Source organism: Amblyomma americanum, chromosome 4, assembly GCF_052857255.1.
Source record: "Amblyomma americanum isolate KBUSLIRL-KWMA chromosome 4, ASM5285725v1, whole genome shotgun sequence".
NCBI lineage: Eukaryota > Metazoa > Arthropoda > Arachnida > Ixodida > Ixodidae > Amblyomma > Amblyomma americanum.
This window is the reverse complement of record NC_135500.1, coordinates 186445029-186517117: the sequence shown is the minus strand read 5'-3', so window position 1 is coordinate 186517117 and position 72089 is coordinate 186445029.

Sequence of the window (72089 nt, the reverse complement as noted above, 5' to 3'; positions counted from 1 at the left end):
CCCAGGAGTCAAACTATGAACATTGTTACAAAAATGCAAAAACTGTTACTTGTGCCCACTTACAATATTTCTAACATGTTAATAAATTCAGTTCATCTTAAAAAAAGGGCCACAAGTGGACTGTACTGCCCGAGGTGGATTCAAGACCAGAATTCTTGAACATACTTTTAATTGGGAGGCAACTGTGAAATATTGCAAGGCGCTGTTATGGAAATATTGAAAGTAATGGTCCAATCTTTCGATACGTAGCAAAATCTTGAGTCTAAAGTTTGCCCATTGCAAGTATGAAGTCGTTAAAACTGCCTTATAAAACCAATAGGCAACGCTTTTGACGATAGCAAGAGCGTTACGAGCAAAAATATGCAAGTCTGTCAAGGGGAGATTCATGAATATATATTCTTAAAGAGGAACGTTATGAAATTGAAACAGTTACGTTAATAAACAACTTCCCGTTGAAAATCGCTCTTGTCCACAATTTCTGGGTAGCTTAATTTGTTAGACGGCGGAACAAATCGCTGCCCACGAAGCGGTTTGGTCGAAGAGACTTTTCATCCGATGGCAATTGAAGCCTCATCCCTAAGAAAATCCGGCGTGGTAATAAAATTCTGTCATCGTTCAAGAAGACGACGACGTCACAAGGTGACGTGACGTTACTTAACCGCAAGAGACGTTACTAAAAAAGTAATAACCCCAAGCGACGACAGGAAACTGAAAGTGTTCTGACGCGTACAGTACTTGGCACCGCGAGAGAGGACACGTCATCTTTCCCGGTGTGGCTTTTGTGACTCAAAGACGATGGGCCCCCAAATTGTCGCACAATAAGCACGGGAACGATCGCATTCGAATCCGCGGGCGATATAGAACAGAACCGCTAGTCGCAACTGGCGTCAGGCGCCGGTCAGAAGTCGAACTGTCAACCATTACATGCCTGGGCATCTATAGGAAGCGGCCGTTCCTGCGAGACAGGGCACTTTTCGCTGGCAGGTTCAGGCCCGGAGGTGCCCGAGAGATATTTACCGATGTAATGCTATCGCACTGTCCACACGTAATGTATAACAAATTTCCCCATAGTTCTTCCAAGCATTTCACCTCAGAAAAGGCGAGCACCAGGCCGAAAGAAATATTGCACCCATTGGAAAATCGGTTGGAACCCGAGGGCACATGGGGATCGAGCCCGTAATTCCCGATTGCGAGGCGGATACTTCACCACAACGCCACAGCTTCAGAATGCTCCTTGGTGATTAGAAGTATCCAGAATTCGTACTACGAACGCTGTTCTGTTCCATCAATATAGTTAGAAAGCTTAGTGGAACCTGGGCCTACAATGGTGGTTGTGTGCCTGCTAGAAGTTATGATAAACGAAAATATGACCGAAAAGAAAGTGTTTTGACTGCTCCCGAAACACGACTTCGATCATTTGATAGTTCTACGACAGGTTGAAGTGCGCTGTAATTATGTTTTCGAGGAATACCCGTTTGTTAGAATTGAAGTATACTTTGGACGAATTGATTTCATAGACACGAAGGTACATTTTTAATTAATTGCCATCATGCTGAATTAGCACATATATTTATTCACGTGTTTCAAAGGTTATCGAAGGATGACTTCCAGTGATGTATATTCGACAATTTTGAAGAATAACTTTTGAATATCGAGCAAGGAATTTGACGTATCCATTTCCTACATATTTTAGTGAATTCATGAATACAAATTATGTTTAAAGCGCTACATAGATATCTCGCAGCACACTTTAAGTGCAACAATTTTTTTCTAATAGATTTAAACTATGTAAGCAGAAGTAAAGTTGTAAGATAGAGTTTCATTAAACTTCACTTTCTCTCTGAAAAACGAATGGTTTATTCTCCCGAAATTCAAGCGCAGTTGTGTTCTGACAGGCGGCTACAAATCGCAAGAATGTTTCTCAATTTTTATATTACGCAAATTCTAAGGCAAAAATAAAATACAGTCGCTGAACGGCCGTAGAAGTGTGAAAAATTTGAATTAAGAAGCTATGGAGACAGAGAATCAACACCAAGCCGTAGCATTTTCAAACTAGCAGGTTTATCGAGAACTATTCGCCTTTCACAACGTGGGGAAATAATTCCCCAAAGGTCGCAATTAAAGGCAGCGAAACAAATGTGATTCAATGGTTTTCTTTAGTTTCAGTGACAGTCGCCGTTCTCGGACTCAGTGTTATTTAAAAAAAAAGAAATAAAATCGGACAGGACTATAAAATTTGTGCGTACTGACAAGTGCTCACGGCAAGAATACGATGACAATCGAAAATACGATGAATACAATATTTCCTGTAAGCAGCACGATGTTCTCCTGTATATGCTGAAAACACAGAAGGCAAAAACATAAAAAGAAAAACAAGTAGAACAGTACAAGAAAAAGAAAGGAAATCTGCAGCTGCCTGTTTCCCTTTTTTATAGACGTAGCAAAGCACACAGTGCCGTTACCGGAAAAAGAACGCTAAGCTCGTTTTATGCGTGAGTCACTGGATTTTTATTCTTCTACGTCTGGACACGCGGAGTTTCTCTCTTCCACGAGAATGTAAAATATTTCCCAAGCGCGACTCACAAAAGAAGACGACGTGCTCGAACAGCTGCCCCTCCCTGGAGGCGTTGTCTCTCTGCGACGCAGAAAGAACAAGGTTCCTCCGGAAATATGAAATTCTGTGAAAATTTCTTTCTTTTCTGCGTCTCTGCAGCCATTCTTATTTTGCGGCTTCATGTTTTGTTTTAGTGTATTTTGGCGACAGCTGCTTGCAGTGCTTCAAAAGCTGAAGGGTCTCTTTGCGTTCTTAGAGGAGGCATAGTTTCTTCTGTGTACGTGTTTTAGTGGCCTGTTTGTATGTTGGTAAAGTGCTCCGTCATATTTGCAGTTCTCTACTATAGCCACTGGAAGCGAAGACACATTTGCCAAGGTTCGCTGGCATCCATGGTAGTTGCATTGCGTCTCAGCAGGGATTTGAGCGTAAAGCGTTATTTTTAATGTGATTTTTGTTCCTCCCCGCCCAAATAACCGTTTGCTGCGCATAGTGAGGAATCCTGAGCCTAAGCTGAGCAAGAAGCAGGTGTTAGGATATTTTGGCAAATTTCAGTCACTCTCGCGTATTAGAGTGCCTGAAAATAAACACACAAAGAAAAAAAATCGGCATCATCGGAATGGTTTTTTGGAGAGAATTGTTTGACCGGAAAAACTTGAGGATAGGAAAATTCGTTGCCTGGAAGAGTCCATAGACGCACTGATAGAAGAGAAAGAGAACGCTAAGGAGAAAAGAGGAGGAAGGGATGTCAAAAAGCTACAGTAGGAAGAAGACGAAGACCTAGTGGGTGGATACGTGTCTGCTTCTAGGTCTGTGTTTTCGCTTTTCGCTGTCTTCTCGTGTGTGGCGTGGGTCGGACAGTGCCCTCCGTGCGACCGAATGCTGACGACGCCCCTACGGAGAAATTCCCGGCACGGCGGGCGCATTCTCAAGTGAGAAAACCCAACCGGAACCCTCAGGGGCAAGCTAGGCTTAGCTCGGCGCTGCCGAGCGAGGCCGCGCTACGCGTCTGCATGGATTCTGCGTTGTCGACGACGGCTACGCGGATGCCCGCTGTGTTGCCGCCTGACGCAGCCTCCACGTCCACGCAATCGTCAGCGCCTCTAGGCCTCCAGCCTGCGCCGTCTTCCGATGCTACGACTTTGGCCTGTGACATGGACTGCTCTACCGCCTCCGTGCCCGTGGCACTCCCTCAAGAAACTGTGCCCGTCGCGCCAGTTCAGTATTCCCACCAAGGGCCGTCACCAGCGTCTGAGCCTCCTTCACAGATGCCTCCCGTGAGTCAAGGCTCTCTTCCGCCTGCTGCGAACTCGTTCCGCGTTACCATCAAGCCTACATTGCGCTTTGATATGACTGCCATCCCTGCCCGGAATGTTCAAGCCACAATTGACCATGCCCTTGGCTCTTCGAACTACTGCGGGTTTGTCGTCCATCGCCCATCGAACACCATCACGGTAAACTTGTCATCCTTGATGGACGCCCAGAAACTTTGCGCAGTTACGCGGATCCCCCTGGATGACAGCAAGCATGTCCCGGTGCAAATATATTTTGCATCTGGTCCTGACACACTCCGCTGCATGGTTTATCATGTCGACAGCACGAGCCCTCCCGAGGAGGTGCGCGCAAATATTCGCTGCTCAACTCATGTTGTACTGCAAGCACGGCCTATGGGTCGCCGGGGCTCATACCTGCTCATCCTGCAAGGCCCGTTGACTCTCCCGCAGTACCTTACCTACTACGGTGCAATCGTCAAACCACAGCCCTTCCGACCTCGTCGTATTTTTTGCTATCACTGCCACAAAGAAGGACATATGCAAAATACCTGCCCTAATCCAGCAGCTGTGGCCGACATGAATGAACCAACAGCTCATTGTGCCCTGTGCAAATCGCCGGACCATGACATTCGCTCCCCCGCTTGTCCAAAGAAGAAGCAAGCGAAGAAGTTTCACAAGTCGCCTGCAAAAATGGATGTCCCTACAAGTAATCGCTTTGCAGCTCTCGCATGTGACGACAACGACTTCCCTGAACTTCCTTTATCTGAGCCTGCTGCTCACCATACGTCTCCTCGCCAGCGTACATATGCACAAGCGGCTCACCTTCCCGGATCAAATGGTACGCCCAAACGTCCAGTGCATCCATCACATGTGGATACTACAGATGAAGACACAGCTTTAGACAATGCAATCGCGGAGGCTCGCCGCCGACTAGACGAACTCACCCAGCGCCGGGAACAGCGTCGTTCTCAATACTCTCGAAGAATTCTCATAACCCGGGAGCAATCATCAGAGGAATCACCTAGGGTAAGCACTGGCCCACAATCAGGTGCCGACCACCTGTTAGCCGTGACTACCCCGACAGTGGACAAGATATTAGCGCTGATGAAGCAGGTGACATCCCTCATCGTGGAAGCTCTTCGGCCTCGTCATGGATAGCGCATCATCATCGGTGGTGGTGCAGTGGAACTGTCGAGGTTTCGCTAATAAGGCCTCTGAAGTGAACATCCGCCTTCGCGACGGAAAGCTGAGGGCATGGGCGTTCCTACTGCAAGAGCATAATGCACTCCCACGCCTTTCAGGGTTCTGCGCATACCATTCACCATCTATCCCTGATCGCCGTTGCACCGCCTCCTCCCTCAGCCCAGGTAAATCTGCAATTTATATTCACAGTTCAGTTCCGCACACACCGCTCGACCTTTCACGGTGGTGCAACACACGTCAAGAGGTTGTCGCCCTTCTCGTAAAACCTGCACGCACACCCCTTATTCTAGTTTCTTTTTATAGTCGTCCTGGCTCCGCATCTCCCAATCTGGGATGGGTTCGTTTTCTACGTTCTACCAACTCGGGTATCCCTATTCTAGTTGGCGGTGACTTCAACGGCGCACACACTGCGTGGGGTTACCCATCGGATTCCTCAAGGGGTTCACACATCCAAGGGAGCTTTTCAGATCATTCCTTTCAACTTTTAAACCACCCGAATACTTCTACCCGCCCACGAGGTGGCCCGTATTCACCTGATTTGACTTGGTGGTTAGGCCCCGGTAACCCTCGTTGGGCTGTTGATTCTGATACTTGGGGTAGCGATCACAGCCCTATTTTTATCTCCCTCACGCCTACGCGTCTACGGAAAATACGCCGCACTGTACGAATAACATCATGGGATTCTGTACGCGCAGACAATCATTTATCTACATTCAACCCCTCTTCAGCATTGTCTACTCTATCTGATGTTCTCGCTACTCACACTATTACCACTACTGTAAATGAAGATGACCCAAACCCGGACATACATCTCTTGAATCTGTGGGCTCTTCGTCGCCAGGCGGATCTTTACGCTACTCGTCACCCCGATGACCCTTCGGCTCTTCCTACTCTTCACCGCGCTACCGCACGGGCGCGGCGCTATGCAAAGCGGCTAGGCAGGCAACGCTGGGCTGCATGGTGTGCCCGCCTGTCCTCTACGCAGGGCAATCGACATCTTTGGAGAGTGTTTCACGCCATGGAGCGCCCTTCTCAGGTTGCAGATTACACAGAGAGCATTCGCCTCGCGCTAAATGTGGATGAGGACACATTTGCACAACAAGCGGCCCGTCAATTTTTTCCAAACCATGACTGCACCGCTACGTCTCCACCTGACTTATCGGTAACAGAGCCCCCCGATGGGATTACTTCTGACCTCACCATGGCAGAGCTGCTGGCCTCCATTGACCGTTTAAAAACTACTACTACTCCCGGGCACGACGGCATGCCTAACTCCTTATTCCGTAACTTGGAAGGGAGGGCTTTGGAAACCCTACTTGATACTTTTAACGAAGTGTGGCTTTCTGGCATCATGCCGGGAGACTGGAAGCATTCTATTGTGGTTCCAATCCCCAAGTCAGGTCAGCCTCCAGTATCTCTCTCGGCCCTTCGTCCAATTTCCCTTACCCCTACCATCTGCAAGCTTTATGAAAACATTCTAGCCGCACGCTTATCATGGTGGCTGGAATCCCATGATTGTTACCCAGATTCCCAAATTGGTTTCCGCCCACATATTGGAACGGAGGACGGCCTTGCTACTTTGGCTGCTGACGTGCTTGACCACTCTCCACAGAGTCACCTTGTACGAACCGTAATCGCTACAGACATAACAAAGGCATATGATAACATCCTTCACTCTGCCATTCTTGCCTCCCTTCAAACTCTTGGTCTCCCTCACCGGTTACTCCTCTCCATTCACGCCTTTTTAGCAAATCGAACCTTCAGCGTGCGTGTCCACGGAAAGCCCTTTGGTAATTTCACTTCCAATAGAGGAGTGCCGCAGGGCTCCGTTCTCGCCCCCACATTATTTAATGTGGCTTTAATTCCTCTGGTTCGAGCCCTAGAGACCATCCCTTCTATCCGCGTGCTTGCATATGCCGATGATATCACCTTGTGGTGCTGTCATCCAGATGCGTCTATTCATCAGTCGGTCCTTCAACACGCGCTGGATGTATTGACATCTCGCCTCCCACCTTTGGGTCTAACACTCTCTCCTACTAAATCATGTTTCATTCGAATTGGAAATAAAGCCGCCTTACGGAAAGCTCCCCCTTTAAATTTTACGGTACATAATTCTCTGATTCCTCAGGTAGAAACTGTTCGTATTCTTGGTCTTCTCCTCCATACATCTGGGACTGGCACCCCGTGGCTGACAGCCACCCGTAAATCGGCTCACGCTACTCTAGGTCTGATTCGTCGCATAGCTATGCGCTCTGGTGGCGCACGTGCTCATACGGCCCGCCAGCTTGTGCGCTCTATCCTTCAGCCACGGATAGTATATCAGGCTCAATTTCAACGTCTCACCCGCAGACAGTGGGACTCCCTTGAAGCTATCAATCGTGAGGCTATGCGCGTCATAACATATCTGCCTCGTTTAACACCCATACCTGTGCTACAGGAGTTCGCCCAACTTAATACACTCAGTGAGATCATCGACCAACGGGTGGCAAATAGAGCTCGAAAACAGTCTCTCAAACTTCATCGTTTAAAGACACTTCCACCGTGGTCCTATTGCCAGCTCACTGACAATCGCCCCACTGTTTCCCCGTCGGTATCAGCAGCGTATCTGCCTGAAGGGTGCATATTATACACGGATGCATCTCATTCTGCAGAGAGGGGAGTTACTGCTGTGTATAGTCCATCTCATCCGCATCTCAACTCTCGCGCGACGTATACTGCGGATACGTGCACTCCCCTGGCATTGGAACTTCAAGCCATTTACAATGCCATTGCTTCCCTTCCGCTCGTTCCAACATTCAATACAGTTCACATTTACACCGACTCCCGCGCCGCCCTTAAACAGCTGAAGGCTGTTCGACGAACGTTCCAGATTTCACAATCTATTCATGTGCTCTGCGCAAAGTATCCATGTCCTGTGCGCATACACTGGATTCGCGGCCATGCCCAGGATCCACATAACATTCAAGCGGATGCTATGACTCATCTTCATACATTAGACGATCCGCCACCTTCCCCTCTTCCCCCAGATCCGTTCCTGTCCCACGTTTCCGATTCCGAAGTTCTGCGCCAGCGAACACGCGCTCTAATTCCTCCGTGTTCGCACCCTCTCCCCCGTAGTCTTACTCGGCAGGAGGAGGTATCCGTGCGCCGGATTCGGGCAGGGGCGGCTCTGACACCATCTGTCCGTCATCGGTGGCGTGCCAAAGATCTGCCACTACCTGACAGGTGCCCTCACTGTGGCGCTGCACCGGACATATGTGATGTGCGGCACTTGGTGTGGACGTGCCCAGCGACGGCTGCTATCAGAAAACGGCTCCTCAGGGAGGTTGGCCTGCGGTGGAACCGCGAAAGTGACTTCGTGAAGTGGACAATGGACAACCGTTTCATTAACAACCTCTGCGACTACCTCAGCGCAACGGTTCTTCACTCCTTCTTTTAACTTTCAATCCCGTGCATTCCTTCCCCCCTTTCCTTTTCAACTTATGCCTCATGGCACACTTCTCGAATAATAAAAAAAAAAAGCTACAGTATTTAAACCAGCACGAGCCACGTTCTCTTCAATAAATTTACCTCCTCCTCCTCATCCTCCTCCTGCCGGCGAACTCGACTCCTCTGAATTTGCAACAGAAAGAAAAAGAAAGCAAGAAAGGAAGAGAATAAAACAAAAAGAAGCATGGAAGGAAAAAGAAAAAAATTAAAAATTAAAAGAAAGAAAGAAAGTGAGCGAGAGAGAAATGCAGAAATAAAACGTTGAGCGCACGAGAAGAGAGTATGGCTCAGCTAGTACTACTCGTGTCGGTGACGCTGGCGCTGGCGCCGTGAATGCAGTATACAATAGCCCACGAATATCGGTTCCCTACTACGGCACCCTTCGATCTCCGGTGAAGCAAAAGGCATCATTCTTCTCCGCTCTCTCAGGAAGCCCTAAAATAGGGAGAAAAAGAAACAGAAAGGAAGAAGAAAGAAAGGGAGAGGAACAGAAATAAACGTCGGAAACAACTGCTGTAAAGGCGATTTCTTTGCCTTGTTCACGCAAAAAAGTAGGTTGACAGCCGCTCTGTTTAAGCGACTCGTTCGCGCGCGTGCCACTGCACTGAAGCTCATCCATCTCTGGTTGCCTTTGTGTCGAGACGTCGAAGCAAAATAGCGAGGATTGTTTTTAGGCCCTCGTAAACAAATCGGTGCGCCTACTTCTTGTCGCCCATGGCAATTTCTCTACTTTTGTGCATTTCGCACACGTGTACTTGGGTTCTATTTAACTGCGTTCTTCGTCCCCAGCAGTGCATTGAAACAGCTTCAGTTTTTACACTAGAAAATTTCTCATTACCTTCGTAAGGCCGTGCGCTTGGAAGTGCTACCGCATCTACTCATGGAAGGCTTAACAATCCGCACACTGCATTCTTGATCAAGCGAAATGAGGGCTCACTCAAATTTCTTACGTCGCGCCCTAATAAGCGCGATTCGACAGAGAAGTTCGATAAACCCCTCGCGAAGAAATCGGCCTTATTTTATAGTTTTAGAGTTTGCATTAGCATAGCGAAAACAATGGTGACGGTTACACCTATAATATTTGTATAAATATGCATTTTTCAGTGGTAATTACAGCGTTTGCACAAAAACCTGCATCAGACTTCGCGTTTCACTTCAGTTGACAAATTTGAATCGTTCAAACAATAGGAAAACGTACTATTTTCTGGTCGTCGGGAGTAGTGTTCGCCTGTAATTCTTCATTAATAAGAGCGAGTTTATATGTCTTGTCAACCTTGTCACCATCGTATGCGGTCATGCACGTAGAGCTGTCATTGCTGGCGTTTCAAACCTTTATTCTGGTCCGGTGTCAAAGCTGCATAGCGTTCTCTACCTCCACTGTTTCTCATGCTCTAGCGACGGCGGTGATGAGGATCACCACTATTATCGTCTGTATGAATGCGGGAGGCAACAACAACTGCGTTTTATCACGGCAACTGCCAGTATAGTCGGAAGTGGCGCCATATGATACTTCTGCGCCAATTTAGTCGCTAGCTGGTGACGCCGCTTGTGCTAAGTACTAAACAAGACAATCTGCGCGTGATTTGTGGCGGTGCTGGCAGTCACGCGCGGCAGGGTCAATTTAGGCCTTCACTGCACTCACTGTGTCAATGAGTGCTTCTGCTATGCTAGTGCACACGCACTCCACGAGTCGGCTGCTTTGTAAACATGTGCATGTAGCCAATCCCTTTTCTTTGCGCATGGGCCTTAACGCGATGAAAAATTTTATGTAAGAAATTAATAGCCTAACAGCTCAAATTCTCACAATCATATACCTTCACGCTTGATGTCAGCTATGACTCGAGTGAGTGAAGAAAGAATATGGCGGGGAGGTAGACCAGAAGTAAGTACCAGTTTGCTACCCAGCGCTTGAGAGAGGAATAGGAACATAGAAATGGGAACCAGAAAACATAGTTTAGTTAAAAATGAAGAGCGTCAGGTAAGGAAGTCAGGACTTTGCATTTGACGAAGTCGTTGCAGCAATGGCTCAAATCCAGATTTGAGTGGCGGGGTAGATTTCTTTGCACGGATACCATATCTAGTGAAAATTTAGCTTCGGAAACAAGTTATTTCGGAGTCAGTATAGCCTTCGAAACGCTGTTCGACAGAAATTGCCACGAGAGGGACCTAAAAGTAGTTTACAAAAGCTTAATATCTCTGTATCTCATGTTATCATCTGTAAACTTAACAAAAAATTGTTATCCACAAATTTATCAGTTAAAATAGCAAGCTACCTTTCTTGCCGGTTAAGTCAGTATACCGCAGCAATGTTTCTGTCTGCTCATGTTCTTAGCGCTTGGCTCCGAAAAAAACAAAGAAACACGGCGCCAAAGTTTGTACAACGAGTGCCTACGGTACACTACAACATAGCTTGCGCGATGCAATGGTCGGCAACTGAGACAGGCGTAGAATAAAGCTTCGCAGAGCTAGAAGGTAGCTGTGGTGGCGTGTATTTACCTTAATCAGGGATGCAAAGCGTATGTAAATTTTGCCGCTTTAAATTAACCCGGAAAAGAGCTTGCGCCCTTGTTTCCAAGAAAGACCGTATTTGCATACTTCCAGTCTGAGCAAGTAAATGGAGGCTGCTGCTACAGCTTCACGAACACCTCTCACTTCACTTGCCGGTAGACTGTGTTTAATGGAGACCATGCGGAGAGGTGCTCCAAAGTATGCACGGCGGTATCGCTTTTTTGAGAGGACTTACGGCAGCTCGCGGGGCTCGCACACCACGTTCTATTGGAGCTCAGCGTCAGAACGAAGTGTGTCGCTTCATTAAAAGAGCTGACGTCAGATCGAAAGATAACAATTCAAAGCGGCAGGATAATCAGTGAAGGTTCGGAGAGCGTGAGATGAAAGACCCGTCGTGATGACTGGAGGGATATGAAAACGTGTGCGTTGGACATCCTAGATCATGTCACTCCGACGAAATGCAAAAACGCCTATGTACCCGACATGTACAGAGGGCAAAACGCTTGCCTAGAACACGCTCAGGGCGTCTTTCGGGCTGAGCACGCGATATCCAGCGATAACGTTTGGTTAAAAATGGTCTAGATGTAAGCTTGTGTAGTTAAACTCGTAGGATTCCCTCGTCATTTTTTGCCTTCCACGTCGCGGCCGCTTTGGGGGCTGCGGAGCACACAGTTCGGTCGTTCTAGACAAGTGTTTTGCCCTCTGTACGTGTTGATATGTTGAGTGGTAAGCGATGGGTTTTTTTACTTTTATACTTGAGACAGGGCCGCGTTTAAACGCCTTCCAACTTGTTTTCATGCTGTTTAAATCAAAATACAGACGACATAAGAAAAACACTTCTGTCTTCTTAGATTTTTTTTTGCGTGACTGATGTGCGATCATTTGATTTCGGCTTTATGTACGTACGTAGCTGTCTTCTAGCATAAATATTGCATAGTGCACGTTTAGCTTGTGTATTGTTGTCGCAAAAAAGTACTCCTGCTTGTGTAGGTAATGCAGTATTTCAAAGGTAGGGAGGGCGGGTCTTTCGCGGATCCATCTGGCCTTCTGCTGGCAGGTTCACGATAACAGAACACACCAATTGCACAACGGCAACGTGCACTGCACACTGATGAATCTCCCCACTTGTGAAATTTTACGTTGTTGAGATCTTTCCGAAGATCATACGCTTCCTTTTCGGCGTTCCCAGGCTCCCTAATTACCGCGTCTTCACGAAGTGCACTTCTCTGCACTGGGACGCGGGGCTAAGGCTGGGAGTTCGGCCCGCTCCGTGCCAGGCCCATTGAAGTGTAGTTAAGAGATGTGACGCACCTCTGGCGCTGCAAGTAGTTGCCGCTATTGCGCAAGCCGTTTCCCTTACACGGGACAGAGAGTGAGGCAGCGGTTTTCTTTAATGTGCCAGCATTAAAAGGTACCATTGTGAAAAAAAAAAAAAATTCGGCGTCGACGTTTAAAGCCTCCCAGAAAGTATAGAGTGGAAAGGAGGAAAACGTGAGGAATATGAATGAGTGAAGGAAGAAAGTGAAAATGAGGTAAGTGGGGAGGAGGACAGCGACCCGAACGGCAGTAGCGTCGGTTCAGCGAACGTCGCCCCTGACTCCTACTCGGTAGCATTAGTATCGCAGTGCTAACGCATACCCCACTACGTCATTTGGAATGATCGCTAGTGAATTTCTGTACTCACTGGTTGCGCAGTTTTGCACAGGGAGATGAAATGAGATTATTTTGAAGAAAGTGATCAATGTTTTAGCAGTCCATGCAGCAAGCACACGCCAAGTGAAAAGAAACATCTCATTTTTTGCCCCTCATAACAAAGTTGAGTTGACACAAGCTCGGCGGTACATTTTGCACAGTGTGTTTTAAAAGAGCAAGTTTGCCTTTGGAAAACAGTAACAGCGCGAGAGAAAAATTGCAGCCGAGTACAAAAATGTAGTTCATGTTGACTCTACTCTAATCATGGGTGCTTTACACAGTTTATTAATAGCCGGAGATGCCTTCTGGAAGCACCCGAAAGTTTCTACAAGTGTGTCTCAGGGATTATGCTTCTATTAAATATTTCCGGTCGCATTTGTTGCCAAGCCAGCACAACAGAAGTCCGCTTGCAACGCTCTTTCGGATCCCCCGGACATCCCACTCAAGAACTATACGCCCATAACACTAAAATCACCGAATAATAAGAGTCGGATTATAAAGTTACAAAAATAGCTTACATACTCTTCTTACTTGACGCAGCAATTTTAAATGAACCTAAGTTTTTGTGTATTGTTTTTTGTGCATTTTATTGCTTTTCTTTTTGCTAATTATCTCCTGTATTGTTTTATTTTGTAGCCCATCCTGAGTTATTTATATGGAGTGATTTTTTCTTTATGATTCTTTATTAGCTGTGGCAATGTTCAATTTCTCTACATTTTAGAGCTCGCTACAATATTCGTTTAAAATGCTTGATTATTCATGCGCCCCGCCGCTGTGGCTCAGTGGTTAGGGCGCTCGACTACTGATCCGGAGTTCCCGGCTTCGAACCCGATCGCGGCGGCTGCGTTTTTATGGAGGCAAAACGCTAAGGCGCCTGTGTGCTGTGCGATGTCAGTGCACGTTAAAGATCCCCAGGTGATCGAAATTATTCCGGAGCCCTCCAATACGGCACCTCCTTATTCCTCTCTTCGTTCACTCCCTTCCTTATCCCTTTCTTTACGGCGCGGTTCAGGTGTCCAACGATATATGAGACAGATACGGCGCCATTTCCTTTCCCCCAAAACCAATTAATATTATTATTATTATTATTATTATCCATGTTGTCACTGTCGCCGTCAAATGGTTATCAAAATTAGGGACTGCGAAATCATATATGGTGGTTGTACGCTAAGTCTATCGCCTGTGTGTTATCAAAATTTTCAATTTTCTTTTAAATTTTCTCCTCCCTCCCTTCCTTCCTTCCTTTCCTTCTTTCCTTCTTTCCTTCTTTCTTTCTTTCTTTCTTTCTTTCTTTCTTTCTTTCTTTCTTTCTTTCTTTCTTTCTTTCTTTCTTTCTTCCTTCGTTCCTTCCTTCCTTCCTTCCTTCCTTCCTTCCTTCCTTCCTTCCTTCCTTCCTCCCTCCCTCCCTCCCTCCCTCCCTCCCTCCTTCACTCTTGCTTTCTGTCTATTTATTTCTTTCCTTCCTGCCTTCTTTCTGTGTTGCTTCTTTCATCCTTTCTTTCCTTTTCTCGTATCTTCTTCCACCTTTCCTTTTTTCCTTCCTTCTTCCTTCTTTCTTTCGTTGTTTCTTCCGTTCTTTATCTGAAGAGCGCAGAACAAATGCTAATTCTACCAATTGTACACCAAAACAAGCACCGGCAGTAAATTAAATAAACAGCAGATGCAACAGAAAAAAAAAACGAGTCTGGGCAGCAGCGCTTCCATAGCGCTTGTCTTCGGTTGAAGCAAATCACCAGGCTTCACTGAGCTTCAAAGCCACGCGAACGAAGGGGAGGCCTGTAAGTGCGGAGGAAGCCATTTGCGGTGCGGTGACGCGCCGCATTCATCTTGTCTGCGGCAAGCGACCGCCGTGCCTCCTCAGCACTTTCCCCAAGCGATGGCTGCCTCCAAGGATCCTACAGTGACTCCCTTATCAAATTTACGTCCTCCATTTTGAAACGGGCAATCGAGCGATCGACATTTTTCCGCGCCATTTCTCGCGGGCGCTCCGAGTTTCTTCCTACTTCTTAGCTCCTTCTTTTGTTTATGCGGACGTGTTGTGAGCTTTTGCGTGAGAGCTGGTGTTTACGCTTGCGTTCGCATCTATCCGCCGCAGATGCGTATAGCTTCTCGCAGATGTGAAGTCAGCAGAGCTTCCGACCAGGCTTTCCCTCGCACCAAGCTTTCTGTCTATCTCGGCGGCCGGGCTGCAATCTGCGCCCACAGAAATGTGCAGCCTTGTGAAAGCCACACTCGGCTTTAAGCTGTTATGCGTTGAATTGCCACCGCCTCTAGCACTATGAAGAAGGGTAATTGTCGTTCGGCGTCTACTCCATAGTATCATGGGCTCTCCTTATTGGCCTACTAGCATGAAGTTCTTCCACATCCAAACAAGTTTGTGAATTAAGCGTTTGGCTAGATGAAGCCACTGCGATAGGTTCCACAATACTGCACACTTCTTGAGACTCAAAGCGTGTACCTTCGTCCACAAGGAGAAAAAAAAATAACAGCTGCTCACTTTGTGAAGCTTCGTAGCTTGGCGGAAAAGCAGAAGCTGGCTGCACTTGCGAAGTCCCAGTCGGAAAAGAAAGCTGTCATTATACGGGAGGCAAGTGGAACGCATCTTTGGCTCCACGGCTAAAGGATGTCAAAGGGAGAAAGCCCTGGGCTTAGTCGTGACAAATTACCAGAGATACGGGGTCATTCACCCCCCCCCCCCCCTCCCCGGCCTTGTTTTGTGCTTCCGTCTTTTTGTACGTTAGGTTTGTGAGCTTTGAAACATGCTTGAAGTCATGACTTAACTTTTCTCAAGCTCTTTTCGGACAAATTTTTTTATCAGTTTCACACGCGAGTAGTTGCTGACAAGCTTAAAAAAAGGCACATCTAAAATACAACCCAATACACGGATTACCCGGCAATACAACCAAACGATGCCAACATCATTAGACTTTAGTGCCGCGAGTTAAATACTGCATGTAAATGAGTTACAATGCAACTTACGTTATGGTTTGATTATTGACGCCAGTGACATTAATACCAGCCACCGCGCGACTAAAGTAAGACAAGAATTACAGAAAAGCGATGTATTGAGACTCTTCATGCATGCCTATGTTATACGATGTACGCCCATTGAGAAAAAGATGTTGCCAAAATTATCAGTCGATGAAAGCCCTATTCAGAAAACCATCTCTTCAATTAAGTTTGCCGAAATTAAAGTAGCTCAAGCCACCGCCTTTCTTCCTTTTCTTCAGTTATCAGTTTTAGTCACCAGCGTATGCAAGCTGATAAAATTCAAAACCGCTCCTCACCGAGTGGTTTTGCTGCTTTTTTTGTGTCATTTGAGTGAATGGAGCGCCTGCAGACCAGTATGACGCAAAATTTCATGTTCGTTTACTTTTCTACCGCCACTTTTGCGTTGTGCAGCGTTGAACTGGAGTTTACTTTGTAACACTGGTTCCTCGACACGTGGCATGACAGAAAAAGCCCAGAAAAGCAGAGATTTCAACATTTTCTTGTGCCCCTGGCATACATTTCAGGTGAAGTCGTCTCACACATCTTTCCATATTTCACGTGCGCCTTGAGCCTTTGATACAGGTGGGAGTACGGCGCAGAGCCACAACGAATGATCTAAAAACATGCACTCCACTGCCACTTTAAGGTTGTTCTGGGTAGGAAACAAGAGAGCCAGAAAAGGGTTGAAGAAAAATGGTTCTGAATAAACAGTACAGAATATTGTAAACTCAGCCGCACAATACTAAAAAACCTAAGGAAATGATAGAGATATGTCCCTATGATGTGATGTTACCCCTAATAGTAACGCACTGGCTTTTAAGCGCACCGCTCCAGGCTGAGCTTTCCTACGGGTAAGGTTTCTTTGGCTGATAAATCCGATGGGGCTAACTGCTTAATGCACACATTGTATTCTAGTAGCACAGCGCATTTTCTGCTCATTGACAGTAAACGAAGGTTGACTAAAAGGCTGACTAAAGGGATCTGTCAGGTTGTTATAGGTGAAGCTTTCAAACGACAAAGGAGGTCATGCATGAGCACTCCTTACATTGATACAGAGACGAGTTATCGTGCTTGAGATTTCTCCGAAGAGTTGAAGGCTGAGAATCAGAAAGTAGAACTTCATCAGCGATGAGCGATTACATTGAGCCGACAGACAAACTTATGGGGTGTAGAAAGCTCGGCAAGTAGGAAAACTAATTGAAATGAATATCAGAATCACCCTTGATCTCTTGTAGGGGCACCACACGGAAAACGAGTAGACAGGGTGTGCCAGCGCTAAGGAGAGACAAGAAAAAATTATCTAGAGCCCTACTGAAACTTTGAAGTCAAGCATGTGTGTTAAAGTATACAGTTTTTCCCAGCTAACTTGGACCAGGATTTTGAAAAAAACCTAAGCGTTTTTCAGAAATGAAATCGCGTGGATGTTGTTAAGGCTTATATAAAGTTCCAGTACTATTTTTTGATCGTCCTACTTAGTTATTCGAGATAAATTAATTAATTTTTAAATATAGCTTCAAACGTTCAGGCATCAATAGGAAATTTGTGGAGCTCCACGAATATTTTCCAACCCAGATATTTCCAACGAGATAGACTTAGCATGGCCGTTTTAATTCAGGAAAAACGAAAACCCGCGGAGCTTAAAAAATACCAGGTGACCGCGCACGTCCGCGCGCCCGAATGCGCCACAGTTAGAGCGCTCTTATCCGTGATTTGTAAAAAAAACACCTCGCTCTCGTCGCGCCTTTCGTGCTGCACAAGGCAGAGCTTCGCGTTGTGGTTGGTTCCAAGATAAGCGCCAGTGTGTTCGGGCGGCAGTCGAAATAAAGCCGGCTGCCGTTTCTGCTGCGATAATTGCGCTCTCACGCTAGCAGATTGTAGAATGCGTCTCCAGCCACCGCCGGTAACGTCAGAGCCGAGCAAAGACAGTAGCCCTTTCTCGTAAGCGAAGAGAAGGTGCGGCGCTGGCGATGTTTTTTACGAATCACGGATGAGAGCGCTGTAATCGCGGGGCATTCTGGCACACGGAGCGCTCTGTCACGTGGTATTATTTGAACTCCGCGGTCTTTCGTTTTCCCCGAATAAAAACGGCCACGCTAAGGCTATCTCGTTGGAAGTGCCGGGGCTGGGCATTATTCATGGAGCTTCACAACTTTACTATTGACGCCTGAACGTTTCAAGCTATATTCTAAAGAAACAATTTATCTCTCAATAATTATTCAAGTAAAATGAGCAAAAAAGTTGCACTTAAACTTTAGGTAAATCCTAACAGCATGCACGTGATTTCAGTCCCGAAGAACGCTAATGTTTTTGTTTAGTATAGTGGTCCAAGTTAGCTGGGATACCCTATATATACAGCGCACCAAGTTTGTGACAGCTCAGTTAATGAAAAGAGGACATCGTTGATGTTCTATCTAAAGCAGCTTCTTTGGTGGAAACTATTGAAAATGTGAAGAGCGCCAACTACGGACCACAAATAGGTACATTATATAGGAGCTTAGATAAATTTGCACGCATAGTTTTATCAACAGCCAACGAATCATAAAAGGAGAAACTCTTGTACATGATCACAATGGTTACACCCTGTACATATCAGTCGCAAGAGCTCGGTAAGTTAAGTAATATAAATAAACTCCACAAGTGTGACAGAAAAAGAACGATAACCACCAGCGCTATTATAACGCACCACCTTCAGATGAGCCACAAAGCTAGCAGTAAATTCATACTCGCTTAACGCTGGGGCGGTGTGGGGACCGAACGAAGCGGGTCGAAACGACTGCGGCTCAGCGTCGGTTGAACGTCGAACCCACAAATTGCGCTTAGGTCCCGACGCGAAAAACGCCGGGAACAAAGATCCGGACAGACAAAAATAATCCAGAGCCCTTCCGCCATCGCTGCGGTACGTCATCGTTTGGAGAGAAAGGCTGGTCACGTTCGGGCACATTATCGTCGGTCTTCAATAATAACAAGTCTCAATTCACACCGAGAAATATGGTGTCAAAGCGAACAGCAAATGCTTGGCCCATAGGAACGAAAGCATAAAAGATCAGTGGGATTCAATGCAGGCAACAGCACATAAACAAGAGAAGAAATGAGAAAGGAACAGGAACGAAAAAATTCTTTGCAGATTCTGTAAGCCAAATGGACGGGTGGGAACTGTCACAAAGGCGTCTGTGGGACTGATTTATAGCAATACGAGATGAAGACATAAGTGCCTATGGTGGAACGCCTTTAGGCCACGGTATGTTGAGCACGTCGCTGGACTCTTCTGTCCCCTTTTCCTTCTTTTACTTTTTAGCCCCGGCTCAGTTATTGCGAATGGCGGCCTGTCAGCCTTCTTTGTTCCTTGTTATGCTCCGAGCTGCATTGTTTAGCGAAGCTGTCGCGACTTTCCAAAGCCGGAAGAAGGCGTCGGATGCCGAATGACTCAGTGCCTGGAAACAACGCAGCCGCAGCAACGCCCTTAGCGTCGGTCATTGAGCGAACTCACTCCGAATAACCTCCTTTCTTTCTTTCTTCCTTTCTTTCTTTCTTTCTTTCTTTCTTTCTTTCTTTCTTTCTTTCTTTCTTTCTTTCTTTCTTTCTTTCTTTCTTTCTTTCTTTCTTTCTTTCTTTCTTTCTTTCTTTCTTTCTTTCTTTCTTTCTTTAATTATTTCCTTCTTTCTTTCGTTCTTTCTTTTTTTCTTACTTTCATTCTTTCTTTTTTCTTTCTTTCTTGCTGTCTTTCTTTCCTTCTTCCTTTCTTTTTTCTTTCTTTCCTTCTTTCCTTGTTTCTCTTTCTGTCTTTCTTTCTTTTCATTCTTTCTCCTTCTCTTCCTTTCCTTCTTTCTCAGTCTTTCTCTTTCTTTCCTTCTTTCTCCTTCTTTATCTTTTTTTCTTTCTTTTCTTCTTTCCCTTTTTATCCTTCTTTCTTCATTCTTTCCTTCTTTCTTTCGTTCGTTCCTTCTTTCATTCTTTCTTCCCTTATTTCTTTCCTTCATTCTTCCCTTCTTTCTTTCCTGCCCAGCTTGGCCAAAGCCAGAGTTGCAGTGAGTTAGGTGGACACTGGGTGGGAAGTGTTTCTTCCCTTAGATGACATGGTGGTGGATGACATGGTGGGTGCGCATAGTTTCCTAGGCGGCAATCATATCTAGCGGGAGACAACCTGCTTCCGCCACTGTTCGTGATGCAGAGGAACCCTTTGGGAGGCCAAGCCATATACGCAAGCAGTTGTTCCGAGCGGCCTCGAGGATCTTCTTGCTCGTTGGAGATAATCTTTATAGCACCAGTACACAGTAGCGCAAGGTTCCTTCAACGTAGGTTTTTTCAAGCAGAACCAATGACCTGTAGTTGCTGCTCCACCGTTTTCCTGCCATGAATATGAAAACTTGCGATGTTGCAACTGATCTCGCGAAGTTTTTTGAAATGATGTGACCACGAGAGATTACTGTCTAAGACAGCACTTAGGAATCGCTGTGATCGTACATAAGGTAGTGACCGTCCACCTAGGAGGAGCGAATATCGAGCCATAATTTTTCTAGTAAAAGCCATGGGAACACCTTTTTTCTGGTGATAGATCTCGGGGGCCCAGGTACATCGAGATGTACAGTAACGCTCTCTGTAGACGTTGCTAAGTAATATAGCGTGAACGTGGCGTACTCCAGATGCGGATGTCGTCTGCATAGATCGTTATGCGCACTCCTCGCGGAAGGCTTCTTGTTAGGTGTATAACGGCAATGTTGAACAGGAACGGGCTAAGCACCGCTCCCTGAGGTACGCCCCTCTCCACTTCTTGGAAGAGTGTATGGCCATCTGGTGTGCTCACGAAAATTTGTCTTTCTTTCAGATAGTGTCCAATCCACTTGTACAGCTTTCATCCGAGGCCAAGACTCGCGAAAGCGGTGAGAATTTCATGGTGAAAAACAGAATCAAAAGCGGCCTTGATGTCAAGGAAAACGGCTATTGGTATGCACCTAGCATGAAGGTACTCTTCAATTGATGAGACGAGAGAAATAACATTATTAGTCGCAAACCTGTTTCGACGGAACCCGTTCATTTCTTGGGGGTACTCATTGCGACTTTCGAGAAACCAGGTGATGCGTTTGCAGATCATTCGCTCCATTAGCTTACTTAAGCAGCTCAGTAGAGCAATTGACCGGAAGGACTCGTAGCTTGTTGGCTGCTTACAAGGTTTCAAAACAGGCACAGTTTTCGCCAGCTTCCATTCTGTGGCGACCTGACCAGTCCTCCAGGAAGAATTGTAATATTCTACGGGTCGAAGACGGGAGTTGTGTGGTAGCTTTGCGATTGCGTCATAGGTCACCTCAGCGTGACCAGGAGACGCGCATCTGTGTGATTCCGTGATAGCTGCGGATAGCTCTTCAGTTGTGAAAGGCAGGTCCAACGCTAGCACTGCCGCCTGTGGGATGCCTGAGTGACCATCTGCGGACAGTTTTAAAGGCCCTGACCCCACCGACAGGAGTCTGCAGTATTCTTCTGAGACTTAGAGATTTTTGTTCAAGCAGAGAGAGTGCAGTGAAGGGGTGAAGCTGGTGGAGTGGTGTACGCATACCTCTAACGATCCGCCAAATTTGGTCACTGGTTGGCCTACATCCAGCATAAAATCAAAGTCACGCCACCTTTTCCGACGGAGTTTATCCAGATAGCGCCGAATGTGACATTGCGCCTGTCGGCAAGCACGAAGGTCTTCGATGTTTTTGGTGTGCAAAGCTTTCCTTTCAGCTCGCCTGAGAATTGCGCACAGCCTTTGAAATATCTCATCATTTGAAGCTTGCCTATCGTTTTTAGCTGTAACTCTTGCACTTTCTCTCAGGTAATGAGCCATGGTGATACCATTTCCTCATTTCGGGTTGCTGCAGTAATTCCTCTGCTTGCAGCGTCCTTGTAGGCATCCAAGTCTGTAGATTTTATAAGGAATTTCTTCGCCGTCTGCGCGCGGACAGCAGATAGGATTACTGGGTAATAACTTCCGCTTGTTTCCAAATCAGTGCACCAGGCGAATTTGCGGGCAAATGAACTTGTTACAAAGGTCACGTTGATGCTTCTGGCAGTCATCAGGCCTCGGAGATAGGTTATGCTGCCATCACTGAGCGGTTCAATGGAATGTGTTGAGAGAAGTTCTGCAAGCTTGGCTCTTCGGGCACATGTATGTGAGCTGCCCCAAATTTAATTGTTCGCATTGAAGTCCCCGCAAATAATATGCGGAGAGGGCGTCCTTCCTATCAAGTTTTCAAGTCTTGGCGCGTAGAATGGCTCGCCCGGCTCAAGATGTACTCAAATGAGAGTCTACACTTGTCTGCCAATTCGTTACGGCGCACACGCACTCGTTGTCGCTGTGAGGTGGGACATCAACCAAGGAGCCCGGGATATCCTTGCGAAAGCCTATTAGCATTGTGCTGACGTCATCGGGCCGCTTGGAATAATAATAATTAATAATTGGTTTTTAGGGAAAGGAAATGGCGCAGTACCTGTCTCATATCGTTGGACACCTGAACCGCGCCGTAAGGGAAGGGATAAAGGAGGGAGTGAAAGAAGAAAGGAAGAGAGAGGTGCCGTAGTGGAGGGCTCCGGAATAATTTCGACCACCTGGGGATCTTTAACGTGCACTGACATCGCACAGCACACGGGCGCCTTAGCGTTTTTCCTCCATAAAAACGCAGCCGCCGCGGTCGGGTTCGAACCCGGGAACTCCGGATCAGTAGTCGAGCGCCCTAACCACTGAGCCACCGCGGCGGGTCCGCTTGGAATGCCGAAAATAGTATCTGTGCAGTTTGAAATTTTCCGCGACGCACGACTCTGAGATATCTATGAAAGGGAAGTGGGATGGTCGCACGAGCTGCCGGAAATCGATGAGCTTCGAGCGTAAACCACGTGCGTTCCACTAAAAAATGGTGGATGTGCGAAAGATGTTGTGGATGGTCAGCTGCGGTTAAGCTATGATTATTGCTCTGTAGTATTACGCCCCAGCGGAGCGTAGGAGGCCGACACCAACGGCTCCATTGCAAGTACAGCTTCTACTTCTGGTAGACCTCGTGATGAGGGGCTGGCGCGGATAAGAACTTTGATGGCTGCAAAGAGCATCGGAATCAGTAGGCATGTGATATCTTGTTCTGTGCTGCCGTTTTGCTGCCTTTAGGTGATCATCCTGTCAGGTTGTGGCGCCTTAGGCTGAGAGCGAGAGTGGCTGTTTGTCGGAACTTGTGTCGAATGCTCCGACAGCTTTCAAGGCCTTCAAAGGCGGTGAGCTGGCGGGCTTGCCACGTTTCTTTTTTCTGCTGCTTCAGATGTGCTTCCAGCTCTCTTGTCTTGCTGCGTTGATGCATCTTGGTTAATCTCTGGTGTATATGTGGAAACCATGTCAGAATTAGGCGATGGTTCATATCGCCTGAGGGGTTCCCCTTGAACTTCCTGCGTAGTGCGTGCAAGTGTAGAAGCTTTATTTTTAATGCACCCTCCGTGTGAAGCAAGGAGCGGTTCATTACAGTTAGCGCACTTAGGTTGCGATCTGGATGTGCAGTCTTTGTGCAAATGGGGGCCAGCACAGAATTCGCAGCGAACAGGCCCTGAACAAGGCCTCGAGATATGGTCATACCTCTGACATTTGTAGCATTGTGTTGCCGCCCCAACATATTCAGTTAGAGAGTAACTGCAGATTCCAAGTGTTACCCTTTTAGGTAGTGGTGAATCCTTGGCCAATTCCAAGATACCTGTTCTACGACGTACCTTTTTAATCTTGCCACCATCTTCAAGAACGTGAGCGGTGAGCCGCCTTGCTGAGATGCCGCCTTGGTCGCATAGGTACACCTGTAGGTCTTCGTTTGAGTACGTGATTGGAACAACTTGAATTTTTCCATAATTAGCCATGGTTGAGTAAGGTACACGGGCCTCCACAACCACTCCAGCCAGTGTAATGACTGCGAGCAGGCGATTGGCGGCTTGTAGTGTTGAAACTAAGCATGAGGCTTCCATCCTTGTTAATTCGATGGATGATAACTTTTTCTTGAGCCGACTATTACAACCGCCGACGCTACGATGTTGATGTTCACTTTTCATAAGCTGCCTCCTTCCAATGGAGGCCTGAAGAGCACAGGAACACCAGCAGCTCTTATTTCTTATAAGATGCGATCGTGAATGATGCCTGGTCGATCTCCTCTGCATTATCGTCCAAGGACTCGCAGATGGCTTCTTCTTCCCGCAGTCTTTTTTGCTGCGCCTTGGTCTGCGGCTGGAGCTACAGTGGCCACCGGAGCAGCGGTTGCCACTGCTTCCATGAGTGCAGCATGGAGCGCAGTCGGCGGCCAAGTCCCACGTCGGGGCGGGTACGACGCCGAGCGCCCAGACGATCGCTTGACGTGCTTCTACCGGTGAGCGGGGAGCCCCAGGTCGTCGCACAGTGAATACACAAGTCATAAAAGATCTAAGAGTACTCAGATTGTGAAGAAACACTTAGAATTAGGGACTGGGATCAGATAGCCGGTCCGCTAATCGTCGTCTTCCTTCTTCCCTTATACGAACATCCAGCCAGCCAAATCATCAGAGGGTCCAAGCTGCATGGCCCGACAGGCAGCGGAACAGCGCATACATACAGAAAAGACATGAATAAATAAATTCATTATGCTAGGGAATCCCATATGCTCAGTGAGCAATAGAACGCGTTCAGTACAGATTTCTGCTCCTCTGATATGTCTCGGTGAAGAGAAACAAGAAGTCACACGGTAATGTCTAACATCGATGGAAGTAGAAATACAATAAAAATGTGTCTGCCAACAACTCGGTTAAAACCCCAAACCACTATCTGTGTGTACAGTGTTTGAGAAAAGTTTAGAGCCCCGGGGGGGGGGGGGGGTGCTTCTAAGCCGTGTAATGGGGCTCCTGTAGAATTTATGGAAGTCCTACCCAATGAGGAGGCAGGACCGGAAATCCCCCTACGCTCTTGAACGTTTGAACGCTGGAGATGCATTATGCAACATACGGTGTGGCTCTGAAGCAAACCCCTTGGTCTCCAAACTTTTCACAAAGGCTGTACATCGCTTTGCTCCCTTAATTCCGCCGATATTGTAAATCCTGCAACAGAATTCCAAGATCGAAAAATTTTACGTGATTACCGGTAAACAATTGTGAAAACCATTATATATTGTTACAGGTTCTATTTACAAATAATATTTACAAGGCAGGTCGAGAGGAGCCTGGTGCGCCGGCGGCAGGATCCTTGACTTCCTCTTCTACTTCCAGCCGCCGCACGTCTTCTTTATTCCTCAGAGCCCATGCGCAGCACGTGACATTTCCCCGTTCGCAGATGAAGCCCTCTGGGCCAGTCAATCAATCGGGGTCCCGAGAGTGGAATGGCTTCAGCCGTGCGACATGCACGACCTGGGTTGTCCTTGAGCGGCGTCCTTGCGTTGATTGGGGAGAGATGACATAGTTGAGGTCATTGAGGCGAGCAACAACGATGAACGGGCCTGTGTAGTGGGATAGCAGCTTTTCTGATAAGCCACGCTTGCGTAGGGGCGTCCACAACCATACAACGTCACCGGGCAGGTAGGAGACATCCTTGCGCCAGCGGTCATAACGCTGCTTAGAGCGATGCTGTGATGCCAAGGTGCGTATCCGGGCAGTCCGACGGGCTTCTTCAGCGCGACATAGAGTGTTGGCAATAGAAGGCTCGGTGTCGAGAGAGAAAGGTAAGATGCTGTCGAGGGAGCTTCGAGGCGGACGGGCATAAAGAAGGAAGAATGGGCTGTAACCAGTTATTTCATGCCTCGACGTGTTATAGGCGTATGTAATGAAGGGAAGCACGTCGTCCCAGTTCTTATGGCGGGAATCGACATACATGGCCAGCATGGTCGTGAGTGTCCGATTGGTACGTTCAACCAGTCCATTAGTCTGGGGGTGGTACGGCGTCGAGTGGCGAAAATGGCATGAACTAAGACGCAGAAGCTCTTCCACAACGTCTGCCGTAAACTGGCGACCGCGGTCACTGATAACAACTCGAGGAGGTCCATGCCGGAGGATGACAGCACGAAGAAGGAAGAGCCAGACCTCAGCAGCGGTGGCGCAAGGTAGAGCGGCGGTCTCACAGTAACGGGTGTGGTGATCAACGCACACTATAATCCAGCGGTTACCGTTGGACGAGCGGGGAAACGGACCGAGCAGATCGAGTCCAACTTGTTCATATGGCGTGCTTGGAGGTGGCAAAGGATGCAGGCGTCCAGGCGGAGAAGTCGTGGGAAGCTTGAACCGCTGACACTGCACGCAGGTGGCCACGTAGCGCTGAACCATGTGACGCATTTTTGGCCAGTATAAACGTTCCTTGATGCGGTTAAGGGTCCTGGCAAACCCCAAGTGCCCAGCCGTGACGTCATCGTGCATTGCCTGCAGAACAGAGGAGTATAGAGTAGCCGGAACGACGAGGAGAAAGCGCGCACCTCCAGGCGAGTAATTCGTTCTGTAGAGTAAACCGTCGCGAACGCAGAAAGGGCTTGCGGATGTCGGGTCACGGGCTTCGGCAAAAAGCGGCGCCAAGTGCTGATCCTTGCGTTGTTTCATCTGGAAAGTGCCAAGATCTGGAAACTCTTGGGAAACGGCAGCGAGATAGTCATCGAAGTTTTCATCATCGGAAGTAGTAACCGGGAGCGGCAGCCGCGTGAGGCAATCTGCGTCGGCGTGTTGGCGGCCACTTTTGTAAGACACTTTGAAGTTAAACTCTTGGAGGCGTAACGCCCAGCGGGCCAAACGACCGCAGGGGTCGCGTAGATTGACCAGCCAGCACAGAGAGTGATGGTCTGTGACGACTGTAAAAGCACGTCCATAAAGGTACGAACGAAACCGTTGTACGCCGAAAACAACGGTGAGACACTCTTGCTCTGTTACAGTGTAATTGCGTTCCGACTTGCTGAGGGTGCGACTTGCATAAGCGACAAGGTGTTGATTGCCCTCATGGCGTTGGATAAGCACAGCACCCACGCCGATGCCGCTGGCGTCAGTGTGGAGTTCAGTCGGTGCTGTCGGGCAGAAATGACGCAATATTGGCCGCGAGGTGAGGAGAAACTTGAGCTGCCGAAACGCGGAGTCGCATTCGGGAGTCCAGTGGAAAGGGGTGTCTTTCTGCAGGAGACTTGTAAGCGGGTAGGCTAAATCAGAAAACTTGGGAACGAAACGCCGAAAATATGAGCAAAGTCCTAGGAAACTCCTGAGCTCTTTCACTGATTTGGGTTCTTTGACACTGCTTACAGCTTCAACCTTCTGCGGGTCGGGTCTGAGGCCATCCTTGTCAACGAGATGACCAAGCACAGTAATTTGGCGTTCACCGAAGCGACACTTCTTCGAGTTCAGCACGAGGCCCGCTCTCTCTATGCAGTCTAGGACAATGGCTAAGCGGCTGTTATGTTCGGCGAAGGTCCTACCAAAAATAACAACATCGTCCAGATAACACATGCAAACTTGCCACTTCAGGCCACGTAAAAGCGTATCCATAAATCGTTCAAAAGTGGCAGGAGCGTTGCAAAGGCCGAAAGGCATAACATTAAATTCATACAACCCGTCAGGTGTCACGAATGCTGTCTTCTCTTTATCTTGCGGGTGCATCGGGATCTGCCAGTACCCGGACCGTAGATCCACCGAGGAAAAGTAGGAGGCTGAGTGGAGGCAGTCAATGGCATCATCAACGCGCGGGAGCGGGTAAACATCCTTCTTTGTGACAGTGTTAAGCCGGCGGTAGTCGACACAAAATCGCCAAGTGCCATCTTTCTTTTTGACAAGGATCACTGGAGCAGCCCACGGGCTTGAAGATTCCTGAATGATGCCGCGGTGCAACATGTCACGGACTTGTTCATCGATTATCTGACGTTCGGAAGGCGAGACGCGGTATGGCTTCTGGCGAATCGGCTGTGCAGATCCAGTATTGATCATGTGATTGGTACGGGAAGCTGGAATCGGCGGTGGTTGGTCGCGAGCAAAGTCAAACACGTCCGCATGCTTCATAAGAACGGCCACTAGTACCTGGCGGTCGCTAGTGGGTAGGGATTTGTTGACCATGGCTAGGAATTGAGAGTCGCTCAGATCGCGGCGTCTAGTTGGACGAGACACGTTGTCAGTGATCGCGGCAACTGGTACAGAAAAACGTTCTTCAAAGCCAGCAAGTTTTAAACCACATGGCAATACTGCAAGTTCGTTGGAATGATTGACAGTCCAAAGAGTGGCATGGCCCTTGGTCACGGTCACATGGACGACGCTGCGGGGTACTAGCACACTTTTCTTTGCACAGTTAAGGGAACAAGGTTCCACCACAGCATCGAAGGCATCAGAAATCGTGCTCGAGGACACAACGGGAACGAATATGGCAGACATTGCTGGAACGACGGTATCTTCAGAGACAGAAAACACTTGGGCAACCACTGGCGAGTCTTCTATGAGAGCTGACCGAAGGCCAGGACTTAACGATATGCCACCACTGCGGAAATCGAGAGTAGCGCCGCACTGGTGCAAAAAGTCAATACCGAGGATGATGTCATGAGTAGAACGAGGGAGCACAGTGAATTCAGTTCGGAACATGTGGCCAGCGATCACTACATTCACAAAACAAATACCAATCGGAACCAATGATTCTCCCCCTACACCCCGGAATATAACAGCACGATCCCAAGCGAACATTATTTTACGACCCAGACGGTTCTTGAAAGTTGAACTCATTACTGACACCGTGGCACCAGTGTCCACTAAGGCCATGACGCAAATACCGTCCACTAAAACTTCAAGGCGGTTCCTTAACATAACAATGGGCAGAGGAATTGGCACTATCGATGATCCGGCGACCGCACCTCCATCGGCCGCACACGCTAGTTTCCCGGGGACTGTGGGGAACGACGTTGGGGGGAAGGCGAGCGGCGAGAGCGGTGCGAAGGTGGAGTCAGACTTCGGTCAGAGGCAGGGGAGTCGTTCCGTGGTGGCGCGTAACTGGATGGGCGCTGAGACGATGTGAAGACACGGTCATGAACAGGCGCATTGAAACTCAGGCGAGGGTTCGACCATTGGCGCTGGGAGCGGGAAAACTGGCCCCGGCGACGGCAGAATCTAGAGATGTGACCGATCATACCACAGCGGTAACAAAGTGGTGGGTCGGGGGGGCACTCGGGATAACACTCCTCGTAGCCAGTGTCGAAACGACCATCGTACTCCGGCTGCCGCAGGTGGCGTTGCGGATGAGCTGGCGCCCTGGGGCCGGGGCGGGTGATCCGGGGAGCGTCGCTGTAATCAATGCGAGTAGCACTGGTAGGGGCCTGGGCAGACAAACTCCAAGGGGAGGAGCGGTAGGCGGGAGCCGCCTGCAGAGAACAGCTCCCATACGGGACCTCACTGCGGCGCGCAAGATCTTGATGCCGGGAGAGTTCGTCACGCACGATTTGACGAATGACGTCAGGGAGAGTCGCCGCATTCACAGGCTCGTGGAAATCCACGCTGGCGACGGTGGTGACGTTAGGCAGGCGACCGAACTTGGGAGTAATTCGACGCAGTTTTAGAGCTTCAAAGGTGCGGCAGTGCTTGATGATATCCGTCATCATCATCATCATTAGCCTTACTACACCCACTGCAGGGCAAAGGCCTCTCCCATGTCTCTCCAATTAACCCTATCCTTTGCCAGCTGCATCCACCCTTTGCCTGCAAACTTCTTAATCTCATCCGCCCATCTAACCTTCTGCCGCCCCCTGCTACGCTTACTTTCTCTTGGAACCCACTCCGTTACCCTTAAAGACCAGCGGTTATCTTGCCTTCGCATCACATGCCCTGCCCAAGCCCATTTCTTTCTCTTGATTTCGACTAGGATGTCATTAACCCGTGTTTGTTCCCTCACCCACTCTGCCCGCTTCCGATCTCTTAACGTTACACCTATCATTTTTCTTTCCATGGCTCGCTGCGTTGTCCTTAACTTAAGCTGAACTCTTTTCATTAGCCTCCACGTTTCTGCCCCGTAGGTGAGTACCGGTAAGATTATGCTGTTGTACACTTTCCTCTTGAGGGAAATTGGTAAACTGCCACTCATGATCTGCGAGAATTTGCCATATGCGCTCCACCCCATTCTTATCCTTCTAGTTATCTCCCTCTCATGATCCGGATCAGCTGTCACTACCTGCCCTAAGTAGACGTATTCCGGCACAATTTCTAGGCTCTCGCTGCCAACTGTGAACTTTTGTTCCCTTGCTAGACTGTTGAACATTACCTTGGTTTTCTGCATGTTAATTTTTAGACCCATCGATCTGCTCTGCCTGTCTAACTCGTTGATCATGATTTGCAGTTCACCTCCTGAGTGACTCAGCAAGGCAATGTCATCAGCAAATCTCAGATTATTTAGGTATTCTTCATTTATTCTTATTCCCAACTGTTCCCAATTCAGGCCTCGAAATACCTCCTGCAAACATGCGGTGAACAGCATTGGCGATATCGTGTCTCCTTGCCTGACGCCCTTCCTTATTGGAATTTTATTGCTGACTTTATGGAGGACTATAGTAGCTGTGCAGTTGCTATATATATCTTCCAGTATTTTGACATAAGGCTCTTCTACCCCCTGATTACGCAATGCCTGTATGACTGCTGAGGTTTCCACTGAGTCGAATGCTTTCTCGTAATCAATGAAAGCTATATATAGAGGTTGGTTATATTCTGCGCATTTCTCTATCACCTGATTGATAGTGTGAATATGATCTATTGTGGAATATCCTTTACGAAAGCCTGCCTGATCATTTGGTTGATTAAAGTCTAACATTGCCCTGACTCTATTAGCGATTACCTTAGTAAATACTTTGTAGGCAACGGATAGTAAGCTGATCGGCCTGTAATTTTTCAAGTCCTTGGCGTCTCCCTTCTCATGAATTAAGATAATGTTTGCATTCTTCCAAGCTTCTGGTACAGTCGAGGTCATAAGGCATTGCGTATACAGGGTGGCTAGTTTTTCTAGCACGACGTCCCCTCCATCCTTCAACAGATCTGCTGTTACCTGATCCTCCCCCTGATGATATCCGTGGGCGAGTCTAAATTTTCTTTACTAATAAGAAAGCTGTAGACGTCCTCTGCGATGCCCTTGAGGAGATGACCAACACGATCTTCGTCGGACATACTGGGATTAACGACGTTGCACAGCTTCAAGACCTCTTCTATGTAAGTCGTGCAGGTCTCTCCAGGCACTTGCGCTCTCTGAAGCAAAGACTGCTCAGCGCATTTTCGTTTGACAACAGTATCCCCGAAGCAGCTGCGGAGCTCTTCCATGAAGCGGTCCCAACTTGTTATTGATGCCTCATGGTTTTCGAACCAAGTTAGCGCGGTGCCATCGAGAAAGAAGACGACATTGGCCAGCTGAAGAGTGGTATCCCAGCCGTTGTATTTGCTCACCCGCTTGTAATTGGTGAGCCAATCATCCACGTCTTCGCCAGCCTTCCCGGAAAACGTCCGCGGCTCACGGTAGTGGTGCCAAGCGGGCGTTGCGGCGCCGGTAGGTCGTGCGTCGGCTTCCTTGGGCATTTGCACGGGCAACGGTGGCAATCCGGCGATTCTTCGGCTGCAGCGGTTGCGAGAGGGATCCGTGGTGATCGACTCAGCACCTCCACCACACTGTTACAGGTTCTATTTACAAATAATATTTACAAGGCAGGTCGAGAGGAGCCTGGTGCGCCGGCGGCAGGATCCTTGACTTGCTCTTCTACTTCCAGCCGCCGCACGTCTTCTTTATTCCTCAGAGCCCATGCGCAGCACGTGACACTATCACTGCATCTCAACGTCTTTTTAGTTTATAATTAGTTTTTGCACGAAGAACGCTTGGAGATTGCGCGTGAGAGTAAAAATCAACGGCATAACCTCTTTCTCTGTTGCCATATCTTGTTAACCGTCGGGGTTGGTTGTTTTCTTTTGTCTTGCCTACCGCTTAGCATTATCATTAAAACCGCACAAAAGTGACCCTGCAGGAACAGAAAGGAATGAAAATCAACAGCGAAACAAGCCAGATTCCTAACTCAATTGTGCGCCGATACACGGAATGGGGATCTCGTTGATTGCCGGACTGGCAGGTGCTGTTCCCTCTGTTCCCTCGGGGTCGATCGGTACAAACGAGCTATTTCTAGAGTTTACGGATGTCAGCGTTCTCGCCACCCGGGACACGGGAGACCAAATCAGACCGAGTTTCTTCTGAGGAAAGAAAAGAAGTGTTGAAGAATAGCTCGTGCTAATTGGAAAGTGCCCTCTTGACGGCCGTACCTCCTTCTCCTCTTTGCGACCACTGTGTCTGCCTGAACCGCTTTCGTTTTACTCTTCTTCCTGTAACATGCGGTGCAGAACCGAAGTTAAAAGGTGCTTTTTATTTGTCTCAGAAACAATGCGAGACAGGAACCTTACTGGCGTTACTGCATTTTCTGCAAAATTGCAATGTTCTTTCTTTTTACAACTCCACTGAGATACGCCTAGCTGAGGCACAGGCAAAATTGGCAAAAGCCAATTGTGAGAGAACGCATGCTTAATCTGTAAGAGTAGATCATGAAGAAAACAACAGTATTCGGTAGTTTTTTGCTCATTCCAGTGAATTACTCAGGCGGTGGAGGCGGTGGTTGTTTCGGCGATGATTTCCGGGCAGCTCTCATGTATAATTACGGACTCTCAGACTGCATGTCGCAACATTGCCGCAGGAAGGATTGGTAAATATGCAAACAGAATACCAGAACTAAAAAAGATAGACTTTAAATCCATAGTCATATAGACCCCAGGACTCTCTGCGGATGTTGGAAACGGAAGCGCTCACGCCGCTGCCCAAGCTCTATTACCGCTGGTCCTCCAACGTTCGCAGGAACATAATTATTCAGAACCGTTATTAAGCTATAGAAAATTACTCTAATATATTTGTGATAAGACAAGAAAAATATACGGCGAACCAGGAAAAAATCTACACAAGGAGCAAGGGCTCACCCTAAGGAATTTAGAATGGAATACTTATATCACGCCAGTAAAATTCAGCTATATGTTTCAAAATACGTTCGATCCGCAATGCGACTTCAGCGCTGAAATGGATAAATTACACTACATAGCATGGGCATACCAGAACAATCCAGATAATTCGAGAATCAATATCCACATAACTGAGGATTACAGGCGGCGCTGGCACAACCAGAAAACCAGCTTTCGTTGGTGAACCGGGCAGAAGCTGCTGGAAAATATGATGGGGGCCCACCAAACTGACCGCAATCTATTCTAAGCATGAAACGCTTTTACCACTCACTCACTTGACCCCAACATGCTTGAACACCCGAACAACGCTGTTAAGAAAGAGATGAAAGAGGGAGTGAAAGAAGAAAGAGAGAAAGATGCGTCGCTCTAGGTACCTGCAGTCAACGGCGCAAGGTAAGCGCGCGTCCATTAAAGGGACACTGAGGAGAAATTGAAGTTGGCTTGTATCGATAGAATACCAGCTCCTGATCACAAAAACGCCGCTCTTACTGAAAACAAAGCTCTTGTAAGGTAGAAAATAGCAAGAACCAAAATACCGGTATCGCCACCACAGGCCAATCTCGCAAGTACAAGCGTGGTGACGCCATAGGACAAGAGACGCCACCTTGGAGGAATTTTCCATCCTACTTGGTTTCGCGAATCTCTGAGGCTGTCAAAGGTAGGTTGCGCAGATCAATATTGAAGTAAGTTTTGTTTAAAAACCAATAGTGCACTTTTATTACACAAGGAAGGCAGGCAAAAGACAACCTGAATGTAGGAAGCAAAGAAAACGGATGCTTGGCGGCGCCACAAGCGGCCAGGAGAGTTTCGATTTGTTATGGCGCTTCGCGTCTATGAGCTTTGCGTGCCCCGTGGTTTTGTTTTTGACGCGCTTCGATTTACAAGCGCCGAACAGCAGAGGAACTCCAAGTGCCGCTTCAAATGCTAGTTAGCTTTTGAAGGAGCCTGTTAAGGCTTGTCAGATGATCGCCACGGTCAATGAAAAGCTATGATGGCACGATGGTCGGTGATCGTACAAGGCAGCACTTGTGTATTCGAACGCTTGCCCTGCGAAACATTCCCGGCTGTGCCAGTCAACTTCAAACTACTTAAAGGAAATCGGTTATTAGGGACGGGAGACAAGGTACAAGGCAGTTCAAAAAAATTGCTGATGGCCTAGCTCTGGTAGGCCAGGGTATACCTAGCGAAAGCGCGGAGATTTCTGCATCAGAAGATTGCATTCACTAGATGCGCCTTTATTGATGGCTGTAACTTGAGCCGTCGTGGCGGAGCGGTAGCGTTTCCGCCTCAAACGCCGAAGGCCCTGGTTCGATTCCGAACCTCGGCACCAGACTTCTTTTATTCAGTGAGTGGGCGGGGTGTTTCAGTGGCTCCAATGGATGCCGCCGCTGAATACGTTGGTTAGCGGTTAAGCGTAGGCTCTGTTAAGGCGAGTTTATGCTGCGGCGAGGCGCGCGCGCTGCACGGCGAAGTCACGTCGGTCAAAGCGAGACCCTCTATACTCCAACTGCGCTTGACCGCCGTCTCGTTCGGCGGCTTCGGCGCTCTCTGACCGCACTGGCGGGTAGATTGCAGCATGTATCTATTTCGCGCCGAGTGCGCCAGCTGTTGCCGGCCCGGCCAGACTGATTTGGCTCCGCGGCGAGGTGCGCGTTATATTCAATAGCTGCGGCAGTTGGGCGGAGCTGCTTTTTTCGAGCTCGGTTGTTTTAATCCATTCACAGTACATATCTGAATGTACATGCAAGTTGGCGAGAGAGCCAGATCCAGTGGACCCGTTGGATCTAGCGGAAGCCGTTGAAACGTCGTGCGCCGGCTTTGGTTTCAAGCCGCCGACTTTAAACGCGACCGCCCTCGAGCACACATTTGTTTTTTTGTGGCAAAAATAAATAAATAACTTAGCTCTTGCAACCGTGGGAGACCTCGACGCCGCCTGCTGCACCGTGCAACCGCGCCGTTCAAGGAATCACAATCCGTTGGCCCCAAAGGCCCGGCCAGCCTCCGATGGGCGCAAGGCGCCGACCTTGTCCTGGCCCCTCGCGACTCCCCGCACTGGGGTTATGATATGTAGTTTGCAACGGCTGCTCTCTGAGGAAGGGAAAACCACCCATTGGCGCCTAACCTAACAGTGCTCCCTCAAAAGCATCGCACGCTCTGTGGGGCTGAGGTCGCTGAAATGCAGGCCAGAGTTTTTGCGAGAACTACGTCGTCGGGTTCGGGAACGGGATCCATGGTAACGCTGGCAAGACGCCGGTGCAAACGTAAACGAAGCGACGGTGGTGACCCCCGATAGATGCCTTCAACGTGCGGCAGCGGAAGCTTTCATTTCGGCAGCTGCTAGACTGCACCGCTAGCCGCCAGAAATCACGGACTCTTCGTTTACGTCACGTTGCACGTCACTCCGTTCTGTGTCGTCATAAGAGTTCTCCGTGTCGTCATAAGAGTTCTCGAGTTCGAATCGGAGCGGCGGGAAAAAAATTTTTCAACTTCGAATCCAAATTTCTTTGAAATAAATGCATCTTTCGCTCCCGGACAAGCGTCAACAAAGCCATGAAATGCAGAACTATCAGATATTGCTAACAAAAAAAATTTTGATAGGGTTCTCCTCAGTGTTCCTTTAGGGACAGTGCCAAATTTTCATGACTTCGCGTGCGTGTCCAGCGGTACCCTCCTTTAAACAGCTACATCTATAAATGGTTTCATCCCGAGTAATTCTAACTCGCCCAGTTTTCTGTTCTCGTTAAATGTGTATATGAAGTTGGAAATAAATTTTATTTTGTTATATTATTATCCCCGAGAGGGATTCGAACCAGCGCCGGCACAAAGCAGCCATCGCCGCCGAATCTCGAGCTGTATGTTCCAACTAGCAGTCCTCTCTTTTTTTCTCTCTTTTCCCAACAAGCAGCTCATCGCGCTACTGCTTTAATTCATCGTCTTCGCCATTTTTCATCCGTTAGTTCTTCGCTCTCAAATGCTTCACAGCAGTAGTGCTGGTGCCGGCCATGCAGTGATGCCGGATGAGTCAAGAGATAGAATGACTTTCCTGTGTCGCCAAAGGCAGCTTTATGTAGTAGGGCACGAAGCTGAGACGACGGTTTAGACGCCCTAACGTGTCGCTCTAAGACCGAAGAAGACCGGGAAGGCTCTATGGCACCTCAAGCTACGAGGGACCACGAGCGCGCTGCCTTGAGCTTGGAAGATAATCTGCTTAACGCAGCTGCTCGTAAGCACGAACAGCAGTGAGGGACGCCGGGCGGGCTGCTCGGCTGGAAGAGGAGCGGCTGATGATGGCGGCTCTCCAAGCTTCGAAAGCATGCGAAGAAGGTCAGCCGCTCATCCCGCATAGAAGAATACAAGCGACCGAAGGTACCCGTGCGCTTTGCGATGTGAGCACACGTTCAAGATTCATATATGATGGAAATTATTCCACAGCACACTGCTACGGCGTCTCTTTCCCCTTTCTTCTTTCACTCACTTTATGTGTTTCTTCAAGGTGCAGTTGAGCCGTCCGCCGGGATGCCAGACAGGTGCTGCGCCCATTCTTTTATTTAAACCCGATGTTGGTTTTCAATTTCTTATTTCTTGTATTCCTTGCGCCCCCAACCATGCAAACGTTGAGATGCCTTTGTTCCACACGGTCGAATATTACTGGATTTGCTGCTCATCGCTAAGTGAATGAGGAGTGTAATCACAGTCGCATAGTGATATTTTGCTTGTGCCGAAGTTGGAAAACTGCGCCATCAAATATTTTTAATTTTACAGCGGCAGCAGTTAAGCGGCCGTTCCTGGGTTTCGCGTCTAGTAGTATGACCTCTCTTCCTGCCCCCTCAACTCTTTCATTTCATTTCTACATTCTGCCTGCTATCCTTTATTTCTGCTGCTCCAGCTCAGGCGCTTCAGTATCGATGGTAGATGCCGGGGCCACAAAATTCTTTTCTTCCTTTTTATTAGTATTTTAATAGAAACAGTCACTACTACTACTAGTAGGATGTCACATTCGTCGGCGTAATCGGTGCGTGCGTTGCATGAGAACCCCTCGGAGGGCGGTTACCGTGGAAGGAGAAAGGTGTGACGTGAGCAGAGAAAAGCTTAACAGGTGGGTGTTTACCACAGGAACAATCCGGAGGGTGGTTACCGCCACGAAGAAGGGTATCGGGAAGGCAGAAGACTCCCAGGACAGCTACCCTGGGAATACGATGAGGGTTACCGTGAAAAGGAGGCTTTATGACGATAACCTGGGAAGGCGTAACCAGAGGAAGGTTTCAACGGTAACAGTCCGGGGGGTGAATTCTGTGGAAGGAGGAGGGCATGACGAGAGTGTAAGAACGCTCAACCGGTACGTGGTTGCCATGGGAACCAACCGGAGGGTAGTTACCCTAGAAGTAGATGGAGGGTTGCCGTGGAAGGAGGTTATGGCGAGCGTGCAGGAAGGCGTGCCACGGCAACTATACGGGGTGTGGTGAACGTGGGGGGAGGAGAGAGGGTATTTTGAGAGCGGAAGAAAAAAACAGAGTCCATCTGCGGCAGCGGCTGCGAAACGCGCCGACCTAGGAGAGCATCACCAGCGGCGCTGCTCTTATAGAGCAGCGAACTGGAGACCAGAGCTAGACGAAAAATGGCTGTGTGGAAAACTAAAAAGAGCGCTCTAGAACTACACACATGTGAGGTAGCTCTCATATTGTCGACTACAAAATATCTTAGATGGTTTATAGCTTATGGGGTTTAACGTCCCAAAGAGACACAGGCCGTAGTGAAGGGCTCAGGAAATTTTCACCATCTGGGGTTCTTTAACGTGCACTGACGTCGCATAGTACACGGGCCTCTAAAATTTCGCCTCCATCGAAATTCGACCACCGTGGCCGGGATCGAACCCGCGAATTTCGGGTCAGCAGCCGAGTGCCATAACCACTGAGCCACCGCGGCGGCCAGCAACACATCATGGAGTATAAATACATGAACAGATCTCGCGTTAACCAGTTGTAACCTCCTGTTATTTTTTTTGCTATAATATCGCGCTAGTGGGGTCCAAGAGTTATGTCTACAGCATTTTTAAGCAAAGAAAACTTCAATGGTCCGTTGATACGTGTCACTTTTCTTTGCTGTAAACGTGTCCGTACATAAGATTATCTGTATCGGAGCACAACAAATATAAGAGATAGCACGGAAGCCCGGCGTTGTTGCATACATATCTAGACTAGTGCAGGTTGTTAACGCGTTTGGAGTAAGAAACTTTCGTCAAACTTTTCGCGGCTTTAGAGAAAAATTCAAATTCTTGGAAAAGCAGTGCAAGAGACAACCCTGCGCGCATTAAAATAATTAAAAAGGTAAAGAGGCGCAACCAGAGGGAGGCAAAGCACGTATAAAGATATAATAAAGTGTTGCGACACCATGCCAAACAGACACTGTCCTGAACTCATACTAAGAACCATTTCTTGAACTATAATAAAAAGTGTTTGACGTCGTTGAGAGTCACCACGAAACTTTCAATCGTTCTCATCATTTTTGTAATATCTCTTTGGTTGATTTCAGTGTTGCGAAAGAGTCTGGCTCGGTGCCAGTAAGGGGAAAATATTCTCGCTGTTGATGCGTTTGCGCGGGCTGCTGCTGAAAAATTCAATCTGGAGTCGTTCCAAGGCCGAGAGACCTGGTCGTCGCCACGTGAACTGAGCCATCGATCTCGTTGTTGTTTGCTGTTTGACCGAATTTGGCGACACTGCTGCCTGCTCCGGAGACGGTAAACAAATCGATTTCCTCTCCACGTGTCTCGCTTCCTCTTCCCACCGGGTCTCCCCAGCCTCGTCTCCTCGACGCTCGGCTGTTCCGCTTCGAAAGAGGCTTCCGTCAAACCACTTACGCTCGATGGTTTCCTCACTTGTTTGTTTATGTTCATGTTTAGTACCTTTGTTTCGTATATTTCGTTCACCAACACTAACCCACCTCACGGAGACGTAAGGAATCAGTTATCGAGCAGACGATTCGATCCTGGTGCCTCTGGCACAGGCAGAAGAAAAGCAAGGGCCAGTCCTGTATTAAAGATTCTAAGAGACACACCATGGTGCCCATGATAAACGGTCCCTAGCGCACAATAAACATCAGCCGCAATCAATACTTCTGGTGCTTATATGAGCAAAGAGAAGCAAGTATAGACAAAATGGTGCCTTTATTGGGACCCTTTTTCCTTTTGACGCCCTTTGTTCCTCTCAATAACTCAAGAGCAGACGAGAAGTAAAATAAGGGGCTCTTTTTATGACAAAAACTTGGAAGCAGCTAACAGTCACCGAAGCCAGGGCAAAAAATAAATGTTCTCATCTTTGAAAAATAAAAAAATGGAAGGTTTTAATCACCACTGGAATTGAATATTGTGGCTATTGTTGCAAAACCTTAGGCAAGAAGTTAAGTTTGAATTCGATTTTTTATTATTGGCACGCCTAGAAACAGTCAAGCCGAGATTGAACATTAAACCCTCCTTTATCTTCTCTTTTTCTTATCATCAGAAACATGTCAGGCAGAGCTGAATAGCCGGGATTACATCTTACGGCGTACGGGGCAGCATAGAACAAACAAATAAATGACAAGTTGGGGAAGACGAGAAGGAATGTAAAATAATGTGTCACGACCCAAACAAGGAAGTATAACGTACTTAACCAATGAATAGATAAATGACGAGGCACGGGTGCAAAAAACATTGTTCGAAAAAAACAACAACAGAGAAGCAATGGTCATCTGCTATTCATCCCAACCGCCTGCACGGAAACGTGTTAGGCATTCAGCGGATTACTGGCTATTGCAGTGATTTCGTGTTTGTACATGAGACTGAGGTCTAACCGTGATATTTGTAACTTGAGTTAGAAAGATGCCGGCGAAGATAAAAGCCGGGTTCCGTGGTCGTTTTTGGTGGTCTTAATCGGGTAGCCATCAGCTGTGCTGGTGCGGTCCTGGTTAGGACGTTGATCCAACTGGCGGTAGAAGGGTACCTTTTGCTAAAGCTGCTGGTTAGACAGGAGGGGTTCGTTTTTGGTGCTTTTTTGGGGTCTTCCTGCACACGCTAAATAGTTTGGTTATTCCCCCCCCCCCCCTTTTACATGACGGCCAGGTAAGTGACTGTTCAGTCCTCAGGTATGCTTTCTTCAGAATGGTGGGGAGACGTTTATAGCAATAGGATTCCAGGTCTTATTCATGAGAAAAGCCGGCATCCTTCCTTCGGTGTCAAGAAAAGGCAGGCGGCGCACATGCCGTGGTGGGCAGGTGACAAACTGCCCATCAGGTTGTGGGCAACCTGCCCGCCATGGCAGGTGGGAATGAAATTAATTCATGTAAATTCAGTGCAACTGCCACCTGGCCACCGTGGCGCTGCATATCAGCTCATCGGTCGAGAGATAGCCCGCTGAAGATTTATCTGTACAAAAATGAGCCCACTACTTGATTAGGCATTGTCGCCAAAATTTGATAATTTATTAGTCAGTGCAATTCTAAATGTTTCTAAAATGATGACATAAACGGGATCAGTGTTACATTTATCGTGCTGCAGTGATGTGCATTACAACTATAGAAATGCTGCTGACGTGGCTCAGTGGTTACGGTTCTCGGCTGCTGACCCGATAGATGCGGGTTCGATCAGGGGTGTGGCGATCGCATTTGATGTGGGCGAAATGCTAGAGGCCCATGCTAGAGGCCATGTACTGTGAGATGTCAGTGCACGTTAAAGAACCCCAGGTGGCCGAAATTTCCGGAGCCCTCCACTACGGCGTCCCCCATAGCTTGTGTCGCTTTGCGACGTTAAACCCAGTAAACAAACAAAAAAAGTACTTCAGACACACACCACTTGACGCCGATGTTCACTTGAAGTAGAAAGTACCTGTCGAAACTTTTTCGACAAGTTCTGGTTTTCCTATGCGCTCAGTTTCTACTGCACGCTTTGAGTCCCGTGAGTAACACATATAAAGAACCCCATGTGTTTGAAATTGTCCGGAGCCCTCCACTACCGCGTCCCTCAAAGATTAAGTCGCTTTGGTACGTTAAATCTCATAAACCAAACTAAACAGAACATATAAGGGAGCTACCTATTTCACATTGGCATCAGTTCACCCAATACCGATTTTAATAACAAGACCGACTAATTCCATTTAAATTACAAGACTGCAGGCGTTACAGCAGCAGGCTTGCTTAATGCTGCATCATGTACAGCTATACATAAACTAGGCAAAAAAACACAAACAGCTGGAGCCGCTAGGAAAGGCTTAGGGCACTGCTGCTAACTCGGCGTCATGCAGTCGGCAATTCTGCGAAGGCCTTGCTAAGCCCCGACACTCTATCTTGGTGTGTTCTGTTGAGTCCTTATTGTGTTTTTACGTCTCTTACACTCCTGAATAGAAAGTAAAGAGAGCACACAGAGCCATGACACTTGTGTTTGCCGTGCTCTTAACCAGGACCACTCATGCGAGCTGAAGGTGCCGGTACTGTCCTTACTCCTGCCTTTTATTGCCCCTGTCATACCCGGGGTTACTCGTGCAGCTCGCTCCAGCGAACAGCGTAATCCGGTCACCATGGGTCTCCACCACCTGCGACTGGCCGTACTTTTCTCAAGCTATCGCTCGTGAACACGAACTTCACTTTCTAGGTCACCCTTTAGGAAAGGAGTATTTGTAATACAGGCTTCTTTATTTTTATTGTTCCTCCGTAAACTCTACAGTTTCCACACGCACACGCACGCACGCACGCACACACACAAAAATGTCGGTTGATGATTTGCTGGTTTCAAAAAATTTGTTGCGAATCACAATCACAACTTAGTGATGCAGTGGTTCTTTATAATAATTTATCAGCAGTTACAGCTTCCATGAATTTTACCGTACTTCTCCAGAGCAGGAAACGAAAGTGCTGATCATAGGGTCGCTTGATCGAATCCCACCCATGGCAGCCAAATTTAGATGAAGACAAAACACAAAAAGGCTTTCTGCTGTGCGAGATCAGCGCCCGTTAAGGAACCCCCAGAGGGTCTGAATTAATCTGGAATCTTTCATTACGGCGTCCATCATAGCGGGTGTGACGCTTCGGAATGTTAAACGCTACATACCACGGCTACATAATTTTGTTATGTCACCTATTACTGATTCTACAATGAAAGACGTGCGCATGAGCGGATGGTGGGTGGATAATTCCTTTTGAGGAGTGCTGGATCGTGTTGGATGGTTGCACGAAACAAGCACACAATTGACCGAACGAAGTGCGAAATTATAACTGAATTTCTCTGGAATGCTTTATTTAAACATAGAAGATGAGAATTCATCTGACTGCCCCGCGCAGTAGATCTTAATTTTTTGTTTATTCTGACTTGAGCATTTTGAGCAACCAGCGGAATTCCTGGCTATCGTGCTAATCCAAAACTGTAACAGCTTTTGCTGATTCATGCGCTAAACTAGTAAACCTAGCGCTAGAAATTTTTTTCACTTTGTCTAGGATGGCAACAAAAGAAAAAACGGACTGAGCGCTCAGTTTGAGGGCCTTATGACTGAGAAACGAATGGTTCTGTTCTAAGCTGAGCAAACGGTACAAGGCTTAAGATCTTTCTTAACCTTACGACCGATAACAGACTACGTTTGCACGAGAATCAACGATAGCGCCCCTGAAACGAAGTCGATACGACCTGTAAGCTCTTTAGAATGACTGTGTGAATGAAAAAACGCTTATTTTACATTGTGCTCTCTGTGCTTATATTTTTTCTTTTAATAAACCGTAGCTGTAATTTTTCGTGCACTGGAATAAATGAAAGCTTCAGAACGTTCATTTCAAATTTTCTGTTTTTTTCTATAGAATATTACATATTACATATTACATACACATTCAAACACGTTTCGTACAAGTACAAAAGACTGCGAAAACCATTTGCCTGGAGTGGGGACAATGTTTCGTTTCCAATCAGTCCAAAGAAATTGAGACAGGGCTGTTGGAAAGGAGCACTTTACGCGCCGGAAAGCACAAAGGTTACAACAACCACCCAGCCTAGAAGACATATCGCTTCATTTGCAAATAAATCCGGTGTATCAGCGCAGCGCCCCATCTAGTATCAGCTGAGGCGTGGAGGAATACAACAGCTCAAAGGAATCTGATTCAGTCCATGCGGTTCTTAGCCAAAAGCGTATGCAAATTTGCCTGTTTTGCATTAACTTGAATACTGCTCCGTGATTAGGATCGCCAACGTTCGAAAACCTTGTGCACGCGGGGGCTAGGCCAATTGTTCGCTATTCAGTGCAGCTCGTGTTTGGAAAAATGACTTAAGGTGAAAATGGCAAACCTTTTTTCAAGTTACCGTGAATCACAAGGCTCATTGTACTACCTAGTCAGATGCATGGCGATAAGAGTTTTTATATTTTAGTTAGGGCAGTGAGCTTTCCAGTTCGTAACGCGGTTATCCATTGCCTGCTGCGCTGGTTTTGAGGTTAGAAAACTGAAGCGACAAATGCTAATTTGACGCATATAAATGTATGTGAAAATTTAAGCATCGCTGCACCACTACTGTATCATGATATATAAATTAGTGTGGACAGAAAAAAGACAAAAATATAATTGTCCAGGCCGAATTGCATGGAGCACATCGAGCTTGACTGTGTCGTTAAATAGTGTAGATTGAGGTCAAAGGCAAACGTCTATCGCACTACTATTGTATCGCGGCTATTGCATTGTGACATAAAGTAGTGTGGGTAAATTAAAAGAAATAAAAATAATATTACCCACCCGCAACGTGACAGTAGAAATAAATAAAACAATAAAAAAGGCACTGAAATATTTTTTATATTCTATACATTGCTGGAATAAAGAAGATGTCTTGACCGCAGCCAACTCACAGTCTTTCTCCCACACCCAGGTGACTCTTGTGGCCTCAGTTGTTCTAGGATACGCTTTGAACTCATAGGGGCTAGTGCGAGTCTCTTCTGTGGCGATATACTGCGGTGCGGATGCCAGTCGCGACTGCACAGAAACGCTGAAGTTTCCTTAAATTCTCATGGCAGAAAAAATTGTGCCCACCTACAGATCAGAGCCTGCATAATTAATTAGCCTCTAAGGACCCCAAAATGGAGGGGAAACTAACAAAAATTGCATGTCGCACATCATGTTAATGCATCTTGAGGCGAATAAAGTAAATTTCGTTGAAATGTAAACAAAACTTTTCTTCTCCGCTATAGTAGTATTCTCCTCCACTGTGGAATCCACAGAAGTCCGCACGCAATCAGGAGCGGGAATCCCTGCTTCAATGAATCGATTCTCGTACGCTATGGATATCAACAGCATACTTGTGATTAGAGGCTGAGTAAGCTTTCTGTGCTTCCAGCTCACGAAAATGTTCCTTTTTTAAAGACACTTATTTCACTCAGGAGGTGAACTGCAAATCATGATCAGCGAGTTAGACAGGCAGAGCAGATCGATGGGTCTAAAAATTAACATGCAGAAAACCAAGGTAATGTTCAACAGCCTAGCAAGGGAACAACAGTTCACAATTGGCAGCGAGAGCCTAGAAATTGTGCCGGAATACGTCTACTTAGGGCAGGTAGTGACAGCTGATCGGGATCATGAGAGGGAGATAACTAGAAGAATAAGAATGGGGTGGAGCGCATATGGCAAATTCTCGCAGATCATGAGTGGCAGTTTACCAATTTCCCTCAAGAGGAAAGTGTACAACAGCATAATCTTACCGGTACTCACCCACGGGGCAGAAACGTGGAGGCTAACGAAAAGAGTTCAGCTTAAGTTAAGGACAACGCAGCGAGCCATGGAAAGAAAAATGATAGGTGTAACGTTAAGAGATCGGAAGCGGGCAGAGTGGGTGAGGGAACAAACACGGGTTAATGACATCCTAGTCGAAATCAAGAGAAAGAAATGGGCTTGGGCAGGGCATGTAATGCGAAGGCAAGATAACCGCTGGTCTTTAAGGGTAACGGAGCTGGTTCCAAGAGAAAGTAGGCGTAGCAGGGGGCGGCAGAAGGTTAGATGGGCGGATGAGATTAACAAGTTTGCAGGCAAAGGGTGGATGCAGCTGGCAAAGGATAGGGTTAATTGGAGAGACATGGGAGAGGCCTTTGCCTTGCAGTGGGTGTAGTAAGGCTGATGATGATGATGATGATGATGATTTCACTACAGGCACGGCATTCACATCATTTGAAATAATGCCGGTTAACTTTTGGAGGGTTAACAAGGTCAAGAACGTAGCATCTAACTGCAGACGAATACCCGTTATAACGGTTTCTCCCCCAGAAAATTGAAAAAATAACTCCCTCCAACGTAGGAAATTCATTCTAAAAGCATATTATCCGATGCCCGATTCGCCGTTTAGAAGGGTATCCGTACGAAAACAGCAATATCGACATCAAAGGAATACGTTCTCCAGAACAAAGAAAAATTTTTCTTGCCCTCGGCCTCTTTATAGATTATATCAAAGCCTTCGACGGCCTCGGTCACTGTATATAAAAGCGTAAAATTAATGTGAACTTAACACTACTTGCATCAACCTTAAAAATTAGCAGCCAATCTGTCCATATTTATAGGCACCCAGCAGTCCCCATTAGTAATTGCGAATTGCGTCCCTCAGAGAAGAGTGCTTGGTCCACTCCTTTGTGACGTGTACATAAATCATATCATACAATTTGATTAAAGGGTTTAATTTGTAATATATAGAGACAACAGCAGCATAATCCTGTCTGAATCGGATATTAACATTCTTATCCAGCTGTTTAACAACCTTCTGACGAAAACTCTTGGGTAGATGTGCTTAAACAGAAATAACGTTAATTATACTAAACCAAATTAATAATCGTCCGGCCAAAAATAAGCCAGTTGTATTTGAAACAATCAGTTAATTTGCGCCAGAGAGAAAATTCAGAAAAATAAAATAAAACATGAAACTGTAGGGTTTAATTTTGGGTGCTAGCAATTATAATGGCCATTCTCCGCATTTCGCCGTTGCGAGTTTGTTTATGTGTTTGTATGAGGACCGCTTTGTCCAGGTTGCCCACCTGCACATCGGGTTGTGGGCAAGCTGACCGTCTGTGTATTATATCGCAGAGCTGTTTGATATTAAGAGCTAACCTGGCAACCTGCCCACTAGATTGTGAGCGAACTGCTTGCCATAGCGGGTGGCGGTTCGATTAATGATTGATTGAGAGGAGTAGAAACCTGGGTCCCACAATTCGATAGGCACGAAGAACCTGGGTCTTAAATGCCGCACTTAAGTCAGCAGCTGCCATCGCAGACCAGCGGCGCATCGCTTAACCGCTGCATCACTTCGCCAGCGGTGCTGTGCGGACTCCCAGCGACCTATGAATGCAAAGTAGAGAATGACCGGTTCTGAACAGATGGGCTCTAGCCCATTATCGCTATCCGAAGAACTTCCTCCCGTGGACAATGGATCCGAACACCGGAGCCGAAGTGGAACCCAAAGTACTAGACGCACCTAATTCGCATTTAGCCTAAATAAGCAAATCGACCGTCATTTTTTTCGTTCTTGTTGTCTTGGAATATAATACGTCAATAATACTTGTAAGACAATTTCTGGGGTAACCTAATCTATTTATCGCTCTCGAACTTTCCTGCTGGTGCATGTTAAGCTTCAGCTATTTGATGTCGTGTTTGCATCGCATTTAAATGAATGTGTGTTGGTTTGAGCTATAATAACAAAACAAATGTGAAAGACAAATTCTGCGTCACAAAAGAAAGTAATTCGTTGCACAACAAATATCAATTAACCTTCCTCGACTATGGCATATCCAAGGGAAACCAACAAAATAAAATTAACTACATGTTCGGGTACCGCCTTTTACACTCGTTTCAGGCCTCGTCCAATGCACTTGTATTTTCCTGCCGACAACTGCCTGCTTGAACCTCAGACTTGTCCTTTGGATGCACACAAGGCACATCCGTGTATAACTTCTACATTCCGAAATAACTACATTCAGTCATTACAGCACCGCTTGCAGGTCACACAGAATAAACACAGAAGTTTTATTTTGCACTTCAGGCCTGTAATAAAAGATGTGGTGACCTTGTCGCCATGCCATGCTTCGCATTTGAGCACAGGTGGCGTTTTGTTATTTCTACGTTATGTTCGTCCATAAGAGAAAGTCGGGCTAATGCAAACTGCTTTCTTTATATTATTTTTTCAGTAATGGTGCTGTATACTTTAATCCCGATAGTGCTATACTTTTATTATAAGTTTCACAACATTCACATCAAAAAGGCAAAAAGACGCGTTAGATGTTTACATCTAATCCGGCCTGTTTGCTTCTCGTTTGAATCTGTTATAATCTTTTATGCCATTACTATACCCTCGAAGCAGCCTCCTGGCTCTTACAAAATGGCAGCTTTTGGTACCTGAGACCACCAAGAATGTTTCTCGACACCAAGACCTAACTTATGCACCTTTTTGGCTGCGGAATTTTGAAACAGAGCGTAAGGCTCGAAGACCGTTTGTTGATATCTTAACTAAAGACAATGTACAAAAAGCGGTATTTTAGGGAAACGAAAGTTTTAAATTTCAGAGGCTAAAACTTTGATGTGCTATACATTAGGACGTTAAAGCAACCGTGCAATGTTTACAGCTGAGTAGAATGTCACTTAAAATTCAGTAAATGAAATGGCATCAGATCACGAGGTCCTCTTTATAAGAATCAAGCCGAATCACAATGTAAATTTTCAAAACGTTTAGATTTTTTAGTGTTCATCTAGAGAAACTAGGAAGTATTTGTTTTAGTTTTTCTTAGCCTTTATTGTTACAAATTAAGCAAAAGGAGAGGACTACTCTTAGACGAAAAGGTCATCAGCCGTGCCGCCTCGCATACTTCTTGTTTTGTGTGGTTTTTATCGGGCAGAAATAATTATACTGCATCTTTACAGCAGCGCCAATGTATGCTATCCTGGGTAACAAGTCAGAATATAAACAATCCTTGATCCGTACTACTGACGAAACTGCGATGTTGGAGTTCAGGCAGCCTTTCTTGCGGGTAGATTAGCACAAACACAAAAAAAAACTGAGGCACGTAAGGGACACCCTCTGATATGCGCCTGCCCTCTGTGTCTTCCTTACGTGCTCTTTATTTTTTCGCTACTGCACCCGATATCAACACGGACAAACGCGCCCCAATTTTATCCCCTGTTTTACAGCCTTTGCAGGCCTGGCAGTTTTCAGGAAGCTGCATATCAGTGAAATTAGGTATATCATAAGCCGCAGTTAGTTATGTAAGTAATAACAAAAAGAAGATGACTTCTTCCATGATAGATTTTTTCCCTCACACAGCTTCAATCTAAAGGCTCTCGAGAAAGTATTACATATGAAGAATAATTCTTGTCACCTGTAAAAAAAGAAATAAGAGAATAATTACTCATTGCGTCGACCCAAGCGCAGTTCAAGTCATGCGTGGTTAATTTCGTAGTTGAAAAAAAATTAAAGTTTAGGGTTCGAACCCCAGATGAGGAAGAATTTTTGTTTAACTACGAAGTTTCTGAGAAAACTGTACAGTTTTCTTTTGTAGCCGTATGGCTGCGCTTGGGTGGACGCCAATGAGTAATTGCTCTCTTATTACGAATTTACTCCACCTTGAGAGATCCCCTAAACATCTGACAAAAAAAAAAAGGAATGTACCGAAACCGGAAAAGCAAAGTTTTTCGTATTCTACATTTTTACAAAAGAAGCAAAAATGTCACTGGGTATTATCGCCGGCATTCGTAAACCGACCACCCAGAAACTATCCGCAAGCAAAGCAGGTAAACAGTGAAGCTCTTTTCTTCGTCATCCAGCGAAAGTAGGCCAGGGGAAGCATACGCCGGTGCTTGTAGACATGAGGAAACGGTGGTTAACGCTAATGAAGTGCGGAATCCACGGGGCACTCAGAAAAGAGAGAAGAATGAGGTCATTGGAGGATAACGCTAGAATGGCGCCAGGCTCAAATGGTGACCTGGCTATTGCTTGGTTGTATCAACTACATAGTCTTTACTGATGCACACAGCTTTGAAACCGTTCGAATGCTCGCATTAAGTCTGGCAGAATTCTTATATTTTAATGCATACGAGACACAGGCCGGTCTTTTTGAGCCATTCGCAGTGACCAGAGGTTGCAGTGAATACTTGTAATAAATGGAGCATTAGCAGCAGATATTGTTGGCAAACAGGCGCCACCAAAACCATGTAAACAAAAATTTTACGACGTAGATGTAAGTCCTGGCAAATTTGTAGTTCTTAAAATATTGGCTGGAATTTGAGAACCTCTAAGCTTCAGTCTTTTGCAAGGCTTCTGCAACAATAAGACGCAACTTCGTAGAGCGCACCCTTACCGGCCGATCCCTTCAAGTCTACTCATAAGTTACGTTACCCGAAGACGCACTGTTTTGACTGAAAAGCTACCAGACGCCTGTTATACGCTCCAAATTGGCCTCACCGACGCTGGCCTCACCAAACTGGCCTCGCCGACGCTCAGCTCGGGTGTCGCAGGTGCTTTGCTCGCCAATCCATCATGTCACTAAAGCGCTGTTGTGCGGGCTTGCTTATAATAAGGGAGTAGCTACTCATTGGCGTCCACCCGAGCGCTGCCATACCGCTACAAAGGAAAGCTGAACAGCTTTCTCAGAAACTTCGCAGTTAAAGAAAAATTCGTCCTGACCAACAAGCTTGATTATTTTGGCTTCGCTCGCTGTCTCTCTGCATTTTCACGTGTTTTATTCTCCACTCTATATTTTTTCTCCAATCTCCCTCTTTTTATTTATCTCTTCTCTGAATTTGATTCAGGTTAGAAACATATCGCCACTCTCCACTTCGAGAGATGCTTTCGTGGGTAACCTACAAAGCCAGCTATTGATCCAGCATTGTTTACTGCTTGTGCAGTTGCCTGAAGAATGCAATTAGGTTGGTGGAATGTGTGTCTCTTCCTCGATATTGTGTTTTTCTTGTTTATTTCTGCATATTCTTATTTCGTTCTTGTGAGCCCATATGATAACGGCGTTTATTCTATTCCGGTGTCTTTTGTGAAATATATTCAAGAAAAGATTTTTTTTCTGCGCTCAATTCGGAGGTGCGTTAGTACTTCAGGCGACATCTTTCTTTAGCAGTCTTCTGCCAGCAGGGGCTGCCGCAAGCATAAAATAAATGCTTCGGAAGAGCAAAATGCTGTAAAAATTGCCTTTACGATGCTCTTCAGCTAAGTCCATTTCTTTCAGAGTCGTAGAGTCACTCACTAGGCACTGCATGGCTGTTTTTTTTTTAAACTGTATGTATGCAATGCACACACATGTCGTCAAAGACGCTAAATAACGGCTTACTAAAACCTTTGTCCGCAAGAACCATGCATTATTAAAGATCATCTTGTCTGGAGACAATAGAATTAAAAGCAGCACATGCATGGAACCGTCAGCACAAATAATCCGCCTTTCACAGCACGGGTGACAGAAGTTGGCTGGAAGAGTAGCTACGAGAAAGGTTGGAGGCTTTTGTCCTTTTATTCGTCCACCCCAAGCCTTCTCATTGTTATGCCAACCTGAAACTACTTCTCTCATAAGCAGCACAGGTAAGAGTTACAGCCTAGGCTTTGTAACCTACAACGAAGCGCGAAACACAAATTTTCAGAAAAAAAGTCGCACAGATAGCCTTGCCTCCACAAATGTTCGGGAACGTTTGATTCTATAAAGCACGATGAGAAACGAGCAAGCATTACCCGCCTAACTCTTCACTCCAACAGCAGCTAACTTGACCATGGTGGCTAATGCACATGTATGTACAGTTGTGGTCAAAAGTTGCCAGGCCACAGGATCTGCGCTGAAGCGTTATAGTATGGCCCTTAACAGCGCTATGAATCTAACAAGGCAGTGAAAGGCGAGAATGATGCTTCTCCTACACCGTACAGATGTATTCAGCTTCGAGGACGACGTAAATGTCCAGCCATATGGCTCGAAAGCAGACCCTGTGGCCTGGAAACTTTTGAACAACCCTGTACGTCAAAAAGATTCACAAGCTTGATGCAAAAGATAACTGATCAGTAGTTCCTAACAAACCGTTTTGGACGCCGCGTACACGAAGGTAACGATAATGACAGTGTGACTGTTATCTTAAGACATTTTGCAATACGTCACTAGTACCTTTTCAACTACCGTAAACTAGTGCTCAACAGGAGCTTGCTTGTCAGAGGAAAAAAGAAAACGCACTGGAATAACAATATTCTGTCCTGGCATGGATTCGCTGCGTAAGGGCGCTATTTCGACCACTAGCCGGGCAGTCGACAATACTACTAAACAGCCGAGGCGAAAGACGTGGTTGCAAAGAACGAAAATATTCTTTCCCCGACTCGGTGCTCACTCGATTTAGATGGGATTAGAAAAAAAAACAGCCTCGTGAGCAGCGAATATAGCTCTACTGAACCCATAGATAGCGTCAGCTGTGACATCTGTACATATTAGCTGCTTCCAGCAGATTCTGTTTCTTAGCTAGGTGTTGCCTACGTTTGCTGAAATTCAAGTAATGCTCTCGACTTCTAATTTTCTTGAGCTAACGTTGAACCATTGAAAACTACTTTAACTTAAAAACCTCAAAAGCTATTAAAAAAAATTGCGAAAAGCTTCAATATAAGCGGGATCCGAATAGGAACTGGATGATGCAAAAATAGTGTCTCAGCATTTTGCAAGGCCGAGACTTGAAAGGAAAAGGTATCTCAAAGGAGTATCTTTGAACAACAGCTTGGAACAGTGTATGCACTGAAGATGAAAATTTGTTCCCTGGGTTTTCTTGGACTGCGACACTTACATTTGGCATGTAGGAAGGTTTGTTTTATACATTTTAGTGCGAAAAAGTACTTCGCTGCGTAAACACTGAGTAAGATCTTGCGGCATTTGTGGGTTTGCGATGTGTGTAGCTCTTACCAAGTGAAAGAATAAAAAATAAAATAAATATCCGCGACTGGCATCCGAACCCGCTGCGGCGCGAACAGATCAGTTTCTCCTGGTACTACGCGAGAGCACTATGCTATCGTTGCAGCCATTACGCCTCGTGTAAAACTGCAAGATACTCTCGCGTTGTGCATTGCACATCGTCTTTCCTATCAACTAATATTATTATCAAATTAATTATCGCGCTTTGAGCTGTGTGGCGGTAGTGACAGAGATATCTGCGCTACATGTGTTGGCGTGGACACCGTTCTGTCAGAAACACGGCACCGGAGCAATACGCGTTGGCGTTGACACCATTGCCGCAAAAACGCGCCACTGGATCATGGGCCGCCGGCTTACATTGGGTAAATTGGCATTGGCGACGAAAAAGTTGAACACGCGCATAAGTGGTTCCCTCGGTCATTACGTGACGGTGGTGTCCACCTGCAAAAAATTGCGCTTTCGCACTATATTTTATGCTTAGCAATGCTAAACCGCCATCCATTTCTTTCTGCTAAGACAAGAGGAGAAGATAATTAATAAAATTTTATGCGTTCATCAGACAAAGCATTCCGGCTCATGTTATTCACTCTCACCGTTTCACCTCTATCAACTTTATTGCTGCTAGAATTGGGTTCTGACATGCGCCTTTTCATTTAAGTAAACTTTTAATTAAAATATTGCAAAAGAAGCCCATAGATTCAACTTACAGCGCTGCCTGTTATTCAACGTATTATTTCCAGACTTTGTTTGTGCACTTCTCACATCGGCTGACACGTGAAATGCTTGAGCACGGAAATTGTACAAGAGAAACACTAAGGAGGGAACCTTTCGAAAAAAAAAATTGAAAGTATATTGTAGACGTGGTACCTTTCGTAAAGTTAACTAAGCGCGCGATGCAGTGGATTGTCTCAAGGTCACGTCACACTGATCATGAATCTAGTGGCGTCCGACTGGGCGATTCATTTGAACGTGGAGCGAATGCACGTCGTGACATGTAAAATATTACAAAACAAGCGCTCATGTCGAATACAAACTCATTTTAACACACCACTAAAACTGCGGTGCATATTCTGGCGTTGAGTGTTAAGAACATTCTAGCCGGCATTTTCTCACCCAAATAAGCACCTGAAAATTATATTATGAATCATGACCGGTTGCCTACATATCTACGGACCAACCATATTCCTAAGCTCTCAAAGAGTGCAAATGTCGCCCATTGCTCGTTACATTTCTGAAACGAGAACACCGCAAATCCAGAGCGACTTCATTTACGGTAACACAATAACAAATCTAACGTATTGACAACAATGCTCTGTCATGCTGCAAGAAAAGGCCCCGTGCAGTAAATATAATGGCAAGGCTGATAGTGTAAGTTGATTTAGTCCATGAAATCCAGTACAACGTGCATAATAAGCCAACAGGATTCAGTAGTGTTGTTTACATATAGGCCACGATGTACGCGAATGTCAACGCTCATTTTAGGATTCCTTCACATCTATTATGAACTGCTGTCACTACCACCAAAACATAATTAGGTTACATGAATGCTAGAAACTTGCGCGTCGAAGTCAAACTTTGCCAAAAAATAAAAAAAGGCGCAAACCATGGAATTCCGAAAAGGAAAGGAATTAAGAGAAGAAACTTATGCCACTCAAAATAAAAAAAAACGATAATTTACGCGAGCACGCCCCCCCCCCCCCCCCCCCTCGAAAAAAAATGATGATCTTTCCACTTGCGAAATCTTAGCACGGATGATTGAATCGGTGAATAGGTACGCTGCCATTGCAATCTAGCGTTACTTCTAAATTAGGTGCTCCCCTTGTTGAGCTTCGTAGCCACTCAATTATTTTGGTATGGTTAGAGGTCACTTTCCGTCTCGTCCAACCTTGTTACGCAACATCAGTAAGGTTCGTTTGAAACGCGTGAGTACCGTTTTGAGTGTGTTGCCGGCTGTTTTTTTTTTTCGCGCACCCCGAATTCATTAGTAGACGTCCATGGTTTGGAGAATCTTGTAGACGTTAACAAGGCTGTTCTGCTTTCGAGATCATGGCTTTAATCTTAGCACTCGTAATTGCAATGGCTCAAGCACCCTTCACTTGAGAAATGAAGCAGGACCACAGCACATTAATCAAATTATCTTTTTCCACTGTCTTGTAACAGATAACAAGAATCGACTTGAATATTAGAAGTGCTATAAAATTGTCGTCATATAAAAAAGTAAGCGTCACACGCGAAGTGCGAACTCACAGCTAACCTTACTGAAAATACCAAGGAACGCAAAAAACACGCAACCAGGAAAAGTCTTAACACAGTTGGTGCAAAAAGAAGCAAAGCTTATGTAATGGTTGGGAACACCTCGCGTAATTTTTTTTTCAATGATCATTCGCTAACTATCTCGGCATTCCGCACAGGCTAATTTTATTGAATTACGCCGTCTGCGTCATCTGGTTTCAAGCGGTACGAAATAGTCTTAATCCTGAGTCTTCAGGAAAGATTTTGCTGATTTAACCTGCCTGCCATCTCGCAGTAAATGGAGCAAATATATGATCAGAATATGATTAAGGAGGGAACTAAGAGCATTACAGTGAATGCACGTGCACGTAAATGCAGCCGCGATAAAAAAAATGGCCTGGCTTAGCTTATGGTTAAGCCTAGAATGCGAAGCATACGGCGCTTGGCAAGCCGTACTTCTCGTACGTCTCCCGTTTCCGTGGCTCTTTGTAACTTGCGCTTTGCGGTCTGGCGAGCCGCCCTCTCCCTGGCCGACATCTCGCTTCTCAATTGACTCAACGAGTGCGTAGCCTTTTATACAATTGCGTGACGTCAGTACCTCCTAGCGGTAGGAGCGGGAGTTAGGCCGCCGGCGGAGGCTGCGCGTCCGCAAGCGGGCGCACGAGTTGAGCCCCAGCTTTCACAGCTGTTGTGATGTCATATCACGTGGTGCGCCGATGTAGGTCAAGTGGTAGCTACGCGGCCGCGCGCGGCGCAGCAAGGAAGAGCTCGGTTGTGCGGCTAGTATGCTTCGCATAAAAAAAAATACGGGAGGATTAGAAGTTGCTAGAGTTTCTTGTTATTGGTCGTTGTTTTAGCATTACTTAACAGTTATATCACTGCCGTTGAGAATGAAAGCGAATTTTCTGACAATGATATTATTTCTTGGCCTTCTGGCAGTACGCAAGAAAAGTAGACGAGAGAAAACAATATGACGTGCTGTGCACACCTCACGGTCATGTCATTACTCCAGTACCCTGTTGAGTGCGCCCCACAAGCCATGTGTGACCAAGGGACTGAGAAGATCCCAAGCGACCCTGCTACATCGAATTCGCACGGCCTCTGCTCGCACTCCTGCCTAGATGCATAAGAGCGGCATAGCATCGTCTCCGCTCTGCTCTTTATGTGGTGTGTCCGGGGATACCAAACATTATATTATGTACTGCCCAGAGTACAACGCGGAAAGGTATGTGATGTTCGCTTCCTTCAAGAAGACAGGAACCCGTCACAGTACAGTTCAGCACATTGTCTACCCGAGTGGAAACGAGACATGCAGAAGGGAGGCTGCACGCCTTCTTTTAGCATTTCTGCAGGACACTGATCTTGTTTCTAAATGGTGACAGCAGGAACGGACTATGGCCTACTGTGATTGAATGTGCGCGTAGACGATGTTTTCTGGAGTGGACTAAGCTATATTGTGAGTGAACGTGTGTATGGATTGTAGCACTACAATGGACTATGTTCTACTGTGACTGAATATGTGCATAGATGGTGACTTCTGGAGTGGACTGTGATGTGGACTGTGTGGAGTGGTTGTGTGCATAAATGATGACTGCAGGAGAGGAATGTGTGCCATTATAAGAGAATGTGCGCATAGCTGGGTAGATGCGACAGGTTTTAGGACATTATTAACATAGAAGGGACGCTACGGTGGAGCAGTTGCCGGCAGAATAAGCAAGGCTAATCCCACCTGTAGCATTCAACACCTCAACTCAACCTCAACTGCAGGTAATGGCCTTGCCGGCTAGTTGCTGCTTGCCTAGCATGTATGTTTAGGGCAAAAAAAACAAACAAAAACAAAAGAACAAGAGGCCTCAACACAGCACTTGGCTGGAATGGTTAGCGCAAACAAAAAAACACAAAAAACAGAACGTAGTGGACGCCGCACTGAGTAGGGATGCGTCCTGCAGGCTCTGTTTTGTGTGTTTTTTTCCGCGAAGAGTTCCAACAAATTTTCTTATATGCTTATTTTCGTGTTATTTTAAACTACAATTCATATTCTTTTATGCGGTTGCAAGCAAGTCACTTCATTTTCCAAGTTTCCACGGGCGTCTGAAGATTCTCCTCTAGATATCGCACTCTGAGAAATCTGAGCAATAACAACGCATCCGAAATGAAATTGAAAAAAATCCTTTCATTTCTAAGCGAAACCTTACTAGAGGCATTTTCGCCCTTAAATGTAGAGAATATATGCCTTTTAATTGCTGCACACCCGAAAATTGTCATTCGAAGCTGCAAACAATTCATGTTGAATGCCACTCAAAACTACTTTTTCTCATAAAGATTAAGAGAATCGGATGAATAATGAAACGTAATCCAGCGACAGAAAAACAAAAACGCTGATGGTAATAACTCTACAAATTACTGGAATACTTTTTTAATAACGATTCGAGGCACAAGATTTTGCTGAGTCTTGCTTCCGCACCGTATCGTTCATGATGCGAAAGGCGGACATCCGTGTTTTACACCTTATTCTTCTACAATATTTTATTGCAGTCACGCATGTTTTGTTGCTCTTGGCACGCATTAACACTTTTTTCGACAGTTCTTTCGCAGTTTCTGTTCTCGTTCTACTGCTCTTGTCGCCCCCTTCTACCATGTTTTGATTGTGGAAACGATTCCAGAGCAAGGAGCAACCTCTTGAAAAGAATTCTTTCATGCAACATGTGCAATGAAGATCAGCAAATTTGTACTCCAGGGGCTTGTCAAGCTCATGCTACGCACAATATTGACACCTGGATGTCACCATGTACATTGTTCAGGGTACGTTTTTAAGTATTTGCCCATCATCGGCAACTCATTTAAGTTTAGTCACAGTTGTTTTAAGTACCCCTTCTACACTGCCTCCTGAAGCGTAAGTAAGAAAAATTTCATCCCACATAGGTTTGAACGCTGAAGAGTTCACGGTACGGCAACATTTTATTCAAAACACCCTAATTTTTGTTCTAGAGGAGATGTTAACCCTTATGCACCGTCTGCGCTGCTTTCGCATTATGCAACCGTACCGTTATATAGACGGATCTTTCGTTATTTTTTTAAGGCGCCTCATTAGGCCTGTTTTACACAAAAGTATTGAAACTAATTGTCGTTCCCGTACGACGCAGTTAAAGGAACCAGTGAGCACTAACAAATAGCGACCTTTATTTCCTGGAACAACTTACGACGCAGTACTAGGAAGATGGATAGCCGGGTAACCCAGGAACGGGCGTTGCACTGCAGTGTCCTGACGCACCAGAACCGCTACAGGCGACCCGACGAGTGTTCCTCGAAGGACGCTTCGCAGAATCGTCACGTCGAACAAAGCACAAGCCATCGAACAAAAAGCAACAAAAGCCATCCAACAAAGAAGAATCGTAGTGAAGTGCGTACCCCCTAGCATGACAGAGAACGAGAGACGGATCTCGTTCATTTTTCCCCAGAAAACGCCTCCCAGGAAAAATAGCGATAAGACTCGGATAACTTTGTGCGAGGCGGGGAACGCTGGCGAAACGCGCTTGCCCGGCCACTCAGCGTCATCAATTCTGACCACCTCACACGTGTTCGAAGCTCTTGGCAGTTGTGTACACGCCCTATGTGCCAACAGCAATGCGCATACACGCACGCCATTGCGGTACCCGGGCTCGCTATGCGCAGGGGCGCGTAAATAAATTGCCGCATCTGATAGTACCCCTCACCCCCACCCCCCATCATTGCACCTTCCACTCCTTCAACCCACGCGTAGTCTCCAGCTCGTCTTCAGCGCAGCCCGCTCCTCTTCCTCGTCTAATAAAGCAAGGACCACATGCTAGCCACAGCATGCAGGGTGCACGGAAAGAAGCCTTTCTTCCCCACCGCCACCTATTTCAATTCTGAGGCGATAAGAATACGGCTTTGTTTGCGTATCCCCTTCACCACAGCGCCCTTTCCGTCCACATGTTCTACGCGGCTAGCAGACACGGAAACACTGATGGACAATGTGTGAACGAAGAACGACTGTTGTACGATAACGCCACAACGATGGTGAGAACTACGGAAACGAGACGTCGCCAACTGTTTACTAACATTTTAAAAATGCGGTAGATGATTGTGGGGCTTGGAACGTTATCTCGACTAGCTCCCAGCTCCTCCAGCCACTCAGCTCTGCTTAGAGCTAGGAGTACGGCATAAAAGAACGTACGAATTCTATGTTCAGCTTTTGCATCACGGTCGACTCGCAGATGGATTATTCTTTTACCTCTATGACTTCCGTTAGTGTTTTCGCTGCCTCATATGAGTTCAATTTCACCCTGTCTATTTTCGGGTTGAGCCAGGTATTCACGCTTACGAAAGAAGTCAGGTTTATTCGATTAAATACGACCGAGTCTTTCTGTGGCATCCGTGAACAGCTACACTGTGCCATGCATGATTATGCTTTTTGATTGATAAGCAGGTTACCAAAACAGAATACTAGACGACATTCAACGCATTGTGTCAGCTTGAACAGATTAAACGAACCAGTGAAAAGAGTGAATACGCTGTAGCAAACGCCAGGCCACGTAATTTCGTAACCATGAAACGGAAGTGTGGAAGACCGTAAACATACACGGTAGACATCTCGTTGTCTAATGGCGACCGGTTGGTCGCAGGTATTGACGAAGGCGTTGTTGTACAAATCAACAAAGATCTCAAAAAGAAAAAAAAAAGACAAAAAAGATACAGCGCGGCGTTTGTCGTTTTCTCACGTGTCCACCATAGCGCCTTGGTTGATATGTGAACCAAAAATAAAATGTGTTGAAGCTCAGACGTCAGAAAGAAAGGAATGCGTTGCTCTATACGGCAGTGTCAAAAAACCGCGACTGGCAGTGTGTAACAGAGTGACGAGCAAGAACAAGGATGAATGCGGAATGCTCAAGTGTGTGAATGCGCGAGCGAGATGTCGAACACGATTGCGTGTATTTAGCTCTGTGAGATAGTTTTTCTAGAAAATACATATTTTTTGTTTGTTTTTTCACGTGTTCGCTTAATTGTTCCTGAATTTGTGAGCCTCAAAGGTGTTATTTTTCATGCTTTTCTGTTTTTGCATTTGTTTTCCTGTTTCAGACTGGCATCACAATTCTGCTTTCATTTCATTTGGTTTCGTGCTTCTTACAGTTTTATATATTTGGCCACCACTCCCCTCTGTAATGCTTTCCTGTGACTGAGAGTAAATAAAGTGAAATGAAATGAGACGCAAAGCAGCAGGCTGATCTCCTTTCACGTGTCCGATTGGCGCCAGAGTATCTTCGTCAATAAGTGCATCACACGGGCTGTAAAATAAGCTCGGTTAAATGCCAGGCGTACGAAGTTAACAAACAAAGAGCAAATCAGCGTTGTTTTTGTGCTTTTTTGAAGGGTTTTTCGAATTGTGCCACTAGCATATGCACCAAGATTTGCTTCGGCAAGTTAACGAAGAGCACAGCAGTCATTAACAGCATGGACACACATTGTTTTTGTAAATCAGGAATTGTTGAAGTAAACATGAAAAGTGCAGCGGAAAGTGCTTCAGAATTGGATGATCAGCAAACATTTGCGATATTCTACAAAAAAAAGACTGCCATAACGTTATATACGTCTGTCATAAAAAAAATTGGCAGTAAATTTAACACAAATGTCGCCCTTTAAAAATAACGGTGGACATTTATTCCGCGTGTTGGCCGACGCATTCAGTTTTTATTTGAATTTTGTCAAGCAGCCCGCATTGTGGTCTTCATTTTTAACTCTGCCACAGGGCCACGATCAAGGCCTTCACCTTTGTATCTGCACTTTCAAAATTCAACAGTGAAGGCAATAGCTGGCAGAAATGAAAACAGCGAAGAGCTCGTGAGGCATGAAAGAGGAGGGGGCACCGACAGGATAAAGACCTTCACTGGTGCTCATAATAGGCCCTCGGGAGCTTCATCGAAAGAAGCATAAATCCTTCGCTGTCTTCCCATTGTCACAAAATGCAATTAGAGTAAATAGGCGTTTCATTACGGGAAGCTCCTGACGTAGTCCAGGTGCTCACTGGCGCACATTTTTTGTGCACGGCAAAAAAGACAGAATACAAAAATGTCAAGATAATCCTCTGAAGTGATGGGCCGATGTAACTATTTAACTCATAATGCATGGACACTATAAAGCGCTGCGAAGAATGGCAGGCATAGCCGTTAAGTGCCTCCCTTTGTAGCGAAATTCATTTCGCTGCTTTGTGGGTTTAGGCTCAACAGAAACGTTTGCGCGCTGTATAAGAGTTATGAAGTCATAGGTAAAATGAATAAAAATAAATATGTGGGGACGTGGGAATAACAAGAAAAACTGCTCAGTTGTTCGGTGTCTGGGTATATCTTTCTATTTACAACGATGCTCACAAGCATTCGACCGCCAGGTTTTAGCGGGGTTGCCGTAGCGCGTTTCTCAAGAACGGTCCATCGTGAAGGAAGATGTAATAAATGAAAGAACGCTTTCACGCTAACGCGAAGCCTAAAAAGAAGATGACGCCGAAGCGTAGCAAATAAGTAGCTCATAGGCACCCGGCAGTCAAGTGTTGAGATGGATTCTGAAATGAAGCAGACTGAGCGTTGCTGTTCTGCTTGCGACTCCCGCGCCACCAAGCACAGGTAACTGAGTACGTACTGCGCGATGTCATGCAGGCCATCAGACTACTTCTCACTTAGTGCAATGACGGGAGCAGACTGTAATAATCTGATCAGCAAAAATTTATTTACATGGGGAGGAGGCGACAGTTTCATTCAGGGTGAAGTTATCTTTTAAAGACCACGATCATCACAGCTGTTCAGCGATTGAAGTTCAAACAAATGCATGGCGCATACGGGACCGCTTGCTATCTCCACGCGTCAAGTGGATTTGGCGCTTGTGTTGACAAACAGACTAATTAGCACGAAGTGTTCACACGCAGAAACCGAAAACAATAAAATATTTGGTGTCGTGAGTAAGCAACATGCGACCGGCCTCTCTTTTGGTGCGATAGCACTAGGAATGCTGTGAAGGCAAAAACTGTAAATAGAAGGCGTTCGCCTGAAACCTACGCCTGGCAAACATGCCAGGTACATTTCTGTCTCTCGACGTGCCACCTGTCAACAGTCCCTCTCACCCTCCCCTCTCAACTTGTAGAAAAGAGAAAGGAAACGCCGCACTGAAAATGAGTCAGCAAAAATCAATCAAAGAAGTGGTTACGAATTGAAATGAAATAAGAGAATATGATTAGAATCAACTTTTAAATAAAATCAGAATTGGAATTGGTGAGCGAGAGACAAGGTAGTCAGAATTGGAGTAGAATCAGAATTGGAATACATTGGCGAGTGAAAGAAAAATCCAATCGCATATTATACGCCCCTAAAATTTTTCTGTGACGTTTTCTGTCCTAGTCTTCCTAGAATTTTGTATATGATACCTGCAATTTGTTTCGTTTAGAAGCGGTCCCAGTGCACCTAGTTGCGGGAAGCCTGTGTGAAGTCGACCGTTGTGTTCAAATTTGTGCGGTGCTTCACATCATTCGTCTCGTAGGTTGTTTGCGATGCAGCGGAAGGTACGAGCACCAGAAGACTGCACTGCGTTCCTTTACTGGTAACATTTCTCAGATGAAGATAAAACTGAGCTGTAAAGCATAGCAAACACACGAAGATGAGAAAAACAGCTGTTAAGTGAGCTGAGTGAAGCACTATAAAAGTGGAAAGAAGAGAGTCCGTGCTGAAGAAAGGAGAGATAAGAAGCATAGGAAATCCCAATTTTACCTGCCACGTAGACTTCTTTTGTATAGACTGCGCGATAATGTGCACTGAAAGCAACTTACGATATAGAACAAACCTCTTACGGGCATGGTACGGGAAAAGAAAGATTACAAACCTTCGCTTCTTGCGCAGGGGCTCCTCTCACACTGCAGTGTACGAAAGCTGAGATGTGGAAGCCAGGAGGGAGGAAGCGTGGCACACCAGGTTGGCAACCTTATCAATCAAAGTCAACTTTCACAAGTGGGCCGAAGGAAACGAGGGGAACAGAACACACGTGGAGAGGCAAGAAAAGTTACCGACTGCCATCTTCTTGGATTCCTGTCACGGTGTGTGTGCCCATTCCCGAATTACGAGCGGCCGCTGCAGTATTCTCAGCAGCGCTGTGCGGTGCATTTGAAGCTGAGGTCTTGTACATTTTCCAGAGGAAAGAAATTCATACAGGTACCATTGAGCCGCTTCGATGCGATGGCATAGTGGCCAAGGCATCCTTTTCCTGAAGAGGAGGTAGCGGTATCGGATCCCGTTCACTGCGATGCTATATAGAGTACGGGGAAATGGCAAACCACCCGTGAGCTTTGCGGTGTAAGTGGACGTTGATGAAACACACATGGTCGATATTGACGCAGAGCCTTCCTTGGCGGCTTCAGTATATAAATATTTCCTTGGGCACACCGGGAAAACGCCGCCTCGGGGCGATGTTGCATTATAATTCTGGGCTACCCTGTTAAAAGATAGTATAACGAAAATCTAGCGCAGCCGCTATGGCATGTGGTTTCAAGAATAGTAAAACGGAAAGGACCCTGGTGGAGCCAGCAGTTGCTGAGAGGAAAATTTAAAAAGCAACTACTCTATGTTTGCGCTACCGCTGCGTAAAATTGTCAATCTGAGCGAAAGTTCGGTACACATAGCGCTAGCGTGCTGTGCGCTCTAGTCTCTACGACACCTCACATCGCTCCTCATGTCAGCGTTATGGTGCCCCTAGTCGATCAGTTTCATACCTCTCAGTTAATGCACTGTACACCAGCGCCTGTACACGCGCCAATGAAAATTTGTTCACGCCGAGAGGTATGACGACGGTATGACGTCGACAGCTGTGCCTATGCTCATTGGCACAGAGAGCCTGTCGCAAATGAGCAAGAGGGGCAATATGCTGGCTTAGCACAGCTGTGGAGAGAGAGAACCTGTCGCAAATTCCGTTCACTCCTCTTCTCTCTCTCTCCACAGCCGTCGTCGCATGTCAAGCGCGGTGCTAAGCCAGCACATTGCCCCTCTTGCCTGCGCACTCACGGTTGACTCCATGCGCATTTGCGTCACGATCAAGACTACTAGGACGCAATGTTTGGATAGGAATATAACGAACCTGTTACCGTCAGTACGTTTGGAGCTGACCGCCTCCTTGAACTACGCCGGACATAATCGGACAAGAAAATTTTACTTTGATAGGTTGTGATAAGAGGATACATAGAGGAAGTTTGAAATTTATGCAAATACCGTATATAATATACGGTGTGCTTGAAATAATCTGTGGCGGCGGGCCATATTTTTGAAGAGGCCAATCCGAAGGATTTCAAACATTTTGAGTTTACTATCGCATTTTGCACTGAACAGCCCTGTTTTAGTTCAGATATATAGCTTTTCCAAAATAGTGTGGTAAGCATTAATTAAAGAGCAAAAACCAGGAAACCGAAAAAATGGTTTCTTCCCGAACTATCACGTCAGAACGCTCTAAGTCAAGACGTTACTGATACTTGCTCAGAATCTCTCTTGTGCGCGTTTAAGCCTGAAGTGGCTGCTCTAGGTTACAGCTTCGATCATTAGTCTGAAATAGGGAAAAAAAATAGTCTAAATTTCTCGCTTCAGCACTACGAATATCGACGGACGTGCAGTCAGTGACGACAAAGACGCAAGGTTGCCCGCACAAATCGTCCTGATCGAGGTGACGAAACGGGAAATTTTAAACTATTTTTATACTGAAACAATATGTTGCCCGGATACCCCCCATTTTTCACAAAGTATCGTGAAGTTTTCCGCTATCTGCGTGGAGGAATAACAGACCCAGGGGTTGCTCTAAGACACATGCGAAAATTTTTATTTTATTAGTAGAAGTTCACTGATGCAGAAGGATGCCTGCGGTTTTTTTTTCTAAGGAGAGACTGGGACGGTGCGCAGGAAATGAATCCGTTTCGGCTCGAGCAGCCGCTCAGTCAGCGCAAAGGCCGCGCGTACGCGCAGTAGCTTGTCACTGGCAAACATTAAGGCGAACGTACCAATTCCGGTACGGGAATACAGGAAATAGGTTGACAGCTCTTTCACTCTAACTGGGGCTCGGAAATTCCCAGGGAATAGGTGCGCACGCGTTCTTACTTATCGACATATGCTTGTACTAGTCCTTTATTTCAATCTGCAGCTCACTCTTGATTGGTAGTTTTCGCATTTTCCGTTCGGTTCTTAGCAATGAATAAGTTGCGCCATGGAGCGCGTCCTCCAGTCTATGTGGCTTGGACATTACTGCAAGCTCTAAACACACCACTACGGTCTTCCTTCCATAGAAGGAGAAACGCATCCGCCTACTAATTAACATGGCGTCTTTCCATCGAGTGACATGCTATTTCATACTAAGTGCTGTCATTTCATTTCCTGAAAGCCGACATTATTCAAGCAAGCCTTTTATTTTTCTGGAGTTATACCGTAAACCTGACTAACATCAATGCCATGAATTATCATTTCGTAGCACGGTCTGGTTCCAAAGATTGTTTTGGCACTCGGAAACAAGCAAGAGAAGCTGTTTGGAATGAAATCCTAATTTATTCAATACAAGCTTGAGTTTGCTCGGCTGCTGTCAGTGGGGAGCGGTGATATGAAGCCGCAGTGCTACGGCAAGTTACAAATAATATGAACAACTGCACAATGAAAACAGCAGGACGTGACCACCGCAAGGAGCTTTAGCAAAGCCTAGCTATACCAGGTGTTTCAGGGAAGACTTTAGAAAATTAAAAAAAAAGCTTTTTGAGCTAAAAACATGGTTTTTGTGGCATAGTATTGCCAGTGTTGGCGGACACCAGAAAGCCGGTGAGTCGTCTTAAGAGCTGTCACTAGTGTTTAATAATTAACTTTTTAACTCGTAGAGCTAGGCGTCTAGTTGCGATTAGAGATTTAGAGCCGGTCGTTAGCAATAGTCAAATAAGTTTTCAGAATTTCGTAAACGCGATTATCCTCAGCTCAGTGGCTCAACAAAATTTGGGTTCATCGTGCCAAAATACAGGCGCTTTTGAAAAGCATTGAGGCAATGCAACTTAGTGCTTGGAACTAGTCAAAAAAGCCAAATTTTTCTTTCTCAGCGAAAGTCATGCTGATGCTTTTCTAGACTGCATATTTTGTGCAAAGCTTAACGACATCTCTTGGTTTCTTTTTGGTGCACTCTTGAACACATCAAGCTTTCTGAATGATCAGTGGAAATCGGGTACTTCGGTTCATTAGAATTGATGAATTGTTTGTTTATGAACCGTTCTAACAAAAAATATCCTAAAAATCTGGGGCCCGCATTAAGGGGAGCCCTTCCCGGGTTCTCCGTAATGCATACACTCTTGGTGAGGCGGTCAATTTGGATATAACAAAAATATGAAATTAAATGAGCGCAAACTGTCCAGACTATATTTTACTTACAGCAGCGCCACTTGCAGCGATGTAAGGTTAAAACGATATTTACTCGCACTACATACAAAACATGTGTATTGGCGTAAAGCCTGTTTTAAAGTCCGGCGAATTTTATTAGATCTTCATATTTTGTTACCCAGTGGACTTATGTTGTGTTATGCGAAAACGCTGCCTCAGTGCCTTCAGTGTAGTGCTGGCATCACGGGTAACTTACCTGCGCTGTTTCAGAGTGCGGCGCCACCGACACAGTAGGTGCGCCAATATGCTCTCTGCAAATTCGACAACGTTTAAGCATCGTCGTTCAGCTGCTTCGTCTTTAGCGCAAAAACATGGAGTGGATACATACTTCTCTCCCTACCTTCTAACACACAGGATTTGGGCGGGAAACTAGCGGCGTTCGTTCGCGTAAAGAGTGGCAGCCGTTCTACGTTATCTTAAGACTCGTTGAACTTACGGTTCACTGTTCGTTGCGCGCAGTCTAAGACTGACTTGGACTGCTGGGCTTAAAGTCAATGGGTGTCCAAAGGGAAACACCTGATAAACCTAGAGTTGCGACAGAATTTGTCACTGAGGCAATTTCGTACACTCTTATCTCACATTAACGCTAGAAGACTGTCACAGCATGGCTGTTCAACAGTCACTGAGGCGGTTCTTTTTGATTGTGGCTTTATTTGTCCGCAACTCAATCGCATATACTCCATCCCCCGTTACTTACGAAATAGTTGTGTTATATTACCCGCTAAACGAAGCGCGTCAAGCCCTCAGCACTCCGGACGTTGTCCTTATGTGTCGACGTGATATTCTTGAGACCCATTCATCGGTGCAGACGAGGACATGATTTCTGTAGACGTTAACAAGGCTTGTGCTGAAACGCCAAGCTCAGGTGGGCTGAGATGACGAGGTAGTTAGCCTACTGACCAACCACTTCGATGCAAAGCCCTCAGCTCGTCGGACGGCCCAAGACGCCAAAAGAGGCTACCTATAATATCAAGACTGCCAGATTCGAGGCCCTCATTAAGCGTCATCTTAAGAGGCTGCTCGCACAGCTGCCGCATTCGCCGTTCGAACCAGTTCAGTGTGACACTCCGTGGCGAGGGTGGCGCTGGTTAACTGTCAAGTTTAGGGCTTAGGTTACACGCAACATAAATACCCTAAAAAGCCGACGACTGGATAGATGCCGTTATAGCTCACTTTGTAGAGCGCTGTGCGTGACATACGAGGTCGTGGGTTCGGATCTCACTGAAGGCATTCGGTTGTTTTTTCGTCTGGTTTGTTAATAATTAGTGTTGAGCCATAAAGTGATTAAAATGGTAACTTCCCACTTATCGACGGCAAAAATAGAGAAATGAAAGTTACCCTATGCTTTCCTAGCTTTCGATGACTGTTGGTTTCCTTTCTACGGTGTGACGTTACTTGTGTGTGCTACGAAGGTCCGCGTTCGACGGCGCGGCGTAGACGGAGCTCCCAGTGGCGGCAAAAGCACTCAAGGGAAAGCAATTCAGCTGGAAGAGAGGAGATCGGCGACAGCCGGTCTCGTTTTGGAAGCAGCCAGCACACATGTTTCTACTGTATATGGCTGCAAGCAACTTGAGTGGGATTGCTTTCGGGCCTGCCGCCATGGACCGCACGGAGAAGACCCAGGTGACAGCTGCGTCCAATAACCGAGCCATACTCGTTGAGAGTGAACGACCAATACGAAGGGGTTTAAGCACAACCGGACCACCTTTCCATAGTGTCGGCACGTGTCGAACGCCGCCGCCGCCCCGGGGAGGCGGGCGTTATCTTCCCCAATTGCTGTGACCGTGCCGGGGACAAAGGGCCTCGTTTCGGCGGGCCTGGCCCCGTGACAAGACGGCGGGCATCATCACCAACACTCCCGAGCACATCCTAGGACAATAGACCACTTTCCCGGCCTTTTAGTGACCTCGCGTTCCGGCCTTGTGTGGCGAGTGTCATTTGATGGAGAACGGAGGTCGGTGACCCGCGGGAACCGTCAGCGGGCCAGAGGCCGTCTACCACAGCCGACGCTACCTCGACGACAACCTTCTTTCCCTCGGACTCAACACGTGACGGGGGCGAGACCATAAGTGCGGTGGTGTGTTTGTGCGCCCAAGTGAAATCCCTAGGCCCCTCCCACTCCGGCGTGGGCGTCCTCAACCTAGGGAATGTGGGGAATAAGAAGGATATAAAAATCGACAAGGAGGACGGAAGAAGAAACGCTCAGGACGACATCGTTCGCCAAGGGGGCCTTCAGCGCCGAAGCCCGACGGCGTGCAGCTTCTGCCAGCAACCGTTCGAGCTCAACTCCGGAGCCCCTCCATCGTCCCCATGAAGTCGTCGGCACGTAAGCTCGGTCACCCCAGCCTCTGATGTATAATCATAATCATGTATAATTATTGAATATATCTGTTTGTTGAAACTGAGCCATACGGTGTCTCTTTGCCTCTCCGTCCCGTGTGGACCTGCGCATTATGGGGGGGGGGGGGGGGGGGTCGTCACAACGGATGTCCTAACGAACCAATCATTTCCGTACTCTTGGGTTCGGATAATTTTTGTAGTGCTCGGGTGAAATGTGTAGCAGCAATGTTCATAAGCGTCATGAAGTGCTGCTTCTGGTGCTTATCGTACTATTTTGCTTTAACGCAACACCCTATCACAATTTTAAAATACCTTTAACTTTTAAGTACATTCGTGGCAGGTACTTGTCACAAAAAACTCCATAATTTAAACCTACACGTGCTACGAACTGCGTGTTGCGCTAGTTTGCTTTGCTGCTTTTTATTTTTGGAGCACGTTGTCAGTTAATCTTCCAGGTTGTCAGGTAATCAAGGACAACATTGATTTGCTTTGCGTTCCATTGGGCAGAATATTCAATCACGCGATATACTCTAGCTTATACCCACATACTTTAAAAGTTTAGAAAATTGTTCCGATATTTAAATCTGGTGACACTAACAACCCGTCTAGCTACAGGCCGATATCTGTACTGAGTGTCGTCAATGCCATTTTTGAAAAATTATTCGCTTCCCAACTGAAAACGTTTCTAGATACTAATCACATTATTTGCCCTCAGCAACATGAATTTGTTTCTAGCAGGTCCACGTCCACGGCTGTGTTTACTCTATCGCAGCTTATCCTACCTGCTCTTCATAACCATAATGTGGCTGTAAGCGTATTTATAGACATAAAAAAAGCTCTCGACACCGTCTCACACTTCATTCTTTTAATGAAACTGGAAGCATATGGTGTACGTAGCGGGACACTTGAATTCTTTAAAAGTTACCTTTCTGCACGACAGCAGCAAGTTGTCTTCAGACAGTTCAAGTCTGCATACCAAACTATCACGTGTGGTGTACCCGAGGACTAAGTTCTGGGACCACTTTTATTTTCGCTCTTTATTAATGACCTCCACAATGCAATACAGTGTCCTCAAATTTTGATGTATCCTCGAGGGTGACAGTGCACTTGTCTTTACTGGCAACTCACTTGAGTGAATGGAAAATCTTTTAAACAATGAACATGTTATTTTTCGTTCAAAATAAAGGTGTATTGAATCAAGTGTTTTTTCTATATGTGTTGAACACACTATTATTGAAAGTGTGTCTTCCTTTAAGTATTTAGGGGTTATGTTTGACTGCCACTTGTCTTGGAAAGAACGGGTGCACAGTGTGTGTAAAAAGGTTGCGTACGGTTGTTTTACGTTGGCAAAGGCACGGAAGCACTTTAAACATGCTATTCTTAGATCACAGTATTTTTCATTATGTCACAGTCATCTCAGTTATTGCAGCAAATCATGAGGAATCACATACAAAACGTACAACCTTTGTCCGTAATGTTTCGAGACTGATTTATTTTCTTTAGAAATGATTCCCCAAACAAATGTTGGTGCGTATGTGTAGCGCCATCTTTTCAGGCTTACCTGGGCTATTTATGTTAATTGCTGTGGCAGCTGGTAGATGACACTACATGTAGAAAAATACGTTGTCACTAGTGGCCTGGGCACTCTACATAGAGTGAATGTGGGGAGATGGACGTCCACCTCGAACTGCTGTAAACAAAAAATTCTGTGTGAAGCATGGCAAGACAGCCACACAGACGTATGAGCTCATTCGTGACGCTTACGGCAATGAGACATTATCGCGGGCCAGTTTTCGAGTGGCAAAGGAGGTTCGTTTCGGGAAGAACGTCGGTGGATGACGACACAAGGCAGGGGCTCCCTTCAACCTCACGGAATGAAACCAACGTGGCTCGGATCAGCGAAATCGTACAGCAAGACCGCACCATTACAGTCCGCATGCTATCAGATGCTCTCGACATTAGTAAGACAGCATGCTACAAAAGTTTGCGTGAAGACTTCGGGAAATGAAAGCTGCATGCCAGACTTGTGCCGAAATACCTTACACAGGACCAGAATAACACATGGGCATCAGTGAGCGCTGATTTGCTCTCCGAGGGAGAGAAAGATGCTGCATTCGTCGACACCATCATTGCTGAAGACGAACCTCAAACAAAGAGGCCGAGCGCCGAATGGCAGTCCACAAGCTTTCCGGCGTCGAGAGAGATGCGGCGACAGAAGACCAAAACAAAGACGATGCTGATTGTTTTTTTTCGATGCCAGAGGTGTCATACAACATGAGTTCGTCCCACAAGGGCAGAGGGTGAATCAGGAGTTTTATATCCGCGTGCTCCAAAATATGCATGATGCACTGCGACGCCGTCGCCCTGACTTGTGGGCATCTGGAAAATGGAGCCTTCTCCACGATAACGCAAGGCCGCACACTGCTCGTAGCGTGACAAAATTTCTCGCCAAGCATAGCATTACTGTATTTCGCCATCCGCGATACTCGCCTCACGTCTCCTCATGCGATTTTTTCCTGTTTCCTCGTGTGAAGAGAGACCTAAAAGTTCGCTGGATGGGCAGCGCGGAGGCCATTCAGGAGGCCACGACAAAGGAGCTGACAGCCTTACCAAAAGAAGCGTTTTACAACTCTTTTCAAGACGTCAAGAAGCGTTGAAAGCTTTGTATAGACTGCAAAGGAGACCAGAAGGGGCGCTGCACAAATTATTTAAATGTTAAACGAATTTTTTAATGAACTCCGTGTCTGAACTTTGCGGACTAAGGTTGTATTTATCACCATTGCTGAGACTACAAAAAAGTGCCTTGAAAACCATGGGATTACCTGTTTCGTATATTCCTAACAAAAACATTTTCGACGCAATGCAAATGATGTCGTTGACAACCTTAGGCGACTAAAAATAGCTCTTATGGTTAAAAATATTATAAATACCAACTACCCCTTACCACTTAGTGCATTCAGTATTCCCGTCCGCAACACTAAACAAGCCAGTAATGGCAACTTTAATCTTCCTATTTGTCTTAATGTGTACGGAGAAAGAAGAATAAAATTTACAGAAGCGAAAATTTAGAACCCGTTGCCAACTGAAATAGAGCAAGCTAGGAATTTCAAACTGACATGAAGGAGAGACTTTCTGGGAATCGAAGCAAGGCTACAAAATTAGTTTTTTCTCAATGTGTTTGTGACTGCTGACCTACATGTTATTTTGTATTGGACCGCTTATTAGCCTCGTTGGCTATCTGTCCAAATATTTGTGTATAAATTTTGTTTGTGTCATTCAATAAACTTTTTGATTGATTGATTGATTGATTGATTGATTGATTGATTGATTGAATAACTTTATGAGCGCTCTCATTACTAAGTTTTTCGAAAAGAGCCATATTCAGAAACCGAATCTAAATTAAATTAAACTTAATGGTAAGAAGATCGGCACATCTATCCTTTAAAAAAATTATAACGAGAATTACTCAGTAACGCCTTGAAACCGTGAGCACAGGTATCTAAACAAAAAACAGCCAACTGCTCTCGTGAGAGCCGAGCCTTCTTTTTGAGCTTGAACCTCATTAAGGTGCACTGTTTTCAAGCGTCCATGCATTTATTCATTCCTTCTCCAGGGATACTTCACAACCGACTACGTTACATACGATGAGATCCGCGGAAGATCTGAAACAGAAAGACGACAATAACGAAAGAAATCATTAGCCCCGCCGCTAAAGAAGCAAGGACGCGTCTCTGCTATATTGAATCATAGTATGATTGAACTTTGAAGTGTTTATTGGCGTTAGTTGGTATTAGCTTCGTAAGTCCATTACTACCGGTGAAATGGCAGACGCAGACAGGAAAGAGTAGAGGAAGTTGTTCAGTCGTTTCTTTTGTGGTCTGCGTGTAACGTTTCGCTAATCATGAATTTAGGGTGGTACAAAGAAGCAGGCGTAGTTATAGATCAAATAAATTCGATCTAGTTTTTTTTCTGCTGACGAAGTTTGAACGCAAGAAAACAGGGCTTTCAGTTCCGAGGGAAGAGTGCTATTCACATTTTATTGCTTGTTTTACTTATGCACAGCAGTTTTCATTATATCACATAATCATTGTCCTAATTTTTTTTTGCTAAATTCTCATCAGAATCATTCAGAAGCAATATTTCCATAATCTCAACTTTGGTTAATGCATTATAAATAAAGCTTCACATAGAAACGACTAAATTCAAAGTTTACATGCTGGTATTGACCAATTTAGTTACAAAATTTTACAATACATGGTGTCGTAGAGTTGCTACAAGAAAATACTATTATATAGCATCTTGGATAGGATTATGGTTTATGCGGACAAGAAACTTTCGTGCTTTTCGCACTTTTAGTTTAGGTGGATATGGCTTATTACGAAAAAAAAAAAAAAACTCTCGAATTTATCTTCCTCTTTGCACGAAGGGCAACAGGTGCCTGACGCGTGAACTTATCGTCGCCAAAAAGCGTGGTGATTATAATAGTCAGGGCAAGATCGCGTCTCTC